The sequence below is a fragment of the Neofelis nebulosa genome, chromosome 14 (genome assembly GCF_028018385.1).
Source record: "Neofelis nebulosa isolate mNeoNeb1 chromosome 14, mNeoNeb1.pri, whole genome shotgun sequence".
Lineage (NCBI taxonomy): Eukaryota > Metazoa > Chordata > Mammalia > Carnivora > Felidae > Neofelis > Neofelis nebulosa.
The window spans coordinates 8648395-8720483 of NC_080795.1; the positions used below are offsets into that span (position 1 = coordinate 8648395).

Genomic DNA, 72089 nt, shown 5'->3' on the forward strand with positions numbered 1-72089 from the left:
CACTCCCTGCTTCACTCTCCATGACCAAGTGCCAGGCAGTACCTCTCTCCCGAGTTTTGTCTCAGATGCGGCTGTTTTCCCCGCCCCTTACTTCTGGCGGACTGCGGCCTTGACCCGTTCCGCCCCTCTGCGGGAGGGTCTCTCTGAGCACTGGCCGAATGAGCAACGGCGGAATGTCAGCTGAACCCAGGACCCCTTGTGGGACCCTCCTGCTGCCGGAGCCCCGAGACTGCAGCCAGGTGCCAGCCCGCCCCAGAAAAAGGTCGCGAGATGGTGTTGCAGCAGCGTCTCGGGGATTATGGAAAATCACAACACACGCCTGGCATCGGGCTTCACCCTCGACGACCTTGTTCCAGCACCAGCGACTGTGGCCGTTTTCCGGGGTCTGCCGGGACCAGGTGGCTTCAACCGTCTCTACCAAATGTCCTTCCAGCAGTGGAGCCGCTTCTCCCCGTGTGGCCCGAGTGCCTCCCGGACCCCACTCTGCTCCCGGGGATTCGCCCTTCCCACCAGAGCACCGCCAGGTAGGGAGCTGCGGAGTTGCGGTCTCTGCGCCCCCCTTGTTTACAGTCTTAACGGCACTTAAACCCTCTCCTTTCTCCCTTTTTCATTTATTCCCTGTGGCTGTTTCCAATTTTCCACTTTCTCTCCAGCTGCTTTTGGGGATGGGGTGCTTTTCCTGTATTCTCCCCACTCCATGCTCTGTCCACCTGCAAAAGTGGCTCCCTGCCCACCACCAGCTTCTCTCTTCCCAGGCTCACCTCTCCGCGCCAGGTACATGCTGAGTTCTGTGGTTCAGGTTGTGCAGATCGTTGTGTTAATCCTCCAATCAGTTTTCTTGGTGTGTAGGATGGTTTAGTGTTGGTCCGGCTATATTTCATGGACGCAAGACGCACAAAAAACCTATTTCTGGGCTTTCTATCATGTTCCATTGTTCTTTGTGTCTGTTTTAATGCCAGTACCATGCTGTTTTCATTACCGTAGCTTTTGTAATATAGTTTGAGGTCAGGGAGCGTGATGTCTCCAGCTTTGTTCTTTCTCAAGTTTGCTTTGGCTATCTGGGTCTTTTGGGGTGTCATGCAAATTTTAGGATCATTTGTTCTACTTCTGTGAAAAAAGATACTGGAATTTTGACAGGGATTTCAGTGAAAGTGTATATTGCTTTGGGGAATATGAACATTTGAAAAATATTTATTTATTTGTTTATTTATTTATTTATCTTGAGAGATAGAGAGCGGGTGTGCCCAAGGGTGAGAGAGAGAATCCCAAGCTGGCTCCGTGCTGTCAGCCCAGAGCCTGCTGCAGGGTTCAATGTTGGTTAACCCAAACTTAATTTGAAGCAGTAAGTTCGTTACATTAAAATATATACGATTGTGGAGGGGGGGGATATATGACTAATATGTTTTTTCTCAACCTCCAGACAGATGCATTTTCAGGTTAAGAACTATGTCTTAATAGTTTGAGATACATCACATGTATATATTCTCCAGTCTCATAACTACTCTTTTATAGTTTTTTATCACTTTATCTCTTTGTGGTAGATCTTGGACCATTTCCTCAGAGGCTTCTTCCAACTTGCCAACTCTCTTTAGCTCTTTATGATCTGTTGTATTTCATTTGCTGGATTTTTTCAGGTTAAAGGTTACACTTTGTTTTTCATTTGGAGAAGTTTTTTAAGCTTTCCCCATTCATAGTTTCAAAGTGTCCTGCTTGTTTGTTTTTTTTAAGGATTTTATTTTATCTTTATCTTTAATTACTTATAACATTATTGTTGTGGATTCTCTTTCAGGTTTTTCAATGACTTTGAGTTCTTTGGGGCAAAACTTGGGTTTCGTGAAATGTCCCCCACATTCCGCTTTTGTGACTGCTTTTTCATATCTGTAGCTTTTTATTGTGAGTTGATTTTTTTTTAACGTTTATTTATTTTTGAGAGACAGAGAGACCGAGCATGAGCATGGGAGGGGCTGAGAGAGGGGAAGGCACAGAAGCCGAAGCAGGCTCCAGGCTCTGAGCTGTCAGCACAGAGCCCGATGTGGCAATCGAACTCACAAACCGTGAGATCATGACCTGATCATGAGCCGAGGTCGGAGGCTCAACCAACTGAGCCACCCAGGCACCCCTGTTGTCAGTTGATTTTTACGGAGGCATTTATTTGTTGATGTTTCTTCTGTGGAAGTGCTCTAGGCTGGGAAAGTGACATTAAGCAGCATTTTTGTGCTAGCTTGCTAATGGGTCCTGGTGGTATTACTCATCCTGGAGTGGAGTTTATATGAACTGATTGGCTTATGTTTTAAAGTTTCTGTATAAGCAAGCTGCTCGCTGAAGGCTTCTCCTTCACCTAAATAGACTTAAGTCAACACTTGTTCCTGTGTGTGTGTCAGAATTCCCATACCTGATTGAAAACAATCCCTATGCCCGCTGGAAATACTGGGTTCGCCTCAGTGTTTAGACTTTGATTTCATTCTTCGTATCTGACAAGTGAAGATTTTCCTGTGTTTTAAACTTGCTTATATATTTGAAAATACCCTTTAAATACTTATCTAGGATTTTATGTGTTTTCAGCAGGAACTGGTTTACAGAGCTGGCCGGCCACATTTTGAGGAATCCACTCTTCGTAAAGATTCTGTTTTCTGATTAAAAGCACCCTTAGACTTTGGTGTCTTGATTTCCCTGTTTGTTTATTTGTTTTGTTTTTTGCCTCCAATGTTTTCAATCAAGTGCGGAGTTGTTTTCCAGAAGAGCGAAAGATGAATCCTCCTATTGGAAACATGCCATTTTCATGAAATCCAAAGAAATTCTTTTAAAAATTCCCCTTCCAGCCACTTGCCTCCCCTACCATCGAAATCTCTGTACCTCAATTTAGATCTCTTTTCCCAGCTAAATACTTTATATGATTTAGGTTTACTCATGAACTCTACCTTTTTCTTCTTGTGGAAACATTCCCATGAATTATCAGAATCACTAACCCCTTCTTTCCCTTGCATTGCACATGGTTTCTTCTTCTTCCCTTATCAAATAATTAGTGCGAAGCTATCATACTAATCCACATATTTGTTCCATCATGCACTTGGAGATTTGTGGAGAACAGAGCATTTTTATTTGAGTGCTTCTTGCATATCTGGTTCCATTTTAGTGGCGTATGGAGTATGTAACAGACTCTCAGCCATATACTGGAGGTATGTAATATGCCTCCACCCACAAGGATCTTACCATCTGGTTGACGAGGATAGACTTTTGTTTATTTGTTTGTTTGTTTGTTTGTTTTATTGAGAGAGAGAGAGAGAGAGAGAGCATGTGAGCATGAGCGGGGGAGAATCAGAAAGAGAGTGGGACAGAGGATCTGAAGAGGGCTCTGTGCTGACAGCAGAGAACCCAGTGCGGGTTTGAACTCATGAACTGTGATCATGACCTGAGCCAAAGCCGAATGCTTAACCGACTGAGCCACCGAGGCGCCCCAAGGATAGACTCTTACAGCAAAGAATTTTACAACAGTATGAGACAACACATGTTATCAATGGCTACAACACTGATGAGTAAGAACACAGAGAAGGGGGTGGCCCTGCAGGGGAGAAGAGGTTGAGGAAGGCTCTCTAGGAGCCGAGTTAGACTTGAAGACACGGAAGAATTTGGGCGAGGCTTGTTCTCACGGGGAGAACGCCTCGTCAAATCCAGCGTGTCTATGGAAGGCTCTGTAGAGGGACCCAAACATTCCCCACTTCAGCCACAGAAAGTAAACAATACCCAAAGAAGTCACTTCTGCAAGCAAAATAACTCAGTGATGCTTGAGTAAGTCCATGAGGAGTACTTTTACAGATGGTTTAACTGGCAGCTGCATTTTGTCTGGTAAAACAGAAGCCGATAGGCAATCATTCTGTTTACTGATAGTAACTCAGAAACGTCTCTAACCACAACAGTTTCATTTTGTCTCACACATTCTGAGACATGCTAACGCGGATTATTTCTTTACAAAGGACTTTAGAGTGTACACTTATAAATCCTTTCCCTCGCGGGGTAAAATCCAGCACCTGTTTGGGCAACAAAATGTGAGACACAGGCAGGTTGCTGAAAGGGAAGAAAGGGCAGTGCATGTCAGAATGTTCCAGCTTCCCAGACCTCCCTTCCTCTGAGCTCCTCTTCCAAGGATGATTTCTCTTTTGCGAGTCCTTGGAAATTAATTTTTCTCTCAAATAAACATAGTTCCCTTTGTGTTCTTTACACAGTCTTCGTATTGGTGGGCAAAGAGTTGCATTTACCAGAGACCAGCGTGCTTCCCCACAAAGGGTTATTCTCAGGATTTTCCTGTCCGTTTTTCTTCCCACCATTCACATCTCTGTGTTTCATAGTGAAGCCAATGCCAGTTCCACATTCTTCCCTGGATTCTGTAGGGGTCTCGTCATTCAAGGGCAAGAACAAATTGCTGGCAAGCTCTTCCGCACATGTTTATAATCACTGACATTTGCGTCGCTGCGACTAAAAGATGCATTCTTGCTACACACGTATATGGAGGATGGTTGGAAACAATCTGTTTGGAGTTAGGCTTCCTCCCTTTGATATGTGTTTCCAATTGCTAACCAAATGCTGCCTTAGTTTTGTTCGTAGGAAGCTGAACTGACACCAACAAAAAACAGCCCATTGTTTGGACTGTCTACGACACTTGGCTTTCCCGGAGGTTGGCCTCACCAACTTCCAGGGATCCAGGAAGAAGTCACCTGTGGGATTTAGGAAAACCCAGCCAGATGCTGCTGCCATGCTTTTCCTGTGTGCCTGCAGGTAGATGTAATTGGTGGATGGAATGTATTTTTGCACAGGGATTAAAGAAATGTGTTGCAGATTTGAGCAACAGCTGTATAGGTACTGTATGGCCAGCCTGATGGCAGTTTTTTTGCTTACGGATGGTCAGTTTTAAGCAAGCTTCCACAGATTTCTCAGTTTTCCCCTCTTATAGTGTGTCCTTCTTGCTTCCAAGTACCTCACCCTTACTAACTTTCCCGCTCATGTCTCTGGGCTTTTATCCCGCTTCTTCGCTCACCTTCCTCCCCTGCATGCATGCACTTCCCTTCCTGCTTTCCTGTCTGGACCTCACCCCTACCACCACCTCTCAGAGACTGTTCTCCTCACAGCTGGCCAACCCACCGGCCACGGTTGACCTGGCTCTGTGTGCACACAATCGCTTACTAATGCCTTCCTTATCCTAGCAGAGACATCAGGATATTCTGAACTTGGCTTCCTAGTTTCGGCTCTTCCATTTCCCCTCATCATTATCCTTTGAATTCCACTCTTGAAGTTTCTCTGGTGGCTCATTCCTTACTGCCTCCTGTAAAGAGTGGAGAGATTAACACAGGCATTGCTTTACTGGCATTTTTCCTCGTCCCTTTCTTCAGGGACTTCTTCAGCCTGGAAACATCTTAGTCTTTCCAGCATTTAGGCCTTCCTGGCATCCAAAAACAGAAGGGAAAGAAGAAAAAGAAAAATGGCCATGCTAATTCCTTGGAGTTGTAGAGACTGAGAGAATTAAGGCCTCACATAGAATCATTGATCTTGATCCCTGATTGGGATAGCAAGTCTCCAGAATGGTTTCTCTGGAGTCGTTTGGGTTTTAATGAGGTCAAAAATAACTAGGACATGGAAATTGATACCATTGTCATAAATAAGGAATAGAAAGCCTTTTTGGCTCTCATCATTAGTAAGTAGACAGATGGACTGTTCTTTGCCATAAAACTGAGAACCTTCCTTAAATCTTTTCCTTAATTGTATTTTGCCCGAACTGTTTTGTAGCTATATTTTTCTATAATCTGTATTAGGAACTAAATACATCTACTTCAATATCTTTACTAAGATTTATAGTAAAATAAATTCATTTCTTATTAGTCTGTTCTTGGATTCATAGCACAGTATTAGAAAGATAACCCACATGGTGAGTCATTCTCTAAACGCTCATTTGGGAAGCGGTATGGAAGAACACTGAGCCATTATCAAAAAGGGGCCACAGTTTCTCTTTTTCCAACCTGACAATCCAATCTCAACTCCAAGGCAAGAGAAAAAAAGTAAGGTCCCAGCCGCTCACTATCTCTGTCCCTCCCCTCCGGTCCATAGGTTGAGCTAGGAGAGGATAGAAACCAGATATTGATTTCCAATTTTTCCCATTCATTCATTTATTCATTTATTGTATGTCGACCGATTATTGTTTGCAGAGTCTTGTGTTTGGTCAACCCGGTTCGGACTCAAGTGTTCAGTCATCAGGAGGTCTGGATGGCAAGTTCACTGGAAGGATGCTTTGGTGTGTTCCACGCGCTTCGAATAGACTCATAAATAACTGATGCTCATTAAATATTTTGTGTCATTGAGGCCACTGAGGTTCCTGGCATGCTTGTTACTAAAGCCCGCTTGTTGCTTACCACACCTCTGCTGCCACATCTGCCAAGTCCAAGGCTCAGACCTGCAGGTTGGACTATAAGCAGCCTGTTAGGTTGGGGCTGCCATGTCTCTCTGTGTGGCTTTGACCCAGGAGAGCAGGCAGCAAGCGGTGGTCAGAGCATCAGCAATGAAAGCTCAGAGGAGTGAGTGATTACTGCAGCGAACTCAGATCCTTGCCGGGCATGGGGTGTTCTTGTCAACTCTGAGCCCTGCCCTCTGCCTGCTCTTCTTTTTCCTAACTGGCTTTCTTGCACAAGGCTCCTTGGTTCCTGTCTCAGGTGTCTTTCAGCCTCCTCTTGACTCTGTGATTCAGGCCCTGAAGCTTCCTTATTAGCCTTTTCTAGTTGCTGCCTGATTCTAAAAGTTAAGCATCTTGTTACCTTATTATTATTGTTTTTAAATGCAGCCTGGCCCATTTGGAAGAAAAAAGCTAAGACATCTAACTTACACTCTCGGTTCTTGTATTATATGAGTACCATTAGGAAAATCATGTGACCGTGGACTTTTTCTAGTCCTGGAATTCATATTTAAAAAATGACTTGGCTGGTGTTAAATGGTTAATGAGCATGTACAACATGCTGGATACAGTATGAGGCATTTTCATGAAGGGTCTCCTATCCTAAACATCTGGAACATCTGCAGCACGATGAGAACCCGAATTCAGGGCAGGCTGAACCCTGAGAACCATGCCGTTACATGGTCTATTATAACTTTAGGACACTCTGAGGCCAGCATGGCTAGAAGTTAATTTTTAGTTAAATCTTTATTATATAGATGATGATACTGAGATGCAGAAAAGTAAGACGACTTGCTCAAGGTTATATGGATGTTTAGTGGGAGATTAGGGATGGGAACTCTGTATTCCAGCTTCCAGCTCAGTATTTTTTCCACTATGCATCTTCCCTGTGGTTCTGAATCATCTTGGAGTAGTACAGCCCTATCAATGGATGTATTATGTAATACATCCCTTTACTCAGGTGCCACATAATCTATGCTTGCTTTAAAATGTTTTAATGTACATGTGTTCAATCATACGCAAAAGTAGAGAACAGAAAAATAAACCTTTGTATGAAGAATGCCAGCTTGATTCATTACCAACGTTTTGCCTCTTTTTGGTTTCATCTGTTTCCCTTTTTTAATTGTTAAGTATTTTTTTTTCCCACTGAGGCATTTTAATTGCACGTATATATGACATCTCTAGAAAAAGAATCCCAGGATTTTCCCTCCTGTGTGTTTTTGTCCTGCTTCTTCATGGTCCATGATGCCAGCTGAGGCTGCCAGTACAATGACACCAAACTGGAGGGACAGGAGCCAAGGATTCTGCTATTTGCCTAGATCTTTGAGTTGCACGTCAAATCTGGGGCTGATCACTCCACACTTGTTTAACCTGCCTATGAGGTCCAAACAATTTTCCCAGCTCTGTGATCATCAATGATTTCAAATTTGCCAATGTAAACACACTTCATCATCACGGTTAGAAACTGGATGATGACGGGGCACCTGGGTGGCTCAGTTGGTTGGGTGACCAACTTTGGCTCAGGTCACGATCTCACGGTCCGTGAGTTCGAGCCCCGCGCGGGCTCTGGGCTGACAGCTCGGAGCCCGGAGCCTGCTTCTGATTCCGTGTCTCCCTCTCTCTCTGCCCCTCCCCTGCTCGCGCTCTGTGTCTCTCCATCTCTCAATAATGAATAAACGTTAAAAAAAAATAAAATAAAAAAAAAGGAACTGGATGATGACTTTGGAGCATGGCCTAATAAGAACCTGGTGTTCACCTCTCTTTTCAGTATTATTAATGCTCTTGAGATCATCTGCCAGGACATTCATGTGCACCAATGTGGTTGCACGGAAAGATGGTGGAAAGAGCTAATTGTTAAGTATTTTAAAGCGAACCCCAGGCCATATCATTTCTCCTACAAGTACTTCTGTATGTATTTCTAACAGTTATGAAATACCATCATCATAATAAAATTCACGGTATCTTCTCAATATTACCCAATACTCATTCTACATTCCATTTTTCTCAATTTTTCTCTGAGAAGTTACTTGTAAGAGTTGTTTTTCTTTTTCAAATTGAAATCAAAGTAAGGAGCCTATATTTTATTTGCTGGTCTATGTCTTGTAAAGATTTTTTTTTTTTTTAACATTTGATAATTCCCCAGCCTTATTTTTTCCTGCTATTTATGGGTTAAAGAAATCAAGTAATTTTTCTGTGGAATTTCTTATACTGTGGATCCAGCTAATTACAGCCTTGAGGTATTGTTTAATGTATATTCCATATATGTTCTATAAACTGGCAGATGTATCTAGAGGCTCAATTTGATACAAGTTTATTTTGGGGACAAGAACATGTCATGGATACTGTTAGGTACTTCCAAATTGCATCACATCAAGTGACAGTAACACCTGGTTTTTCCACCTCTAGTGATGTTAAAATTGACTGACAAGTTTAGGTATTGTGAGTCCGATTCAACCATTATAAAATTCCTCATCGGCTTCTCACCTGAGGGTTTTAACTACCATTGCCCAAATCAACGCTGTCGCTAAGGACTATAACGTTTTGATTTTTGCTTCTGCCACTTTTTTCTGTACTTATTGGTTGGAACTCTTATGTAAAGAACTTTTCCTTATCAACTATTTGTTGACTCCAAAATACAATGCATACAAGAAAGGTAAGTTAAATGCATTTATTTAAAATGTTCATAATAATAAATCAGCACCTTAGCAATAGTGTCCAATGAGGCATTATCATTTTGGAATTTTAAGAACTCAGGGATTTTCACATATTTGGTGTGTTTTAAATTGTGCATTAATGTTTTTGGTGTTAAAATTGCCAATAGACGGCAGCAGCTTTTTGAAGTTAGTCTTGTGTTTGACACAATCACCTATAGCTTCCTTGCCTTCTGGCATAATAAGATGTGTCAGCCTCTTGTTGTCCATAACCTGCCTTAAACCTGAAATTGAGCATTCCTCCAAGGAGTCCTAATTCAGTTTAGTGATAAATATTATTCAGAAAGCATTGTTCGGTTGCTAAGGTCATTATTACCTCTAGACTTTTCAATAAACATGAATCACGATGATATTACTAATTTTTATGATAGATTACATGGTTTTTACTTAGCTTTTATGAATTTGTATTTGTATCTCTCTCTTTTTATACATGAGAATCTTGGCCTCTGATGGTTGCGTAGCTCGTTCTCAATCACATCTGGCACTCAGCATAGTGGAGACCTGGACCTTTCTGAGAGTCCTTGGGAACTCTACTCACGCCTCTCCCCTTTGGGGTGCTTAACACTACATTGCACCACAACAGACACTCAAATATTTGTTGGATTGAACTGAAGTCCAAGTATTTTTTGAAAGGCACTCTTTGCGGAAGCCCAGGGAAGTAGAGGGCAGGGATCCTAGCTATTTTCTGGTTCAGCTTCTCATTCAGCACTGAAAAACCCTGAGGCCAACTTGTTGAAGCAATGTGAACGGGACTAACAGAAAGGAAACCGTATCAACAAAACGTAAACCACACCCACAGAGTAATCGACTCTTTAGAGCTGTGCTGATATGAATGCCAAGGTAGCTGGCTTCAAAAATCTTGTCAACTCTCTTAAGAGCTGCCTCTTCCACGTCAGAAGGGGAAGAAGATGAAAGGAAGGAGAGATGAGGAGGAATTGAACGTTTTCTCCCAGGAAGGGAGGACGGGGGTTTGTTTGGTGGAGGGAGAAAAGTGGGTGCTCAGCTTTTGACCTGCAAAACACCCGCAGATCGTTTTTGCCTCGGAGGCAGCCTTGTTCTTCACTTCTCCAAGTGGGAGCAGCAGGCCACTTGAGTTTGAGGAGAGAGTGGGTGCATGGCGGAGCAAAAGCGTTTGTCTTCTGCCCCCCCAGATGTCTCTGGCAAACGGCTGCACAGCTAAACATTCAGTTGAGTGGATGTATATTCCTCGTATGGTCACATTTCCACAAGCCCGAGGTCCCTTATTTCTAGTAACTGGTCCTCCTTGTTGACCCGAAACTACAATGTTTAGGAAAATACTTAAAAAAAATTTTTTTTTTTTTACATTTGTTTATTTTTGAGAGAGAGAGAGAGAGAGAGAGAGAGAGTACAAGTGGGGGGAGGGGCAGAGAGAGAGGGAGACACAGAGTCCGAAGCAGGCTCCAGGCTCTGAGCAGTCAGCGCAGAGCCCGACGTGGGGCTTGAACCCACGAACGTTGAGATCATGACCTGAGCCATAGTCGGACACTTAACCGACTGAGCCACCCAGTCGCCCCTTGGAAGATACTTTGTAGAAGACTGGGCCATGCATTTCTTTGCTTTTATTCTTTAGAAAGTACTACGCCATTTTGTGAAACGTTACTGGTGGCATCCAAAAACTTCTTGGGTTTCAACTCATTCAGCTTAATATAACCCAACAAATACTTACTGAATATTTATTTGTAATTCGTTTACATCGGAATAAATATCCTGTGATAAATAGTAAGAATTTTCACCTGCAAATAAACAAATATGTTTAGGAGTATATTTTCAGTGTTACAAGGATCATTTTACTACCCGTGAGTAGGAAGCAGCCTGATAAAAATGCATCTCGATACACTTTCTATCTTTTGGACAAGCACAGGCGTTGCTACTTTGGTCTTGAATCAGCTTCTGAGGAGCCGAAGCGTGTCCAGGCAAGCGGCTCTCTGTAAAACATCCATTTGGATTTCAGCTTTGTCTTTGAAATAATAGCCTGACCATGTTTCCAAAGAACAAGTTTGCAGTCAGTGCCAATTTCCCTCCGTAGTGTGTATCCTTAATAAAAAGATAAAGCACTAACATTTTTTTTTTTATATAAGAAAACACATCTACAAGGAAACTTACTAAAATGTCTCTACAGAGGAATAGGTGAGGCATCTCCAGACAAGCCCCAGGCAGATCACTAAAAATCAAATTGGAATGGATGTTGAGACTTTACCGTGGCGATTACTTTGCAATGTACACAGGTACCAGATCATCACGTTGCACACCTGAAACTAACATCGTGTTATATGTCAGTTCTATCTCAGTTACAAAAATCACATTGGAGATAAAGCTAGAAATATGGCCAAAACCAGTTGGAATTTTCTTCCATCTAAAGTTGCTTCTCACATTCTTTTTTATTGTTGTTGCTGTATTTTTTAAATTTAAATCCAATTTAGTTAACATATAGTGTAATAATGATTTCAGGAATAGAATTTAGTGATTCATCACTGACATATAACACCCAGTGCTCATCCCAACAGGTGCCCTCCTCAATGCCCGTCACCCATTTGGTTCATCCCCCCCACCCAACACCCCACTCACATTCTTGAATGGGATGGGATTTCCCCCCTGTTGGTGACTTCTCCATCTTGTATCAGAAACAAGGAGCCAAAGCCCAAGTCCAGGCACATCTTTATAAACTGTTAAATTGCATAAATATGTACTCTGTATTCAGACCCAAGCTACCATATTCAGTTGTGCTCAGCAGTGCCCTCAAACACACCCTAATTAAACTTAGAATACTAAGTAGATAAGAACAAGAAATAAAAATCAGGTACTGATGAAAAAAATGTTACATCAACTGGAAAAAAAAGTCCATTCCACCTTCATGACAACTGCCTAACTCCTTAGAGGCAAGGTAATCACACAGAGTTGTTCTAGGTGTGTGATTACAGCTAACGAAGGAAGGGCTGCCTCACACGGATGCTGTTCTCGGTAGCAAAGGAGGAAGTGTAATTGTACCTTTCATCGGTGGAAGTAATAAGGAATTGAGAAATTATATGGTAGATGGTACCAAGTGGCTTTGTGAGATCCTCTGCTACATCTTTCCCCCGAGTGGGACGATGTTTGTAACGTAACTGTTTTGCCTCTTGCTACACTAAAGCCCTGGAAATGAATTTTTGATGGTTCAGGATGAGCCCTATGAGGCAAAGTTATCAAATATGATACGAACACTTCTTACAATACGTCTTTTAAAGAGTAGAAAGTGTTTTGGAAGAGAGGTTTGCTTGGGCTTAAAAAAATTTTTTTTTTAAATTCTTTTTTTTTTTTTTTTTCAACGTTTTTTTATTTATTTTTGGGACAGACAGAGACAGAGCATGAACGGGGGAGGGGCAGAGAGAGAGGGAGACACAGAATCAGAAACAGGCTCCAGGCTCCGAGCCATCAGCCCAGAGCCTGACGCGGGGCTCGAACTCACGGACCGCGAGATCGTGACCTGGCTGAAGTCGGACGCTTAACCGACTGCGCCACCCAGGCGCCCCTTAAATTCTTTTTAATGTTTATTTCTGTTTGAAAAACAGAGGGAAACAGAGCGTGAGCAGGGGAGGGGCAGAGAGAGAGGGAGACACAAAATCCGAAGCAGGCTCCAGGCCCTGAGCTGTCAGCACAAAGCCCGATGGCAGAGCTTGAAGTCATGAACCGCGAGATCGTGACCTGAGCTGAAGTTGGTTGCTCACCCAACTGAGTGATGCGGGTGCCCCTTGCTTAGGCTTTTCTCGCCACAGATCTGTGTAGGTTTTTATTCCCTAGGGTTTCGAAAAGCCGTGCTGCTTCCTTATGGCCATTCCTTTGGTTCTGCTGGAACCATCCATCCACGTCTGCAATACGCTCACAGTTTCCAATCCTAGATTTCTCTGTTTCTGCCGCTATAAGGTTAAGGCTTGTGATGGTGTTTAGAAGGAAATAAACATGCCTTGCAATAGGCCAACATGACGAACTCCAGCTAGTGGGACCTTTCAAAAGTAAACTTGGAGAATGATCAGTGGAGAAAATAAAGCCTTTATTCCTGGCTACTGAGAGTGATGCCATCCAGCAAGCTGTTCTTTGATTCTACTGTTATGGTGAATCAAAGTACATCTGACACCCTGAGGGGATAGCACAGTTGAAAGACTCCATACTTGAAAACAGAAGAAATTCTACAGTTACAAACAGGTCTAGCTGGGAGCCAGCAGAGTATTCCGTATTTTAGAAGGTTCCTCTTTCTCTTTCTTGGCCAAAGGACAGGGACCTGGACAGGAGTTCTGGAAAGGGCAATAGGGACCCTGGGAGTTTTCCCGTTCTGGTGGTGGCAGCTGCTGGGTGCCTTTGATTCTGTGCCTTTCGGTTTAATGTCACCATGTTGTCCAGTGGTGCTTTCCCTGGAACTGCTTTGATGACTACGAATATTATTTTGAAAGACCTAACACCTGATCTTCCATTAACAGACCTAGCTATTTTGCTTTTAAATGTCCACAAGAGCTGGGGTGTCTGGGTGGCTCAGTCAGTTGAGCATCTGGCTTCAGCTTGGGTCATGATCTCACGGTTTGTGAGTTCGAGCCCTGTGTCGGGCTCTGTGCTGACAGCTCAGAACCTGGAATCTCCTTTGGACTCTGTATCTCCCTCTCTCTCTGCCCCTCCCCTGCTCTCTCTCTCTCTCTCTCTCTCTCTCTCTCAAAAGTAAATAAACATTAAAAAAAAATTTAAATGTCCACAAGAGCCGATTATCCTGAAAATCTCTGGATTGAATTGTAAAAGTGCACATTTTAGGAAACTCCCTTTGCATTCCAAATTTGTCCATTTGAGGTAGGGTATTTATGGTGAGAACATTTTCTTTTGTCTTTTTTGTTCCTTGTCCCATTACTTACTTTACTTGTCCCATTACTTGTCCCAGACTTACTTTATAGTGTCTCTCGTCCTCAGAAGGGAGGGGTCCTGTGTTGGCATTCACCCTCTTGAGGGTTGGGAAGCCACAACTTCCAATGTGCTTATTTTACTGGTAGATGAGATATACCTGACAAGATGACACCTGCTTGCTTGCTGTGAAATTTCTACGTGCCACTGGAACGTAGACAAGATGTAATGTCAAAATGGTTTTGTTCCATATAGAAAGCAGTTTGAGGGGCAGGGTGATCACATACTTTATAAAGACTTCAGCACTGTGGTTATTGGTGGAATTGGAAACCTTCATAAGGAGTCTGGAAACCCCAGGTTTAGCTACAGAAAAACAAACAAACAAGAAATGTATAGTAGTAATCTCAGTTGTGAAGAGGCTGAGGGGAAAAAAAACAACCATTGAAGAATAGTAATAAGAAATTTTTCTAGCTTTTGAACCATGTTCAGGAACATCTGCTGAGCAGCCGGTGGGTAGGACTGAAGAAAAACAGTTTAGTCTCATGATTGACCAATTTCTGAATTCATCTGAAGTAGGAATTCATCTGGGATATAAAGAATTTTACATAGATCTTTGTATCCATTTATTTCTCCTTGTACTTTTGGTAGCTACTCATGGACTATTGGAGGGGCAAGGTGGTGGTGGGTATACTGTTGAATATTTGGATTTTTGTCCTAGCTGCCAGAAGAGATTTAGTTTAGTTTACATTTATGTTCCATGAACAAATTTGAAAATCTTGTTATATGTTTAAAGGCCATTTGCATTTCTTTTTCTAGGAATTTGTTATTGTTACCTCTTGCTCATTTTTCGGTCAGACTGTTAGTCTTTTCCTTTTCTACTTTTAGAAGCTCGTATATATACATATATACACATACACACATACATGTACGTATGTATACACACACACACACACATACATTAGCTGTTTGTATCTGTGATCCATGTTGCAAACCTGTTTCCCTCGTTTGTCATTTGTCTTGTACTTCCCTTCTGCAATTATGTTTTAATTTTATGTAGCTAAGTTTATCAGTATTTTCCCTTGTTGCTTTTGTGTTTTTAATCATAGTTCGGGAAGCTTTGTGGATTTTCAGGTAATGAAGAAATTCATTCCTTTTCTTCTCATACTTGTGTGGTTTTATTTCCTGTATTAAATTTCTAACAAATTTGAAATTTTCATGGTGTCCCATGTAAGGAATAGATTCTATTTTATCTTTGTCCATATAGCTATTCAGTTCTTCCAACGTTACTTTATTAAGAAATCTGTCCTTTCCCCATTGTGTTGAGATATCATGCCTTTCTCATATACTGAATTTTCACATGCAGCTATATCTATTTCTGGATTTTCTATTTTTTCTATTAGCCTGCCTTGATATTCATGGATCAATATAATTCTGTTTTTAATTATACAGACTTTAGCATTTATACTGTAACAATAATCTATAATGTCATTTCATACATAGTAGGAATAGCTTCCCCACTCCAGCTGACTCACTGTGCTCTTTTTCCAGGGTGTTTGTAGTTATTCTTGCTTGATTTTTCTTCCAAGTGAACTTCATAACCACTTTGTCTAGCTCCAAGCAAAAATATCTGTTGATGGCGTTACGTGTATAAATCACTCTAGGGAAGACTGACGTTTTTATCGCACTGAGTTTTTCTACCAAGACATACTACCTGTCTTTCCATTTTTCAGTAAACTTTGTAGTTTTTAGGAGCGCTTTATGCTTTTCCTCATGTAAGCTTTATATATGTCTTAATCTTACTAAGTTTATGTGTAATGTTTTCCATATGTAAACAGTATTTTTTTCCATTACATATTTTAATTGGTGCTTGTTTTCTATGTAAGGGCTATTTATTTATTTTTGGGACAGAGAGAGACAGAGCATGAACGGGGGAGGGGCAGAGAGAGAGGGAGACACAGAATCGGAAACAGGCTCCAGGCTCCGAGCCATCGGCCCAGAGCCCGACGCGGGGCTCGAACTCACAGACCGCGAGATCGTGACCTGGCTGAAGTCGGACGCTTAACCGACTGCGCCACCCAGGCACCCCTATGTAAGGGCTATTTAAAAAATCTCCACTTAAAGCTATTGTTGTGGTAAATTCTCTTATTGTTAGCAGTGCTTTTCAATTATTTTAGTTTTGGGGTAATGTAACAGATGTATCCTTGTATCACACATATTCTATCATATGCATACTCTTCTCTTTAATTCTTATGCCACAATTTCTTTGTCTTGTTCTATCACTTAGGCCCAAGTCACCAACACAATGTTCAATGTGTAGCTGCGTTGCTATTCACAAAGAATAAAGTTGATTACTTGGGTGACCATTTCCTCTTTGTCTGACTTTTGCTCTCCTTCTAGTAGAGTGCTATGACTGGCAGAGTTCTAAATGTTAAGTATGAAAGAAACAATGGGAATCTAGGGAGTTGGATAATTTACAATTGGGAATTCAGATCCTGGAATATCTATGGTTCACGTGAAATGTGAAGCCAACATGTAAATGCTTCATTTCTTTGGGAACTGCTGAGGTAATATCTCCCTTAATTGTCAACAACCTGCATGTTCACAGGGATATTTAACTTGTTTCTTTTGCCAGCCTAAGATAAGGGATGAGTAAAACTTAACTTGGATAAGAAGGCCTTCTTCTCATATCTTCTGCCTAAGCCAGAAAGCCATTCTGCTAAAGTGTCCCTGTCATTTATTTAGGGCTTATAAGGCACCAGGTCCCCATGCCACATCCCCCCCCACCTTTGCATCCATATAACACACCAAACTGAGGTTGGAAGATGGTACGTAGCTTGCTCAAAGTTATACAACTCATAGGAGGTGAAGGTGAGATTAAAACCCAGCGCTAGACTGCCTCCTGGGTGGTCCCAGCGCTCTCAGCTATGGCCCCTGGTTTGGACATAAATGTGCACTGGCAATGAGTATCTTCAAGCAACGTCTTCCAACGTGTGCATGTTTCATGGCTGCTTCTGAAATGAGTAGAAGTTATCTCCAAATGATCATTGACATTAACATTATTAAATAATCAAGTTTAAGGAGCCATTTGGCCATGTGGCTTTGTCACATCTGCTGATTGCAGAAGATGACTCATTCTATTACCCTGAAAAACTGCATTTCAATATTTTGAGGAAGACATTCAAATCAGAAAATTGCCCTCACTTTTGCTCCCATGTGGCATCTCTGACTTTACTGCAATCCATTTTTTAAAACTTCCAATAGAACAGGAAGTATTGGCTTTAAAGCTTCTCTCTCTGCTTCTGAGAGTAAAGCTTAGAAAATTGAAAAACAGAAGACTCAAGAATGAGTTTCTGCTGTTTTGAGAGAATGAACTTCACATGCCTCTCATACTCTCTTCCATATTAAAAGCAAGGTTATTTTTTTAATGGTGTTCGTGCTTTTATGAAAATGTTATGTGCTTTTAAAAGTGTTATGCATAAAGACAATAAGAAAGTTTAGATAAAATCTTTTTTTCCCATTAGCAGGTATTCAGTGATGTGTCAGATCTTGATATATCCTAATTTGCTTCTGTCAACTTTACTTTTGGGTATCCTGACTCTAATTTTTTAAAAGTTGACAGATGTCATGTTATTGTCACTAATTTCTCCCACTCGGCTCTCAGCAGTTCATTGTTCTGAGGAAGAAACTGTCATCTCCTCTCTCCCCTCTGCTGTTTCTGCTTAAGAAAATGAGGATCTTTTATCTGTGCCTTGGTACAGGCTGGCATTTGACTCTAGAGTATACGGAGTCCTGTTCTAGAAAATTCTGACTCACTGGCTTCTCAGACCTCATCGTCCCTTTGTGGTTAAGGAGAGGGAGTAAAAGGGGGAGTTTACTGTGCCCCAGAAGGAGGAAACTCATGAGTTGACACTTAGCTACACCTGCTCTAACACATGTGGTTAAATGAGAACTTTCACAACTGACAGAATCTGGCTTCGTCCACAGAGCAGACCAGCAAACGCACCTCAGTGATAGACCCTTATGCATACTTGTCTAAAGCTCCTGAAACCTTCTTTTTGACATAGAGCTTTTTCTCTGGACTGCTCAGTCAGTGACATTTAAATGGCTGACTTAGCGCAACCCGGTTGGTGGCCTCTCTTGCATACTGTACAATATGGGGACAACCACTGGGACGGGCAGGCTGCTCCCTACTCAGACCACCTCTGAAATCGTGACCTGAGAAAAATCGGGAATTTGGACGAGTAATATTGGCACAATAGAAGAGCTATGCCCTCAGCCTGGCCCCACACCTCAGAGCCCAGTAGCGACCACGTCGGAGAATCAGCCTCGTGAGCCGGGAAACATCTGGGTGCTGGCCTCATGCTCATGCAACTTGTTAGAATTTTTTTTTCTTGCTTTTTCTCCTTTGTATCTAAGGCTCTGCAAATACATTGCTAGGACCTTGGAAGGGATCTCACGAATTCTCTTTGCCTTCATGGATTTTTACAGTAGGTCATCTCTTGCCTTAACCTCCTCATCGTGTGATCTCTCTCCTCTTTCCTAACTTTTTCTAAGTTATACGCACTTCCACACACTTTGATGTGGCTTTCTCTTCGCTCCGCACTCTCTACCGTTAGGTGATCGTATGAGTGATTTGTTAGGATGGCTCAGGTTAAGATGTTGTGACACAATATTAATAGCATCCTTTTTCACTATCAAAACTGCCCCAGTTTGGATGATAAGGTTTGTCACCTCCTTATTGCTTTTAGTGACTTTATTATTGCATTTCATTACACTTCGTTATTAAATTACGTATTGCTCATATGAAATTGCTTAGTTTATGGTCATATTTACTTTTCCTCCTAACCTAATTTTGGCTCTCCACAGACTTCTCCAGATAATATCCGAGCTGGAACCAACCAGGGCTGGCACTGGATGCTTTATTATCAGCTAGTCCTACCAGCCACTTTAGCAAAGTTTCCAGACGTATGTGTGAAACGAGCGGTGCAAAACGTGAACGTTCATCCATGTGACAGTTATTCTATCTGACGATACCAAACACCCTCTTGAGCCCCAAGACTGACCTTCCTCATGTTCTTTCCTATTTATCATCACATGAAATTGTCCAAGCTAGATACTGCCACTTGCCGTGACAGAATATGTGGTTTGGGGAGAAAAATCTCAATGGTTTGTTTCTTTCGGAGGTGACAGTTTATGGTCTGTTTATATGACATAAACCTTGACAAAATGGTTTGTATCAATGTGGTCTTAGTCTAAACTGCTAGATGTGTGATGGGGCAAGAAATAAGGGGATGGCAAAGGCTTTATTGGAAACCAGTAGCCCCTGGTAAGCTCGTTTCACGTTTGACATGGTGCAGAGCAAATAAGAGAGGGCTGAGAGGCTCAGGCACCCTAGATACCTCAGGCACCCTAGATAATTTAATAACTCCCACATATTGTGATTCTACACCTTTTTATTCATCGGTTCAGGGCTGTTCACCATGATTCTTACATGGGATGTCCCAATAAGGGAAATATGGGTTGTTGCTGACGAGTCAGGCTTTGGCATCAGACTTGGTTTTGAATTTGTTCTTTGCTTCATAAGCTTCCTAACTTATCATTGAGTTAGTTAATGTCCCTGAGCCTCAATGTCGCCATCTGTAAAACTGGCATAATGATACCACCTACCCCATAAAGTTGTTGTAAAAATTCAAGGAGACACTATACACATAGCACTAAATGTGCTGCTACGAAAGCTGTAGCTGCCACCATCATCATCATCACGTGTATGACTGTCCTGTGTTGTATTGGCACTTCTGGCATCATTGTGGAAGAGTGGAATTGTGCTTGTGGGAAAGCACGTGGGGTAGACATCAGGACCAGTAGGTTTTTGTAGGAAGATATGGAACCCAGAAACACGAATCTAGGCTTTTCACTGACTGGCTCTGTGACCATGGGTAGGTCACTTCTCCAAGACTTAGTTTCCTCAATTACCAGTAGGGGAGGGACACCTGACCCACAGCCCTCACCAAGGGGTCATGGGAACCAAGTGGGATCATACATATTAAATTAGTTTAGAAAATCCAAAGTATTATGTGCAAATGTGATGGATCTGTTCCTGTTGTTCATTGCTATTGAGACTATGGACCAAAGGAGCTCTGATGAGGGTGTCTGCCCAATGGCACTCCGTCAGCAGAGGCCACTTGAAGACCACTGCTCACATTTTGCTGTGTTCTGATTATGTCTAATATTGGTTACAGACTTGGCCACATTATCATAAGAACATTTATTTTATATGCACTGTGTGAAAGACACAGCCTCCTACCTCTGTCCCTCCCTCTAGTGCTGGGATCAGGGAACACAGCTCTAGCTCCAAATCTGCCCCAGCTGCATGTAGGACTTTGGAGGTCGATTGACCTCTCTAGACAGTTGTCCTCATTTCCACAGTGAGGAGCTGAGTGTAAAGCAGTCTGCTGACTACCCTGCCACCTGTGGTCTAAGTGATCGCTCACTTGCCCGGAGTGCTGCAGGTCCCAAATGACTTGTCTAATTTCGCCGACTCTGCAACCCCTTCCTCCAAATCTATTCTTCTGTCACAGGTCAGTCTTCTCCAATGGCCGTCTTCAGTGTCTTCCTGTTGCCTTTGAGAGAAAGACAAGCCCGGTCCTCAGGTCTCCAAGCCTGTCCTGGTGTGGGTCGCCTGCCTTCACGTTACTTCGCCTTGCCGCACCTCTCTAACTACATTAACTTCTTTCAGCCACGCTCCCGTTACTGCCTCTTTGCCTGGTCAACTCTTCCCCACCCTCCTGCCTCCAGATCAAGTGCTGCTTCCTGAGGAAGGCTTTCCCTGGACCCCTGACCTGAGCAGACTCCTTCCTCCTGATTCTGCCAGCATCGGGCCTCACCTCCATAGCTCATGTCAGTACGGAAATTTTATATGGGCTCGTTGATCGCTTGATTTCTCCCTGTGTCCCCACTCTGAACACAACTCTTTGAGGACAGAAACCACATTTCTCGGGGCGCCTGGGTAGCTCAGTCGGTTAAGTGCCCGACTTCAGCTCAGGTCATGATCTCGCAGTTCATGAGTTCAAACCCCGCGTCGGGCTCTGTGCTGACAGCTTGGGGCTTGGAGCTTGCTTTGGATTCTGTGTGTGTGTCTCTCTCTACCCCTCACGCGCTCTCTCTCTCACTCTCACTCTCTCTCTCTCTCTCTCTTAAAAATAAACATTAAAAAAAAAAAAAAAAGAAAGAAACCATGTTTCTCTTTGTTCACTGCATACCCTCACATACCTGGCACGTGGAGAGATGCCGAATAACCACTTTCTGAGTGAATAGCGAAGTGAATGAAATATACATGAACTATGAGATAATTTAATAACTCCCACATATTGTGATTCTACACCTTTTTATTCATTGGTTCAGGGCTGTTCACCATGATTCTTACATGGGATGTCCCAATAAGGTCCCATTATTTCTAGGCATCTAATTTCTAAAAGTATAACTCTAGGGATTAAATAAACTAAGTTGACACAGGTATTTGGGAATTCTTTGCAAGATTTGAAATAGGAGTCACTTAAGAAACAATTAGAATTCCAGAAGAGCTTCACAGAACTGATGGTGAGCCCGGCTTCTCCGTGGACCTGCCTCTGGTCAAAGCTGCCCGAGTTCCCTACTGGGATGAAGCCAATGTAATAACCGCACAGAGAGTTTGGCTGCTCGTGAGCCCATGGGGGTAGGTTCTGCAGTGCTCTAGTCTTTAGTCAATCTTAGTTCTTCCGGCCTTTCTCGCTCCTTCCATACTTCCGGGCTCTGAACGTCCACTGGAGCCCTCTGTGCTTATTAAGTCTGTAACTGCCAGAGGAGCAGCCTCTTCCTGATGCGAGTTTCTCTTAAGCCCCACTGGGCTTTGGTACTCATCTCTGTCCCCCTCATCACATCCTCTGCTCCCAGCAGACCTGCCTTTCAATTTCTAGTGACTCAGCATGACTTCACAATGGGCTTCATTTTGATGTTTTCTGTTGAAGCAGTCTTTTAAAAGCCTCCTCCTTTATTGACAGTGAGAGAAACCCCTTCTGACCCAATGAAATACATCAGCTGAGGTTTAAACTACATTAAGAAACACGATTCCTAACATGAAAAGAAACTTGCTTTCCATAAGAGAGAGTAGGGAAAGGAATTGAGGGAAAATTCCCCATAAGGCAAAATTAGACCAATTTAAGGCAAGAAGACAGTTTCTCAACCTTGACTATATATGTGGATCACCTATGAAGCAGGCGAAATGTGGACTTCAGGGCTGAGATCCAGCACTGCTGATTTCAGTAGTTCTGGGGGCGAGGGGTAGAAACTTACCTTTTCAAGTACCACTGGCCATTCAGACACAGACGCCCAGGAACAAAGTTGTAAACACTTCTGGAAGCAGCAGTACCCACAGCCAAAGCATTTTGCCCAGAGCCATCCTCTGGGATGAGCAGCCATGCTGGAGGGAACTGATGGGTGAAGACTGGGCATGTAGGTCTTGATTAGACACCATGGTGGTCCGACAGCCTCTGGCAGGTGAAATGCTTGTGCAATAGAAATTTAAACATGACAAACTGGTTTGTGATTTTAAGACTATTTTGACTCTACATGTTGCTTATGACTCAAATCCTCCTGATGGCATTATTAAGAACATAATTTTCCTTTCTAGATGAAGGAAGAATCATCTGGAAGAATCCAATGTTGTGCCTATTTTAAGTTTTTGAAGGGAACTCTGGGTCTGTTGCTAGTATTTCTCTGCAGGTATTTTCCATCTTTGCTTTGTGTCTTGGGGATGAAAAGCATTCCCATTCCCCAGCCAAGGGCAAATGCAGTTTTGTTCCGGTATCCAGAGACATTTCAGCCTCACTTCTTGTCACAGCGCACTGTCTCTACCACACCCCAGAGTGAGGGCAGCACATGAGCACGTGAGGACTCAGAAGGTTCTGGTTGTGTGCACACTGGGATTGACACACATCAGCCTGCACTCATGGCCAGCGGGCTTCCGCTGTCACTAAAGCATAGCAAGAGGGACAGTACACTCGCTAGAGAAGCAATGAGCGAAGCGTTGTGAGATATTCACGTCTAGACACAGTGTGATTCTGGTTATCAAATTAACTGGAGGCTTCTTAACTGTTTTTCTAACTATAAGCTTATATATGCTTATTGTAGAGAATCAGAAAATATTTAAAAATATGAAGAACAAAATAAAAATTCCTTGCAAGCCAACTGTTCAGAAATGACTTCAGCAACATTTTGCATATATCCTTCCTTGCATATGTGCATTTTGCATATATCCTTCTAATATAAAATATATATGTATGTCATCACAAATACCTACCAACTATTTATAGATATATATCACACACATGTAACATTTATATTTTAACATATGTTATGTATTTAATAATGGGAAGAATGAACACGGAATATTGCTAAAGTCATTAATATATATGTTCACATATATACACAGAAACAGAGAGACACAAATTGCTTTAAAATTTGGATATTTTTAAGCCTTTATCTAACATTATATTGTGACATTTTCCCATGCAATTTGATTTGATTTTTTAATATATTTTGTACATGATTTTTTAATATATTTTGAAGTTTATTTATTTATTTTGAAAGACAGAGAATGAGCAGGGGAGGGGCAAAGAGAGAGAGAGAGAGAGTCCCAAACAGGCAGAGACCAATGCAGGGCTCAATCTCACCAACCATGAAATCATGACCTGAGCTGAAATCAAGAGTCCTATACTCAACTGACTGAGCCACCTAGGGGCCTCCAAGTACATGATTTTTTTTTTTAAATATTTATTTATTTATTTTGAGGTCGGGGGAGGGGTGGAGGGGAAGGGGCAGAGAGAGAAGGAGAAGAGAATCCCAAGCAGGCTCCATGCTGTTAGCACAGAGCCCATCCTGGGGCTTGGTCCCAGTAACCGTGAGATCATGACCTGAGCAGAAATCAAGAGTGCGATGCTTAACTGACTGAGCCACTCAGGCGCCCCGCCCCCCCATACATGATTTTTAACAGCTATATGATCCATAATGCTGTGATTGCAATGAATATTACTTTATTTTGGGCCATTGATATTGCTTCTAAATATGTGTTATTATAAAGGAAGGTTTCAATGAGCAATCCTGAGCTTATATTTTTGTCTGTATCTTTGATCAAATTAACTTGTGGCTCCTTTAGTAAGTCAAAACCAGGGAAGACTGTTTTAATTTAGTGTCTCGTTGGAACTGAGTCAAGAAACATTTCCAAAATGAACTCGCTGAATTGCTTTCCAAATCTCTTGCTCTCAGAGGACGGAAAGGAACCCTAGAAAGCTTCTTCTTCCCCTAGCTTTATAGGCACACAGCTCTCTTCTCTGTCTGTTAAACACTTGCAGATTCTGTTAACTCTGGCATTCAGGGGAGAGACAGCACTATGGCTACCTTAGTGGTTATTTCATTAAAGCTTTTCTGTGTGACATTCCTATATCTCAGAGGACATAACTTTGCTCAGAGGACATAACCCAGAGTGTTTGATTATATATGCAAAACTTTGTGATCTAGGAGCTCTGGTAGGGAAACATATCATAGGGCTAAGAAAATAATCCACAGAATCTCAGCCAGTAGGACCTCACGCTTTGAAAGAGTTAAGGACTGGGCGCCTGGGTGGCTCAGTCGGTTGAGTGTCTGACTTCGGCTCAAGTCATGAACTCATGGTTTGTGGGTTCAAGCCCCGCGTCGGGCTCTATGCTGACAGCTCAGAGCTTGGAGCCTGCTTCAGATTCTGTCTCTCCCTCTCTCTCTCTCTATGCCTTCCCCCACTCTCACTCTGTCTCTCTCTCTCAAAAATAAACATTAAAGTTTTTTTTTAAAGAAAGAGTTAAAGACTGATAACAATTGATTAATGAGATATCAGAGCCATTGAAAAGATGAAATCACTAATCACTACCTAATCTGTTTTTAGATATAGTAGACCAGAGCTTTACAATTTTCGGCATCATAAACCTTAGTCAAGCCATGACATGAACGCAAAGTATAATTTCCACGACCACAATTTTTGTAATCAGCTCAATAAAAAAAACACTCTGGAACACTGCGAAAACATAAGTTTAGTTCAATTTTAATCTTGGGGAAAGAGAATTTGGAGTAATGACTTGGAGTTTCTAAGAAAAGGAAATTCAGTAGTAATATGATTCAATGCACGGTCCTTCCCTCATCTGGTGCAGAGGGGCTAGCTGTTAACGTGTTGTCTCCTGGCAGCTTATGTTGGGGAGATTCATGCAATGCCGGCCTCAGAGGCTTGTTTGGAAGAGATGATGCTGGGGTGGGGGGCACCTTTTGCCCCCTGTCAAGCTCAAGTCACAGGCTTGGGATGCCTCCGATGATCGTGCCAGCTCTGGACCCTTCTTCTGCTCCCCTCCCCTGTTGCTGATCCTGCCATACCCACCACCTACATCTCCTGTCCCTCTGCTGTGTCCCTGGTGTGTGTCCTTGCGGTGACCTTCCGCACATGGCCCTGGTGTGGAAGTTTCTTCCCACAGTCGGCCCTCACTCCGTCGTGATCATGTTTTGTGGGTGTCATCACTGGGGGTTTGCCTGCTCGGGGCTACGGCCTGACTTTACCCACCTTGTGTCAGATTGAGCAATATGTGTAGCCTCTGTAAGCTCCCGTCTCTTCATCTGTAGGCGGAAGCTAATAAGACCCATGTCATAGGTTTTGAGGACTAAGTGAGCTGATACTTACCTGGCACACAATGAGGACTGAGTGTTTATTGTTACTGATACTATTACGTTTGAAAGTGAGTTGTGAGCTCTTCAAAAGTCAGGGAACTGGCCTTAAGCTTCCTGTTTTATACCCACAGGACCTAGCACAGGGTAGAACAGTTGTTGATAATCATTTGTTGACTCTTTCCTGGAGTTTAGCGGTTATCTATTAGCATGACCTTTGTGGGGGACGTTTGGCTTTCCTGATTGTGACCTCTGTGGTGTCTGGCCACATAACTCCAAGGCTGCAGCCTCTTTTCCATTTTATCCATGACCAGGGATGGGTTCATAAATGTTTGACCAGTTCGAAAAAAAAAAAAAAGCCCTAATTTGAAGTGTTCCTGGAGTCCCGTGGTGTGAATAGTTTCATCAGGGCCAATTTCAGGCTACCATCATGAGATGAACTTGTTCACAAAAGCCCTGGAGGTTTTGCAGTCGACTCTCTGGAGCCGCTGGAGCAGTTGCAATTCACCCTGTAAAGCTAGAACCTAGGGGAACCCAGGTGGGGCGCATAACGCTGACGTCAGAATTCACTGGGGTTGGGCCGGTGTCCCGAGTGCCATTTGCCTTTCCTGAGACTTTGAGGGAAATCCAAATTCACAATCAAAAATCCATCCTCCAAAGCACAGGGCAGAACTTTGGCTCGTGTTGTTGGGTGTCCCCCACAGTCCTGGAGGTCACGATGAGAATGGTCAACACACGCCTGTTCTACGGGCTAAGCACGTCGTCAACACGAGACCTCTTGCTTGTCTTATGGTATGTAAAATGTACCTATTTAGCAACATCAATGAATTCCTTGGAATGGTTGCCTTTTCCTGCAGAAGAACTTTTCTTTCTAAGCCATCATTCAGCTGTTAGATGAACGAGGCAATGCCAGTGCCGGATATCCGTTGGAATATGCCCAAAGGGCTTCTGTGGGGGACCTTATAGGTAGAACTACCATTGGTTCCCATGGGAATGACACCACAGCAATCGTGACATGCTGCCTGCCCTTTTCCATTTTTACGTACAGGTTCTCCCTACTGTACTCAGGGAGAAATTAGGACCAAAGAGCTAGAAACTCCCAAGTTTTAGAAGGGTCTAATAGAAGAGTTTCTCTGACTCAGATCTATAGAAAAGGGGTCCGCCCTGTTTAATCCTCTGGAAGATAAGTGGTCTGTGTCCAATTTAGCAAAGATTTATTGAGTGGTTACTACACGTAAATGCAATTATTACCTTATAATGTCTTAATGTACCCAGTACAAATTTGCAGCTGCCTATTGCCCTGCCCCAGAAATCTCTTTTATAAAGTAGCACTCTGCTCACCTTCTATTGGTTAAACCATACACCTCCGGATATTCTGTTGTTCACCCTGCTGCGTATAATAGGGGCTAAGAAGAGGCACAGAACATAGGCCACCTTCAAAGAGCCCCCATCTTGTTGAGAGGACACATGGGCATGTGTGATACTCTGAGAATAAAAGAGTAAACATACCACTCAACAGGGACAGGACATACTGACTTTGTTTAAAGCCCAGACATATGACACGTCCACTGGCTAGATGAATGCTGTCCACTTTAATCACTCTTGGAAACTGCGTAATTATTCCAGTGTGTTACTATTGTCCCAACTGGGTTTACATTTCCTTTTCAGGAACTACCGGCAGACTCCATGACAGATTCATTTGGAGATTCACAGCATACTTTTTTTTGAGGGTGGATTTAGGACTAATTCTTTGGTAAATTTATCGTCTTATAAACTGACTTTAAATATGTAGCAGATATTTGAGGCTGGCTTATTCAGTGTCTATCCAGCCCCTGTCCCTTTGTCTTCTCTTATTTCAGAGGCCAGGAAACTGAAATCGTCGATTTCCTGGCACATGAGTGCAGCTCGGATTGGCCAGGCGATACCGCCTTTGCCAATAATATGTAGGTGGGGAAGTTCTTGGGAAGGTTTCATTTTTTCTATTTAAAAGGCATAGCCTTGGGTGGAGAGAGTTTTTGGCCTTTTGTCTTCTTCTGTGGGTGTACTAGATACTTGGGGAGAGTATTAAGCAGTTTATAAACACGAAGGCATCTCGAGGACCAAATCTTAAGGATGGTTGGGAGCATCACAGAATGGCCATCCCAGCGCTAGACGTTATGTCTCTGCATGTCCTGTTACATGAACAACATAGACCCGTGACTTATTCAGCACCTGCTTGTCTGGTTGTCCATGACTTACAGAGGAGGGGATTCCTAACAGCATACTAAAGACAATTCCCTAAAAGGAATTCTAGATATGACTTAAACCATGGCAGAATTATTGAAGTAGGTTAGGACGATTGGTGTTCTGATGGCAAGGGAGGGAGTTGACAATTACCGAGGGTCTCCTTTATGCCAGGCACACTTCAAATGTTATTTCCCTTAAGGAGGTCAATGAAATCAGAGTTAGATTTATTCCCACAGCCACTTAATGGGAGAGCTGGAGTTCAAACTCAGGTCACGATGACTCCCCAAGACCAGGGTGTGTGTGTGTGTGTGTGTGTGTGTCTGTGTGTGTGTGTGTGTGTGTGTGTCTATTGGCGTGTGTGTGTGTGTGTGTGTGTGGTAAGAGGGATTTCAGGTGAGAGACCATATTGATAAGAACAAGCATAGGTAGAGAAAACAATAAGAAACTTGGCCTGGTTGGAATTTAGAATTCATTTTGAAAGTACAGGAAGATAAATGTGGGCAGAGAAAAGCACAGCCAAATTATGGAGGGTCATGAATCTTAATCCAGTGACTAGAGCCACTGGTTTAGTAGGAAGCAACTGTACATTCTTTGGAAGGGGAATGATACGGTACACTCTTGGACGAGTTATCTGGCACCAGGTTTCACTATAAATAAAAAAGGCAATAGACTTAATCAAAACCAGATTAGATTACTTTTTAGAAGACTACGTTTTTGCCAACGTGCTCTTTTTTAGAGTATAATTCTTCAATACCAGGGACGATTACTGGGCCTGCTTGATAAACAATTCCCCTGCTAGAAACTCTAGGCAGATAAGAAATCCGGGATAGGTGTCCATGGAATAAATGGAAGAGGAATTTGCGTCTTGCCTTGATGTACTCTCAGCAACTTTGCATTCTTTTTTTTTAAATTTTTTTTAATGTTTATTTATTTTTGACAGAGAGAGAGACAGCATGAGTGGGGAAGAGGCAGAGAGAGAGGGAGACACAGAATCCGAAGCAGGCTCCACTGAGCTTTGTATTCTTAGTGTTACTACTTCTCAAGATGTGATAGAGGATAGAAAAGCACATTACATCTAAGATAGGAGTTGAGCATTAGAAAAGTCTTCGATAATTTGAAATTTTATGTGACACAAAATAGCAGAAAATTAAGTTTAATTGTCTGAGAGGCTGGTTCGATAATGCTAAGCTGCCTACATTATATCTAGTATTTAGACACAGTCTTTCTGGTACAGTGATAATCCTTGTAACAAAGCAGTTAAAAGTTAGCTTCTCAGTATGTCTTTAATGAAATAGGTAGCTTGATTCAAACTTTCTTTTTCCTTTCTTTTTTTAAAATTCTTTTTCTCTCTTTTCCCATTTTTTTTTTAGTTTGAAAAGATTTATTTATTTCAGGAATCCACCAGAGTGCCTTTCTGAGATTTTGTTAGCATCACAGCATTTACGACAATTTAACGATAACAGGAGGCTACTGAGAGCAGAGACTAAACTTGGAATAAAAATTGATGTTACGCAAATATAATAAAATTTTTATCCACAGATACCAATGGCTATCTGCCCAATCGTTCTACTTTTCCTAATGATAATAACGTTTCCATTTTCTTTTTCGGCAAATCTGTCGTTTCTCAAGTTTAGACTGTGGACCTTGGGACCATTAAATGTAAGAGATCACTAATAGATGATGTAAGTGTAGTAATTAATTACTAATTAATTAAGTGTATTAAGATATCTGGGAAGAGATTTGTATCAGTTTGATTCCCTTTACAGTATATTAATATCTTACTTAAGTTTTAAATACTTTACTTAAGACCTAGACCCAGAAGTGTCTACATGTTGCTAAAATCTAAGCTATATTAAAGTTCTTATTTGGCTCTAGAAGAAGTTTTGACTATTTATTATCTAGAGCTACCCTGTCTGCTTTGAAGTCTGCTGAGGGTGGGTGCATTCTAGGGGCTGATACTTGTCAGGGGTCCTTTGGTAGCCTGTAGGTGAGGCCATATTCATTCCAAAGCACTGTAGGCTTCTCTTCACTTAACCTAAGGAGACATTAAGTATCCAAGAGACATGGCATGGGACAGTTTTATTGTGATGATTCTGTTTCAGTGGGTGACAATGCTGAAGCTGTTTATTGCTTTCCAGTGGGCACTTTAAATTTTCTTCAAATACTATTATTTCTCTCCCAGCAGGCATCCTGTCTTAGCTCCAACTGCTATAACAAAACACCACAGAATGAGTGTTTTAAACAGCAGACATTTATTTCCCACAGTTTTGGAGGCTTGGAAGTCCAAGGTCAATGTGCCAGCAGATTTGGTTCTTGGTGAGGTCTCTCTGGCTCCCTGAAGGTCGCCATCTTGCTGAGTGCTCAGATGACATCTTTGTGTGCAGATGCACAAAGAGCTCAGGTCTTCCTTCCTCTCTTTATAAGGATGCTAATCCCATTATTAGTAAAACCTTCGTGACCTCATCTAAACCTAAGTATCTCCCAATGATCCTTAACACTGAGAGTTAGGGCTTCAACATATGAATTTGGGTGGGGAGGGACACAAACGTTCAATCCACAAAACACTCTTTCCATTCCTTTAGCCTGAAACTCTCTCCTCTTTCTCTTTACTATCTCTGTTCAGGCACTAAATGATGGGAAGTTTCCTGAAATGGCTTCTATTTTATAATCTTACTTTTTGTTTTTAATAAAAAAATGACTATTTTAAAGGAATTGTAGGACTTTAAAATCCTTTTAGAGGACTTTAAAGTCAACTTTTCTGAGCTGTGCTGTATGGAATTTCCTGGTGATACAGGCAACCACATTTTGCTTGTATTATTTTTTATTAAGGTATTTTGAAATCTTGCCCACATAAATGGATCAGTAGGCAGAGCATGGCTATGATCACCAACCAATAATCCAGAACATACCATGGGGAACTTCAACCAGGTTTTGCCAGTAGCTGGTGAACAGTACTCCTGATGGCATAGAAGATATTTTGCAGGTAAAGAAACAAAAACCAAAAAACAAGCACAATCCCTGAAATAGTAAATTCATGGTGGATATCTTAAGTTACTTAAAAATTTTCCAAAGGACATAGTCATCTCAAGAACAACAGAATTGACATAGGCACATTGTTAATTTATGTCAGGTTAAAAATACTTTGTATTTTTGATGATAATTTTAGCTTTTAACGTTAGCTCAGAAGTTCTGCAAATACCTGAAGGAATTTCGGTGTTGCTCACCACCTCTCCTACACATCCTTGTCAACCTGCAGGATTGAATTGTTACAAGTCTTAGTATTCCTGTTATTTTCTACGTGGAGACAGAATTTAGAACGGCTGCATTTTTACTACCTTGTTTGGCCAATTCTTCCTCTTTCTGGGGGGAAGGATGACAATAATCATATTGACTTTATGGTCTAATGTTGTCTCCTTCATTAGAAATTTTTCACCTAAAGTGCAAAACGCCTGAAATAGAATAGAACCTCAATAGGAAAACTGATGATCTGTTGGTGGGTGCTGGTGGTATGACCTATCCCCAAAGAATAAGTTCCAATTCCAAAGGTCTGACCTTTGTGAAACTCAGATGAGGTGCCTTGACTTATCGAGCACTGAGGTCTAAGGCACTGATGCTTTAGGAGGGAATGGCAACTCACTTGCAGATTGCTAAGCCATAGTACTTACTGCATATAAACCTAGTATCAGTTCAAAGTTTATGAGACTTTGAAATATGAAAGGCTGGGAATATGGTTGGCTGGGAGGGATTAATGCAGCTGCTGCTGGATGGGATCATCAGAGGGCTCCAAGTGCAAGCTGATTCTCCAAGGAGCTCCCTTTTGTTCCCGAAGGAATGGTGGGAACATGCTGCAGATGTGGTGTGAAAGCTTGACTTCCCTTCTCAAGGACGCCTCTCTCTTCTTGGTCCCAAACACTGACCCCTTTCTGAGAGGCCTCTGCCGGGTGTGTTTTTCAGAAACACTCTCTGCCCAGTGGGTTCCACCTACAGAGACGGAATGGCCTGAGCAGGAACGTGGACAGGCAGGGTCTGAAGTGGAGCATGGGAGACCTACCTTCTTTTCTGGGGTTGATTACAAACTTTAGTGGAGTCCCTAATTTTGTTGAGTGTTTGTCCACTCTCTGCCAGGCTCTGTTCCAGGCCTGAGAGTGCTGAACAGTACGACAGAGCGAGCTACTGTTCTGGACAACCTCGTGACTTATTGAAGGACCTGGACCTGACAATATGTAAGGGAACAATGGATAACACAATGATTGCAGATGGTGATTAGAGCAATAGAGACAATGACAGGATTCTAGAAGAGAGAAGACATTTTGTTTCAGACTCATGTTAGGTAGTTATCCAGGAACACCTCTCTGAAGACTTGATCTGCTTACAAAGTACAAGAAGGACCCGGAAATGTATAGAACCAGGGAACAAGCATTTGAGGCAGAGGAAAGCAGCTACAAAGAGGTTGAGGTTCTTTTCATCCTAGACGTGGACTGATTTGGTTAACTGTTGGAGAGAGGACATATCTTTTTTTTTTAATGTAACTTTTTGTCAAATTGGTTTCCATACAGTACTCATCCCAACAGGTGCCCTCCTCAATGCCCATCACCCACTTTCCCCTCCCCCCCACCCCCATCAACCCTCAGTTTATTCTCAGTTTGTTTTTTTTTTTTTATTTTTTTTTTATTTTTGGGACAGAGAGAGACAGAGCATGAACGGGGGAGGGGCAGAGAGAGAGGGAGACACAGAATCGGAAACAGGCTCCAGGCTCCGAGCCATCAGCCCAGAGCCTGACGCGGGGCTCAAACTCACGGACCGCGAGATCGTGACCTGGTTGAAGTCGGATGCTTAACCGACTGTGCCACCCAGGTGCCCCTATTCTCAGTTTTTAAGAATCTCTTATGGTTTGTCTCCCTCCCTCTCTCTAACTTTTTTCCCCCTTCCCCTCCCCCATGGTCTTCTGTTGAGTTTCTCAGGATCCACACAGGAGTGAAAACATATGGTATCTGTCTTTCTCTGTATGACTTATTTCACTTAGCATCACACTTTCCAGTTCCATCCACATTGCTACAAAAGGCCGTATTTCATTCTTTCTCATTGCCATGTAGTATTCCATTGTGTATATAAACCACAATTTCTTTATCCATTCATCAGTTGATGGACATTTAAGTTCTTTCCATAATTTGGCTATTGTTGAGAGTGCTGCTATAAACATTAGGATACATGTGCCCCTATGCATCAGTACTCCTGTATCCCTTGGGTAAATTCCTAGCAGTGCTATTGCTGGGTCATAGGGTAGATCTATTCTTAATTTTTTGAGGAACCTCCACACTGTTTTCCAGAGTGGCTGGACCAGTTTGCATTCCCACCGAGAGAGGACGTATCTTTTAGCTACTTAGGTATCTTTTAAAAGTTTGCTCTCATGAGAAATAATTGGTCCCATTTGCTCTTGATTTTGACATTAAGTGTGGAGATATAGCTTTACTGTTTTGTTTTGCTGTTTGTTGTTTTTTCTCATGGAATTATTTTTCAACCAGAAGCAAAATACGGCTTTAATGTCAAAAGCTGATTAATAATAAAAGCACATGTGTGCATGGTCTTTCTTTTTTTTCTCTCTGTTCTACCCAAGATCATGAATATAAAAGTAGGTGTGAAGTATAAGTGCATATGTCATTGGAAAACACATATTTTTGAAGGGTTATAATCCTTCCCTCCCCAAAGCCTAACAGTTGAATCCATTTTATAATAGTCATTCCCCTTACTTTGTTGTTTTGATAAGTTCTGAGTAATTTTCAAAATAAGGTGGCATTTTATTCTTTTTCATAAAGGCAGCAAACACATTGCTTTGAGTTCCAGGGTATGACAGTATTATTACTCAAACTTTGTTCTTTTCTGAAATAACATCGTTCTTTATCTTTTTCCTAAACTGTTATAATTGAAATATGGAGTTATTTTGATAATGACGCCATTAAAAATATTAAAGCTTTAAAAAATATCAGCTAATATGTTAAAGGTAACCTTGTATTTGTATTGAAATTAGAACAATGACTTTGTGCTGAACTTATTGTAATATCTTATTATTTATAGTAAATTGATGTTTATAATTTTGGAAATATGGTGAAATCTACTTTTCAAAACACTGACATTTTTGGCTGTCTTATTAGGTAGCAAAGAGCTTGAGTACACAGACATATGGTTGTGAAATCTGAGTGGCGAGCCGGTACGTCATTTTCCAAATGCTTCTTTGTCAGAGTGGCTTAAGTCTTTCTTGGGCCCAAAGGATCTAAGCCATACACTTAGTGCAGAGGCAAAATGAAATTCAGAATGAGTTTGTTTTATGTGGTTTTCAGCTTTGGGTAACAGATACCGGCACATCTAAATGAAAGTATCTGGGTTCGGGAGACAGATGATGCAAGAGGCTAATGCAAAACCCTCCCGCCCACCCCCCTTTAGTCTATGTGGGAGATAGGACTTTCCTTTGCAAGTCTGTCCTGGGAATTGTAGTAATGTCTTTGTGATTCTGCCTCAAACCCTGGGCTTGTGGGTGATGGTGGCAGAAGAGAGGCGACCTGGCACTCAGAAGGGTGGACTGTCAGGACTGACCTCCCGTAGCAGCATATCATGCAGACATTGGGTCACTGGAGATTCCTTCATGGAAGTCTCCAATTCCTCAAGTCTCATCCACGTGGTAACTTGTCACGACACACCACAGTTATTCTGAAATCCCTTCCAGTGGGGTTGCCAATGCCCTGAGGCCCTTTCAGAGTTCACCTATCTGTGCACATTCAATCATCCTTCCCTCTTCTGTCCACGTCTAGAAGACATCCTCCATTGCCTGACCCTTTATGTGAGTTACTCTGGGTCACATCCTCAGTTGTTTTCAAGTTCTCCGAGGACATCTACCAAATCTGTATCACTTCCATTTTGTCTCAAGGCCCAGATCCAGATTTTCAATTCCTTACAAATTGCTTTCCCCCGAAGCCTTGCAGAGATCGAAGTTAATGTGTCTAAAACTTAGGGGTTTTTCTCCTTTAAGCTTAAAACCTAACTGCCTTCTCTGTTCTCAGTCATGGTGGATGCCTGTTTTCTGTGGAGTTTGCTTTCACTACAACTTTAGTAATCTCTGGCTTACCAAACTCTACTGATGCTGTGGTGTAAATATCCTAAATCTGTGAAATCATCACAATTCTACTGCTTCCCCTCTTTCCTCAAATCCCTCACCACTGTAGTTGTTCTCCTTCACCCTCAATACACACAGAGCTACCAGATTTTCCTCCCTAAAAGACACATGTGGTTCTTTTCATCGTTGCTCAAAGTCTTCAGTAGCGTCTGATCCCACCCTAGTTGTGTATAGGATGAAGTCCAAGCTCAGTATGGCATAGAATCCTTTACATTTGACCCCACTTACCTCTCACCTGGTTTGATTCAACAAAATTTATTGCACGTCTAGTGTGTACCAGGAAACAGGAAAATAAAGATGGATAAGACACTCTCAGGAAACTTGCAGTCTGGAAGGGTAAATAGATAAGACAACGATTCAAAAATAATGAGTGAAGTCTTGTGATGAAGTTATAGACCCACTAACTTTTTAGCCTCCAGTTACACCGAACTTGCTCTCACTGTTGATAAAGAAAGTTGAACCCTACTGTTTTATATTCATTTTTCCTTCCTGGAATTACCTATCATCCCTTTCTATATGGCAAATTCCTCTTCAGCTTTTAGGGGCCCGGTGGACTATGACCTCCTTTTTCTCCTTCCTTTTCCAGACAGTTGTTCGCTTCCTTGTTTCAAGGCTCCTGGTGCATGGGGATCATGCCACCATCATCTTGCTCTTCTGGAAGGCTGGCTCATCTTTTTTTTCTCTATTCTTAGTCTTCCTTATATTCTGGCACTCCCTAAATGCCCAGTTTCTGCTCAGTGAATAAATGAGTCCCTCATTGGCTCAGTGTCTCCCTTAGAACCAAGTATCCTGCTTGTAGTGGTAAACATACCAACTCTGTGGTGATCTTCAACCATTAGTGTACCAAGGCATCAGGTTACTTAGGTGAAACCTTAGGAAACAAGACTGAAGAAAAGACCATTCCCTTCTTTCCCCCTCCCTACCTTGATTCCTTATTTCCTTCTTCCAATAGAGGGAAGAGTACCTGGGAAAAAACTATCATTCGAGAAGCTAGGGATGGTTGCCAGAGGGCTGCCTGAGGAAAGATGCTAGAAGGAGGGGAGAATGGGATTGGGGACTGAGTCAGACCAGCCCCTTCCTCCAGGACAAATCCATGTATACTGTTCAGTAAATCATGGTTCCGACTTTATCAGTGAATAGCTTTCTTCAAGACTATACTTCTACAGCATGATTTATAAATGGCTACATCGTCTTCTGTACAAGGATGTCCTATAATTTACTTACCTGGCCCCTGTTATTGGGAATTCAGATTGGTCTTTCCAAGAGTTGTTAACATTGGTGGACCAGTCCTCCATGAAACACCCTCTAAGGGCTGGCCTTAGAACATGCCCCCTATTGTCTCCAAGGAAGGCTACATCTTGCTAGGCCTTTCTGTGCCACTCAGCCTGTCCTCTGCTGTGTTGCGTGCTGGCCTGGACATTCTATGTCCTAAGAGTGGTTTGTTTTGTTTATGTTTTTTATCTGTTATGCTTGGCAGTAACTCAAAAGGCATTGTTGTGGCTCTCTATTGCAGTATGAAATATTTAAAGTCCGCATTTGTCTTAGATGCAGATACTCTTGGCACTGTTTGTGATGCCTTTCTCATATAGCTTTGTCATGCGCTTGGCTCTTGAACAACAAGGGGTTAGGAGCACTGACCCCCATGTGGTAAGAAATCCAGGCATAACTTTGATTCCCCCAAAACTTAACTACCAACAGCCCACTATTGACCAGAAGCTTTACCAATAGCTGTCAATTAACACTTATTTTGTATGTTATATGTAGTATGTACTATATTTGTATAATAATACCTAACTTTTTCTTAAAATTTTTTTGGTACTTCTAGGCTATGTAGTTCACCTGCGAGTTGTTTCAAAGTGTTACAAACCTCCAAAAAGTTTTCCGGTGTATTTACTGAAAACATACATATAAGTGGGCCCATGCAGTTCAAACCTGTGCTGTTCAAGAGTCAAGTGTATATCCCTGACTTATACCCTGGCCTGTAATCTGAATCCAAGCAGAGATTTTCAGTGACAATGTGGGGAGACAGACTTTGGCTGAACCTGGGTGCTTTTGATCAGGTCCTAGGAAGTTAAGGCTGATCATTATAGCTCTTTTTTTTACCCCATCTAGGTGTACCGCCATTCAATTCTACCCGCTCAGAATTAGCCTCAGATTACATAACTGTGCATGTACAGTTCTCTACAGGTAACTGTTGAGGAGGAAACATTTTACTCTACTCTTCAAGATTCGTTTGGCTGGTCTAAGACTTAAATTGACATGAGAAAGATTAACAGAAAATCAGACTTAATTACGTATGTGCAAAGGATCCTTAAGAATACGAGGTGCATAGGCAGTCAGACAATTGAAGTTATGTGGCATCCAGAGCTAATGAGAAGGGATGAGGAGCTTCAGACTTCAAAGGGAAGGGAGACAATTTATAAGAAGATAGAAAAGAGTAAATGCTTGGTCAACAATTCTTTGCCGGACCACTCAGAAATCATGAGACATAGAGAAATTCTAACAAGCAGAATTGGCTAGGTTCTTCCCTGTCCACCATACCTCATTCATATTATACTGTAGTTATGTATGGTCGTTGCTCCCTTCCTGGAATGGGCCCTCTAGCTAAATTCTTTCAGGCAGTTGGGGGGAGGCAAGAAGAAAACTTCCCGAGTCTTCTGCCTCTTAAAAACGATCAGCCTAAAATACCCCACAGATGCCACAGAGGCACATTTGGGGGTGGCAAATTTTACTTCCTTCCATAGCCCTACTTCAGATGCCAGTTCCAGGGTCCCCAGGGCACCCGAACTTCTGACTGACGACCTTCTCAGGTTTGAAAATTCACTAGAATGCCTCATAGAACTCAGAAAATGCCACTTGTGGTTATAGTTCTTTTTTTAATATTTTAATTTTTTTTTTTAGTTTTAGAGGATAAACTTAGGGCAAGGTCTGGGAAGGAAGGCAGAGATTCCGTGCCCTCTTATCATAGAATTAAGACATCATCCTTAGGACACAATCACATGTGCACCACCGGGAAGCTTCCTGGAGCCTAGGTGTACAGATTTTTAATGGAGCTTCATTACATAGGCATGGTTGATTAAATCATTGGCCACATTATTGGACTTACCTCCCCTTCCTGAAGGTCTGGTGGTTGAACGTTCCAACCCGCTAATTGTGGGCTAAGTCTCTCTAGAGACCAGCCCCCAACCCGAAGCTATCCAGGGGCCCACCAGGAGTCACCTCATTAGCATAACAAGACACTCTTTCACTTCAGAAATTCCAAGGGTTTTTTTTTGAAAGCTCTGTGCCAGGAAGTGGGGGACAAAACCAGATATAATCTTTATTATAACACAGTCTTGAATTAAGTGCATAGGGATTCCCCCCAATAAACCAAAATAAACCGAAGATAGGGAAATACAGATGTGAGTCCACAAGCAGCCCTGTATAGTTATTAGTGTAAATATTGGTATAGAGGAATTAAAAGGATGTTGTTCTCAGCTACCCACATTCGGCACCATTTGGGGATGCCCTGGTGCTATCTCTCTAGAAGGATTTAAGAAGATGGCTTTGGGGTTCAGTAACTGGGCCAGGTTGTTCAGGGTTTCATGAACTGGTGGAGGACAGAATTCTGAGTGTTACAAGATTAGTGTAGGTGGGATCCATGAAGAAGAGGTGATGACAGGTATTCAGCTAGCTAGAGAAGGAGCTGGATAGTGTACATGTCCTTGGCTCTCAGGTGGCAAGTGGAAGCCCAAGATTTTTGGAGGAGAGTCGGGGTCTCTGGGTGTGCAGGGAGGGTGCCGCATACAGGGTGATGGCTGCTGGGGTGGGGCAGTGTGGGGTTGGGCCGCTCTGGGCAGGTTAACACCAAGTCAGACTCCGGAGGTTCAGTCCTGGCTTCACTGCTTCCGAGCTGGGTGATCTCGGGAAAATTTTCACCATTTAGAAGCTGTGCGGTCTTCTTGACCTTTCTGTGCCTCAGTTGTCTTATCTATAAAATGGGAATAATAATAATACCGACTTCATCGTGTCATTATAAGGACTTGGTGAGGTCATCCGTGTACAGTGCTTACAACAGTGGTTGGGGCCATAAAGAGCAGCCGGGGAACATTAGCTTTTAGTGGTGCTGACCTGGCGAGGAGCCTCTTAGAATGAAATAAGCCTGTATTTTCTCCTGCCAGAAAATATATGTCTATAATGAACATAAAAGTTCTGGCAATTAAAAAAAAACAAAAACAAAAAACTATGGCTAGGAAAAGTTACTCAAAGTCTCACCTTCCAAAATATGCACATTTAGTGACTGGAGATGTTTTTCAGGTCTTTGTTTCTGTGCTATGTTATTTTTCAGGGCTGAAATTTTTTTTTATTTTATGATTTTTCACGATCAATGGGACATTACGTCTTCCATTTTATCACAACCTTGACGAACCTTGTTCTCATGGCTTCCTGACGGTCCAAGGGGTAAATTAAACCATATTTTTTTTCTAACGATGATAATAATAGTGATAATAACTCCTCTTACTGGAGTGTCATTCAAATATGAGGCGCTAGGTATTTTTGCGGCCGTGTTCACAGCGCTCATTCTGAGCACTTATGCTGCGCCCCCCACTTTAGAGGGAAGCCTGACCTGGGCGGCTCCAGAGGCGGAACAGGGAGCAGATTCTGCACAGGGGCTCCGTTGAGGCAGTTCATCATCCTCTTTCCCGTGTAGTGTGTTAATCCCGTTTTCACCACTTTCAATAACGAGGCAAAGTATATCTCTGTGTTAAGGATTCTATAACTCACGTTTTGTTCTTTCCTAAGGGCAGTTTTGGCCATTCTTCTTGAAACAGCATAATTATTGTACCAGAAGACAGGGTGGGGCAACTCAAGGTCTAGAAAAGAGAGACCTGAGGAAAACTGAGATTGACACATTCTCTGTGGAAATAGGGCCCTGGTCCTAACAGGTGTGTCCAAGCACGGTTCTTTTCACTCCCTTGTGTCTGTTATTAACTGTTGCTTTCATTACTATCATGATTATTACTGTTGTTATTATTATTATTATTATTACTGTTATTACCCCTTTCCCTCAAGGTGTCTTTAGATCTTACTGTTGATGTCCCAGCAGAATTTCTGCCAGAAAGTGCTGTTTCCCCTTTTAGTTGGGTTTTTCACCCAGGTCAGCCTGCTATGAATTGGGCTCTGTGAACAAGCTATTCCTGAGGCCCCCGGCACATTTGCAGATGAATCAGGCCGAGAAACCAAACTCGAGCGTCCAGAGCGATGATGACTGCCAAATCAGCCACCTGCAGCCTCGCCGAGGGCTTCCTACTTGATTAAAGTCAGGGGGAGGCAATGGAGTGTGGATTTACTGTTTGAGAAAGTACAAAGCTGGTGACTGTCATGCTGTATCCAGATAATTGTGTCAAGTGCCAAAGGCAGCTAGCTGCTCCTAGCTTGAAGAATGAAAGAGAGGAAGGGACGATCGTAGACCCTTCTCAAGACATTTTCCTCATTAGGGAAAACCATGATTCCTTTTATCTGCAGGGTTATGCGGTATTTTCGAAGCCATACACTTATCATCTCACCACTGCACAAGAGAAAATGAGTAAGCTGTGGGTCTATCGTTGAGTTAGGAACTCAAACAATCCACGTCAAAAGAGAGGTAAACCTGAATAAAGGAACTGCAGGTAGAAAAGAAAAATTGCGGCTTAAACGTTCAAGGAATGAACGTTGAGTTCTCTGCTATAATTAAAAATTATATCACGGAGAACACAATGACAAAAACAAATTGTACCTGATCTTTTGTGCCCAATTATGTGCCTGAGTGCAGGAGATTTTTAAAGATCTCTGGTTATTTTTATCCAGGTGTCAAGGATTAACCCCCCCAATGCTACTTTTAAGGGTCCATTTTTATAGTTGCAGAGAAATAATTAAGGCTACTATGATAAACTGTCCCATGACTCAAAAACTCTAAGTAATGTCAGCACCTGCTGATATATGAGACACAAAGTAATATACTGTCTTTAAAAATACTGCCAATTTAAAATAATTTGATAACTGGTGGGATATGAAAGTGCTTGGGCATACAATTTCTGGAACAAAACGAAGTACAACTCAGAAATTGCTGAACTTCTGTTCACTGCTTTATTTGAAGGATGTTCGTGACGCAAAGAGACTAATTCATAATGATGCTGGTACACATCTACATTAAAGTACCAACGTGATATGTAAAGCAACAAAATCTAGTTCCATAAGCTGGAATCTCGGAGAACCAAATGGAACTCACATCCCCACGACAGCCATTCAGATAAAAACGTGCTCAGGGAATCAGAAACTCTCCGAATTGGCAAGATCTTCGGGAGGCTCTTTCTCCTGACTCCCCTCCAAAACAGTATCATTTGCACTGTATCCTTGGAATTCTCTTTGGTGAGAAAGCATCTGGTGACATACGCAGTTTCGAACCAGGCTCAATATACTTCCTTGTTTTATCAGAAGGACCCGTAAATTTTCAAATTTGACTTTTATCAGAGACAATATGCTGAAATCTAGGCTTTGTTTGTAGTCAAAAGTTCCAGCCAAATCAACAGGGGAGAAGAGCACACTGGTTGTAACTCATGTCATCATTTGATGTGTATATCAACTCAGGAAGGACTTGGCAGCTCCTGGTTGGCAATGAGACGTTATTGAAGAGAGTTACTAGAGAGCAGAACATCTGGACTCTGGTTTCAGCTGTTACTCATCTATGGAGGGATTCTGGGTATCATCAAGTAGCTATGGTTTAAGCCTCACTTTTTCATTGTTAAAGAACAAAATGATGTTGGTTTTGGCGAATTACTTCGAGATGGTATTTTATTGCCTTTTAAAAATGGCACAGGTTGGGATCAAATGGATGTATTTTTACATAACCTGGTAATATCAATCTCATAATTCTTTTAGGTATGCAGTTCATAGTGCTTTGTTGGGTAAAATATTTACAAGAGGTCCCTGAGGCACAAAGTCTAAGTGTGGAATGAGGTGCCTTGGAAGGAAATAAACTCCCCAATACAGGAAGCTGAGGGACCAAGCATCCAGATGCTTCAGAAAAGGCTCAAAGATCAGGCTGGTCACTGATTTGTATTGACCTGTGAGATTGCTGGCAGGCTGGAAGGACACTACTATGGTAGTGTCTTTAAACACTGTAAAACGTTATACAAACTGAAATATAACTAGGGAAGACAGAGACTAAAATGAAGTCCTCTATTGGAAGAATTCAGCCACAGAAATACTGAAAAAATTTACCCTTTTTATAATCCTTGAGAAAAACACTGTGACTATTGGTTTTGGACATTTTAGCTGCATTTTTTTGCTGTGCATTACTTAACAGGTTTCAGTTAAGAGTATAAATGCAATTATTTCAATGTTTTCTTATACCTCATATGCCATCTTGTGTGTCCTTTATTCTTTAAAAAAAATTGTTTATTTTGAGAGAGAAGGGAGGGACAGAGAGAGGGAGAGAGAATCCCAAGAGGTTCCACACTGTCAACAGAGAACCCGACGCGGGGCTTGATTCCAAAAACTGTGAGATTATGACCTGAACTGAAACCAAGAGTCAGATGCTCAACTGACTGAGCTATCCAGGCGCACCATGTACTCTTCATTCTTATTGTTCAGTAACTTTTGGACATTTTGGACATTTAGAGACAAGTGGTAAATTATATCAGTCTTCTAAAAAGCCAAAGTCAGACCTCTGTATGATAATCTATGAAGATATAACCTTGGTCAAGCTGTTCTCATTGGACTCTTTCACAAAGGGTAAAAAACAAAAATATTAACTCATTCCTATGATTCAAAAAAGACATTATTTCTTGAAACTCTAGGGAATTAGATGGAAATTTTGGAAGAGATTATATTTTTTCAAGAAAGGAATCTGACAGGGGTATGCATGTTACAAGTCACGAATGGAACTCAGTCTCTTTACAGTGATTCTTTTTTTTTTTTTTAATTTTCTTTTAATGTTTATTTATTTTTGAGACACAGAGAGACAGAGCATGAATGGGGGAGGGGCAGAGAGAGAAGGAGACACAGAATCGGAAGCAGGCTCCAGGCTCTGAGCCACCAGCCCAGAGCCTGACGCGGGGCTCGAACTCATGAACCGTGAGATCGTGACCTGAGCTGAAGCCGGACACTTAACCGACTGAGCCACCCAGGCGCCCCACTTTACAGTGATTCTTTATACAAAGTTCATGCTTGAGGAGGTAGATGACGGTCTACATTAGAGCATGTGGAAGAATTAGTTATGGGTCCTGCCATAAGGAAACCCCTATTTGGTTTGGATAACAGAGAAAAGAAGAAAACCCAAGCCCGATACTCTAGATCATTTGAAATATTTGTTGCAAAGTCAGCACGTATCAAACGCCTACTCTGTTGCGGGGCACCCTGCATGTATAATCTTATGTGGTCCTCACTATAACAATTAGTATTTTCATATGGGAAGAACATTTCGTGAAAGGGAATTGACATTTTGTACTACTTCAGGAAGCAGGAGTTAGTCGTTGGGTGAAAATTACTGGCAGTTGTCGTGTGGTTCTCCATAATAAATGACAAGGGGTGGCCTAACTATGCCATCTCTCCGTCCGCGGCTACTTCTGCTGTATGGCTGGGCAGACCCTGGTGCCCTGCCTGTGTTTTCCCACTGGGGGCTCTGTCCTCCATCGGTGACAGTGGGGGACTGGTCAGTCAAAAACACCCAGTGGCATTTGTCCTTTGTTCGATACCCTGGTTTAACCCTACATCAGTAGAAAGCTTGAAAAGCATACTTTTCCCAACAAGGGACTTTCTCATGACGTAAAAAATCTCTGCTACCAGCAAGCAGTCTTAGCACAGTCTGGATTCTGCCATAGGATGATTTTTCCTTCCCTTGCTCCCATCTCCGTGTGTATTGATTATATTAGCTGAAAAGTGAACGGGCTTTGTTACTTTAGAAGTACCCCGCCAGCATCTTGGAAAAAGCCCAGCTACTTTATGAAATGGCCTTAGCTTGATTCAAACCTAATCACTTGCTGAGCCAAAGTGTCTCCGAAAGAGATCAAAGTCACAACTGGGAAATACTATTTTCCTACAACCTCACTGAAATGCAATAGAAAGCAACAGATCTTGTACTATATAAGTCACACTTAAGAAAGTAGTAGATTGAGGGCTCCTGGGTGGCTCAGTCAGTTAATCAGTCTGACTTCAACTCAGGTCATGATCTCGTGGTTCGTGGGTTCGAACCCCGCATCGGGCTCTGTGCTGACAGCTCAGAGCCTGGAGTCTGCTTCAGGTTCTGTGTCTTCCTCTCTCTCTACCCTTCTGCCACTCGTGCTCTGTCTCACTCTGTCTCTCAAAAATAAATAAATGTAAAAAAATTTTTTTTTAAAGTAGGAGTTTGTATATATTAATTTTGATGATTTTTTTACAAGTGTTAGTTGTCGCTAAAAGTCACACATAATACTTCACTCTTATAGTTATCCAGATGAAATTATAAAGCATTTATCTAGCACGTATTCATCGTCATGAGCCTGACAACCTATACTATCTAAATGCGGATCTAGAAATAAATGAATTTTGCATGTGAGGGCAGCAATCGAGGGATGGTGGGATGCTATCCTGTTTGGAAAACATCTGAATATTGGTTCAGGAACTGGACTCAGTGGGACCACTTCCAGGAGCCAGTGGTTTTCATGAGAAACAGAAGAGGACAGTGGAATTCAATTCTGCAGTGTCAAGATGATGAGTTAAATCCACAGGGCCTGAAGTGTGGGGCCATGAGTTCAAGAAGAGATTAGGCAGAAAGTTGGTCAAAAGGAAAGGGGAAGGTATTCCCAAGTCTACATCAACACGATGAACCCTCGCAGGTATTCGGTACCCAGGAAATATTTGTTGGATGGATGAATGGATGTGTGAGGAATGATAGGCTGAGAGTTTTGCCTCTTGAGGTCAATGGGGCATGACAATGGCGGGCACTGGTCGGGATTCAAAGGTGAGAAGTCATAGAGCAGGAAGCAAAGTGGCAGGTCTAATTCCTGCACGCAGATGTGTGGATGAGGCCCGGATGTAATATCTACAACAGAGGATTGTTGGACAACTGGACGCCAGGGACGTGTGAAAGGGGTGGAGGATAAGGAAGATTTCAAAGCATGATTTGGGGCGAACATACCGAGATGGAAGGAGAGTAGGGAGTACAAAGATGGCGATAGGAAAACAAGGCACCAGAGAACAGGCTAATATAGCCAGAGCATGCAATGTGTAGGAAAGCCACAAAAGTGGTCGGAGGCCAGAGAAGGGAGGGCTGGGATTCTAGGCTAAGGATTTCAAGCAGAATATGCACTGATCGCTCCCCCTTCCTATCGGAATAGGTGTGAAGCCTGGAGAAAACAGACGAGTTAGTTCGATGCAGTGGTCAGCATGGGTTGCCGTGTAACAGGATACTCGTAATTGACATCTCTCTGAAGGGTGGAAGTAGTGAAACATTAGCAAATGAATGAAAGAGCCAAAAAGGAGGAAGAGTTAAATTAGTACATAAAAGTTCTATAAGACGTGTATGCATTTTCTTCCTTAAGGATTATAAAACATAAAACAGGACAGCAAAGAAATGCAAGGCGAACTGAGCACTAGGGTTATGCTGACCTCCTGAGGACCACTTGGGGGATAGGAAATCGAAGCAAACCAGCCACATACAAATGGAAATGACCTTTTTTTTTTTTCCATCTTAAATCCTCTTTGGAACAAGGCAGATGTAAATTTAAAAAACAGTTTAAAAAATCCTCTAGGTGTAACCTTTATAATGCAATGCATTGTTAAAAGATACCGAATAACAGTTAGGTGCCCTATGCTCTTAACCAACAGAACTACTTTGCAGATGGGTTATGGGATGCATTTCCGTCCTCCATTCTGTAAAGCAAAATCTGGTTTAGTGGGGGATTTTGTATCACCATTTGGAGGTTTTCTTGTAATTAGAAAGCCGTTTTTGCTGGAATCATCCTAGTCAAAAAATGGTTCTTACTGTTCTCATTTTCTTGGTTTCCCTTGCTTGGGTAAGGAGTGTAGAGAGCAGAAAAAAATACGAAAAGGAAGGAGGAGAATCTGTCTAACTAATGATCATGAGAAAGTGAACGTTTAGCCAGCTACATACCTTTGCCTTAGTAAGTGCATGTGATTATTTTGGGGAGAAGAAGCAGCAAAGTTGAAGATGGGCGTCGTAACAGTTTGGGAGGTAGAGTGCGAGAAGGGACGTGGCTGTGTTCCGGTGGCGTTTGTTGTGCATTCCTGCCGGTGCCTTCTTGGGAGAGCTTCCTGCCTTAGCTCGAAACAGTCGGATGCTCCTTGTCTGGGGGCAGATGGTTGATTCAGTATGCAGCCTTCTAAACGGGGTGGGGTTTGCTGAGACATCTTGTGGGATCCAGACTCTCCTGTCTATTTCTGCCTTTCGTCCATCCAATGTCTTGCTTACTTTGTGGCCTCCTCCTTCATTTTGTTCTTGGAATCTGTGCTTTCTGGTTCCAGATGGCTAGTTTACTCTTCCCTGCCTTACCATAGTGTCTGGTCCGTGATGAAGATCTATTAAGGCTTTTGTTGGATGACTGGACCAATATGGCCCTGTGTTTCTTTCATGCGCCTAATTGTCTGGAGACCCCAGGCTCTTCCCAGTCTCCCCAGTTTGCATCTGCTCTTGTTCCGGGGACTATGCTGAGTGTATACCTTGCCTTGGCCTGATTCCCTTTTTGGTTGCTTGTTTTGTTTCCCTTTTATCCACATTTTACCCCCGGAAATAATGGGGTTGATTGTATCTAATTCAGAGGCAGTCAAACACCTGTAAGTTCTGGTCCTCACTCTTTCGCTGGACCAAGGACCAAGAACCAAGGATAAGTTATTTAAACCTGCAGCATTGCACAATATTCTCATCTCATCCACACAATAGAAATGTCCCAAATGCTCTCAGGGATTCTGGGATGTCTAGTTCTAACAACTTGTCACAGTAGGAATTTTCCCTAAATCATCCTGTTCCATCATAGAGTTTGATTACCGAAGTTCAATAACACTGAAATGAATGGCCATGTTTCCTTTTGCTTTAACAATTACTAATGACGTATAGTGTTTTTACTTTTATTTATTTTATTATTTTTTTGAGAGGGTAGAAAGCTTGAAGGAAGTATCATGGGGTAATATGTTGAATTTTCTCTATCTGCAAGGATAGTTTTCTGACTCTACTTCATCAGCCATTATGATTCCAGGGCAGATGCCCCTTTGGAATGGAGGACCTTATGACGCAGGTAGTTGTCATCTTGACGGACTCATTCTGGCCTATGGATTGACAATGGGAAGTGGAAGGAAGGCAGTCACCAAACCCTTGTGGCTGCATTAATCCTATGCCCACACACAGATACAAAGAGTGGTGGTCGATAGATGAGATTAAAGCTGAAAGCAAGTGGATTTTTGCCCCATTGACCCATTGGGATCTGGGTAAATCAGGTGGTGTTTGTTGTAAATTCTAGTGCATTCTAGTACATTCTAGTGCACTAGAAGTATCCAGCAGCTACATCAGAGTAAATAAAGTGTCAGTTGGGGGTATTTAGGCAGAAGAGGTCTGCTTTCGGTGACCACGGGCTGGTTTTGACCAGGGTGGCATGGAAGGGTCTCAGACTTTTCTATGTCCAGAGGAGAGACAGAGTAGCTGATGTCGGAACCAATAGGTGAGCACCTGGGGGTGTGCTTTAGGGCACGTGGTGAACCCATCATTGAGGAACGCAGGACAGACAGGATGAGACACCCAGTACCTGCGAGAGCCAACGCAGGGTCAAGTCAGCAGCCGAGAAGTATGTCAGTCCTGACAGAGACAAGCACAACCCTGAGGTGCCCAAACTTGGGGGTGAGGAGCTGACATGAGCAGCTTGAGTAGGAACCAGAGCCCTACATTTCCTCTCCTCTCCTATGAAGGCCAACAAGGGTCCAGACAGCAGTCCCAGCACCTGCTGGCCCACAGCCCTCAGGCTACGCCCCTGCGGCCACCCAAGGATGTGGTGAGCTCATGAATCTGCCACCAACCACCACTGTGGTGGCACAGGGGGTGGCGGGTGGGGTGGGATGAAGCCTGCTCCTGCAAAGACGGCTGTCACAGGGAAGGAGATGGCTGGAAACCTTGAGACCCCACCAGAGCAGGAACTGGTGGATTTAAAAGACCTTACCCCTCCTCACTATCTGGCAGGGGTTGATGGGGCAGGAGACTAAAGAAAGAAAGATCCAGAGTAGAAAATGAACAAGACAGATGTTCTTTGCTCACCTCGGCGGAAGCGAGTCCAATTTCAGTCACGTTTCCCACCCAGCGGATGCTCAGCCTGCCTGCTGCCTTTTCCTGCAGCATCCCTCTGGCAGGTGTTTAGAGCCCTGTCGCGGTCGGGGTCGGGGCAGAGCGAGACCCTGCTCCCTGGGGCCAACAGTGTTACAGAAGGGATGGGGGCGGGGTTTGAAGACTCAGGCAGGAATACTGTGGTTCCTGTCACACATCTAGTTAAGCAGTTGTTTTCTGTGAGAGTTACACACAAAAGAAGAGAAAGAGGCAGCTGCGGTGCACAATATTTTCTATTTTGGACATACAGACTCTCACTAACACACGCCTAGATTTTCCTGGCTGGAAGTGGGAAAAGCATAACAGATCCGTTATTGACCTACTAAGGAGCTGACCTGGTAACAGTGGGATTCTTGTGTGATGGGGTTTGACGCTACAATCTCTTAGAGTTGAGATGAACTTGTTTAAAACAAATTCCAAAACATAATTAGGACAACAGAAAAGAAGTCTTTTCATTCCCCCTCACGACTACCGGGCCAGGAAATGACGCAGGCCATCTCGTGCTGAGAAATGACACAGGACAGTGGGGAGGGAGCACTGAGTGAGGACAGGCGAGAGGCGAGGAGAAGAAACGCAGCCTTTAACATTCCCCTGCATTGGAATAATTTCCTTGGCATAGCATCGTGTTCTCATAATGAGAAGAATTACTGTTGTTCTCCTTTTCCCCGTGAGGCAAAACAGATGCTGTCTCTGTGACGAGGCACTCCCTCTTGAGCCGAGCAGCCATGTCCTTAGCCAGACACCTCAACGGCAAACCCTTCCTGGGCCAGAGTGTCCCTGCTGCGGATGGGGACACCGCACACCTGAGGCATGTGGCCGTGCTTGCTTCAGAGCGGTAGCTGGGATGTGAGTGTGCTTGCAGGGTGTGTGTGTGTGTGCGTGCGTGTGTGTGTGTGTGTGTGTGTGTGCGCGTGTGTGTTTGTGTGTGTAGAGGGGTGTGCAAGACAGATGGAGAGGCAGAGACAAGGAGGAAGGGGAAGAGAAAGAGAGTGACAGGAGAGAGAGAGATTCATTTTCTTTCCCACGGGAAACTGACCTCAGGCAGTGGTCATGGCGACTGAGAACTGGGAACAGAAGAGAAAGGCTGGCCTTCAACTGTAAAAGGACAAGTTGGATAAAAGGAAGAACGTGCTGTTTTTGTCAGCCCCTTTCCATCCCGTGTCGCCAGGCAGAGGAACCTGAGGCTGGATGTGACCTGGGAATAACATGCCTGCCAGTCGTGCACTAGAATGTGCACTCACGAGGGAAAGGCGTTCCCACCTCAGGGACTTACATGCTGGTAGGTAAGAGAGTGACCTCTGAATCGTGCTTCTGCGTGTCCAAGGCTCTGTCTTGTACTCTATTGCACTCGCTCCTCACACCCACCCTGCGATGTTGCCCAGACAGGTATTATCACTATCATCCTAACAGTGATGAGAAAATGCAGCGTCTTAGTCGACCAGCGTGTAAGTGGTAGAGAGGGGTTCGACTCAAGGTGGCTAACTCCGCCCTCAGACCCTTTCTACTACACTGTGCTGTCTCTTACAACATAAGCCCAGGGCATATGGCTCCACAGAGGCCTGCTGGGTTGTAAACCTGGATCCCCAAGAAGACCTCAGAGAAGTGACATAGATGGGCTGTGCTGGGTTGAGGTCAATGTGTGTTTCTGCCTCCCCACACAGCGGCCACTGATTGGATACCCCAAGCACTTCCCTCCAGCCGAGCATGATGCTGAGTAGAGCATAAAATTTCTGGGCAAAGTAGAGAAGGGTGCAAAACATAGTCTGTTTTCTTGAAAAGTCCAGAGAATGTTCGGCCCGTTCAAAGAAGAAGCACATCGGTTGTCCTTCTTCTTGCCCTTGCTTTCTGCGGTCCAGTTGAGTTTTACTTATGAGGAAGCTAGATTCAGAGCGCTCAAATAGAAACAAGTTGCCAAGAGGGCTAACACTGTTTTTATGCTGATGAACTGTTCTCCATCGATTCTACATATTACTCTATGCGTTATGGGCATTTTTATCTTAAAGATGTCTACCTATCTTTCCTGATGGAGTCCTTCTTCCATGGGCAACAAATATCAGAAAAAGAAAGAAAAGTCAAAAGGCTACAAGTATTTAATAGATACCTGAGTACGGCTGGTCCTGGGGAATCTGCCCTTCTCCCCCATTGAAGGAATGGAGGTGAGTAAAGTGGGCTCCAGACGTGAAGCAAGTGAAGGCATGCTAATGGCCGGCACCTCTCCTTTGTGCAATAACTTCTGTATTTTCACCTTCTGCCTGTAGCATCTTAATATTAAAGACTTCTCTCTTGACCGAGAATTAAGAATTCACATTAAGAAACTGAAGATCTGATTTGACAGATATCCCAAGGATATTTTAGTTCGATGAGAGCAGTGCATAGCCCTGGGGAGTGGATCTTGGACAGGGGGACAGAGGAGAAGGTCTGCACAACCCCTTGCTGTTTGGTGTCAGTGACTGGTTGGACTGGAGGGGACCCCATCTCTGAGGACTTGTTCTCACTATGCTTGGATGGCCTGAGAGATACAGAAGGTACCTAAGTAGTGGGGCCATGTTGCCTCCCAAGACATCGAAATGCTTCCAAGAAGATCCTAAGTGGATCTGGACCAAATCCTGAAGAGTGATAGGTTCCTTCTTTCTTTTTCCATGCAAACCAAAGTTGGATAGGACGCCTTGTGCAGAAAACACCATCGCTGTCTCCTTGCATGGAAGTCAACTGAGTGGCTGCTGAGTAAGACTTCTCAACCTCAACACCATTGACATTTGGGGTGGGGTGATTCCTTGTGGGGGCCGTCCTGTGCATGCAAGATGTTCAGAAGTACCCCAGGCTTCTGCCCATTAGATGCCAGTATCACTTTCCCCTACTCCCTCACCCAGTGTTGTGCCCAGACATTGACAAATGTGCCCTGGGGGCAAAATCTCCACTGATAGACGAGCACTGCTGGAGTCACAGACTGGCTTGACAACCTCAGGCAAGTATTTATGTTTCATTTAGTCAATTCCCCCATCTGTGCAGTGGTGATAAGCAGGATTGTGGTGGGGATTAAACGGCATGATGTCTATTACGGGCTTAGTTCAGTGCCAGGCACATGGTGCACACTCAGAGAAGATTTGCTTGGGTTACAGCAGCAGCATGCATTTTTTAGATCCCTGTTGCTATCTGTCTGCTAGGGAAGGTTTATTTGGGCCACCAGAGAAGGCTAAGATGACAGCCCTGGGCTTGAGGCACGTGGACTTCACGAAGCTCCAGAATCTTTTTCTGAGGACGGGGCGATGACTCTGCTGGGGGCCATGCCTCACGCCTCTTCCCACCCCAGCAGTAAAGAGTGCTTCTAATAGCAGCACCTGCCAGGGTGTGTTTACTTTCTAGACTCTCATGCAAAACCTTAGTTAAAAAAACAAAAAGGAAAAGAAGACCCCCAGGAAACCCAAGAGATCACAACCACGTGGCAGAGGGTGTGTTAATTCTGGGGGAACTTGTGTTACCGGAAGGTGAAATACTCATGCCCTCCATGCTCAGAGCCCGCCCATCCTTGCAGTGTTGTAATGGCGCGTCTCCAAGGTTCATTCCCCGCCTAGGAAAGGCGGTCACGCCTTAGGGCTTCGGGAGCATGTGGAACAGAGGAACCATCTCAACACCCTGTGCCTGGTGTCCTCCAACAACGGGGAGATGAAACCTCGCAACTGTCGTGAAAACGGGCTTGCTGTCCAGTGAGCCTCTTGGGGTGGTTTCTTAGACACCCGGTTGCCTTTAGGCTGTTCAACCCTCCACACAGATTCTCAGCAGAGAGATAAGGATACACAGAGATAACACAGAGAAGGCAGAAAAGACAGAGGAACACCTCTTCAGAGAAAGAGCCCTCGTTCAGCTTAGGGCTGGTGCGAGTGACTAGGTGCCCAAGAGGAGAAGAGGAAAGGTGGCTTGTCATTTTCCTGGGCTCCCAGGGCAGGTGGCATCGCAGGTGTTTCTTTAGAGAGTGCCTTTGAGAGTATTAGCATGCTCGGTGTTATTCCTTCTAGTTCTCAAACACAGGCAGGAGCACCTCCATGGGGCTGTCCCTGTGCTCTGCGGGACTTGGTGACAGAAGCAAGGGGGATGGCCAATGCAATGAGCTGACGGATCCAACTGCAAAATGTTCTCTAGGCTTGATTTCTGGGCCATTGAAGGATTATTCTGCCTGTTTTCCCCCTTTAGTTCCGGATATGCTAAATATTCCTGCAGTGCTGCCCATCGTGTGTGTTTAGAGATAAGAGGTGATCAAGGCCTTCAGCTGGCTGGTTGGAAGTCACTTCCTGGCTTGCCCAGCAGGTAGGCTGCTATCCACAGACTGAGCTACACACACTCCCTGGTGTTGTGTATGTTTGGATGAAATAGCCACCCAAAGCCATGGCCTTCCCCAATGTGCTTGTACCCTCCTGTGCCAGAGATTTCTAAGCAGCTGTTTCTCTCATCTGGGAATTTTCCTCCTTCTCTGTCTAGACACATTCTTCAGTCTAAACTTAGACCCGATCTCTCCAGGATGCCTGTCTGTGATCACTTTCCTCCTCCTGTATGTTCCGTACCGATTTACTACAAGCCTGCCTTCATCATGGTTCCCTTAGAAATAACATTCATTGTGTTTTACGTTTTTCTGTCTCAAATGCAAACCCTGTGTCTTAAGCTTCTTAGATGCCTCTAGACCGGCATAAGGAACGAGCTCAATATTGGTTGCTTTATAAAATGACCCTTCTGAGATTTTGAGAGAACCTGGCTTCTAGCACAGCTTGTATCTGTGTTTGTCTCTGTGTGTGTGCTCTGTGTGTGTGTGTGTGTGTGTGTGTGTGTGTGTGTTGATTGCAGGGGAGGATGTAGATGCTCTTTTGTCCCCAGGTGCAAGCTGCAATTTTCCAGGCCAACGTCACTCACAACAAACCTGATATTTTTATCCATCTGGCTGCCTCTGAGTCTTTCTCAGTTGGTTCTGAACTCCAAGCAGGATGAGAAGCCATTATGAACTCTCACACCCAACTCTCAGTTGGTGTGAGAAGATCGCATTTTGAAGAGTGAATTGGTCACTGTGCTTCCTTTTCTCCTGCTTTCTTGTGTGTGTCCCTCATCCGGGTCAGTCTGGGACTTACACATAGCTGCTGGAGACCCAGGGCTGCAGTGGCCGGGCTGAACGCCCTCTGGGCTTGAGCAAGAAGAAGGTGGCAAACTTCTCTGAACATCCCTTTTGCCTGGGCTGGCTTCCAGTTTCTCAGAGGCTATATATTTGCAAGGGGTCCTATGTAGTCACTTGGAGAATTTGGGTGAGGGTGGGTTAGGAAGAGCATATGTGAACTTGGGTATGTACAGATTCACAGATTTGGAAGGAGAGTTTATGTATCGGCCATGCATTTCATTTTCTATACTCCCATGCTTTGAAATCTTGGGGTCTTGCTGACTGGTGAGGCTGCCCCTCCCAAGGTCTGCTAACTGGTAAAGAGGACAAAAAACCCCCCTTTCCCATGCAAGCCACCACTCCCGAGCCCACACCCCACCACCTCCTCTGTTGCTTTCACACTGAGGCCACTCTCCCCCTGCCCTGATCACCCCAGGGCTGGGGACCAGACCACTAGCGATATCATGTGCCCCAGAGCCCACTGAAATGATTTAAAATAGCCAACTGTAGCCTGTCTACTCTGCCTCACCTGTTTCTCCCTAGGGAAACCACAATAAAGGTTCTTGTCCCCATTTCCCCCTTGCTTCCTCTGCTTCCTGTTCATCCTGGCGTTTCCCTGTATGGCCTCCCATGGTGCGGCATGCCCCCTCCTCTTGGGATCTGTGAATGTGACCCACTGTCTTTTCAATGCCAGTCATATCTTGACCTGTTGGCCTTGGCATACCCAAGTAGTAATAAAGCCCACGTCCTCAAACATTTTAGAATTACTGAGCAGAAACAAAGCTGGCAATGGACGAATCGTAGCACAGCTATTTCCCTGGAACGTAGCTCCATGCCAAGCACCGCCATAAGCTTCACGTACATCAGTTCAACCAACCCCCACATCTGTTCGTAGATGCATTTTTTCAAATGAGCAAAATGGTTTGGATCAGAGAGGTTGAAGGACCTTCCCAAGGTGACACATCCAGGGAGTGGAAAAGAAAGCTTCGGTTTCCTAAAAGGAAAGACAATGATGGAACATACTGTGGGGCTGGCTTCAGAGACAAGAGTTTTGTATTTATAAGGAGACTTGGAAACCACCGCACCTTCGTGCTGTGGCTGCAGATAAGCCATCAGACTCTTGCACATGAAGGATCTCTGGCTTTGGTCATCTCATGAATGACAATGGAAATCGACGGGTTGGCTGGGTTTCCATCACAAATCTTCTCTTAACAGCCAAAGGCGGGGCCGCCCCTTCCCATCCCTGCCAATTGCACGCTCCTGTTCCCGTGCTGTGGACATCTCGGGAGGTGACTCACACCACATCCTTCCAGTTTCTCATTCTCTTGCTCTGCTCCCATCACCTGAAAGCTCCAGTCAGTAAGCTGTGGAAACCCCAAATGCATCTTACAGTTCAAGGTCGACTGTAATGCCTTCCTACTCTCGGGAAGCCAAGATCTACACTTCACCAAAAGTCAACGCCATGAACTCGAGCTGTGCTTAAATCAGGAGAAAACAAGCAATTGAAAATTCAAGTCTAGTCACTGCCCCCTACCTCCATGCCGTTTTCATTTTGCCATAAGAGAACTTTGTAATAGATTGTGCATTTGCTTTTCTGCCAGATTCCTTGTAACTTAAAACCAATTGACTTCAGTCTGAAGTCAATATGTGTGGTATGGACAGGCAAAGCATTCTGAATCCATGTGAGCAAACCGCCATACTTCAAAAGATACCCCAGAGGAGGAAGAATTAGTATCTCCAAATCCAGTGTGAGCTGGTGGTTAAAATCATATGGCAGGCTCTGTAAAAGGGACCTCAGCTAACAGCCATTGGACTCCGCCTGCTGGAATTGGCTGGGCTTGCCCGTCTCCCTGATTAAACACCTTTTCCTTCAAAAACTCCTACTTCAGCTTTTGTTTACCTGGGAAGCTCAAAGACAGATCTTTCTTCCCAGCCAACATGTTTGAAGCCTACAGAGTCCGGACAAGAGGATACTTTGCAATGACTCTTAGAATTTCCCCCCACCATGGACCATCCAATCAGGGGTGCACATCCTCAAAATCTTCCAGAGAATTCAGATGATGGCACCTGCAATGCACAAGGAATGAGTGGCTGTCAATGATATCACTGAAGAGGAACCAAAACCCCGGGTTGGTTTGGGGTGGGGGGAGGGCAGAGGTCAGGTTCTGGATCAACCATTTCTGGAGTTAACAATTACTACGTAGAGCCATGCACATTTTCCATTTTGATAGCTTAGAAATGTCAAATATCAACAATCTTGTGTGGCTGGAACTTATTCTACAGCATCTCTTCTATCTTACTATTACTATTTTCTAGAGGAGAGGGTAGGCAACCTTCCTGGCTTGCCTGGGACTGTCCCACTTGTAGCACTGCAAGCCCACATCCAGGAAAAGCCTTCTGTCTAGGGCAGACTAGGGTGCTTGGTCACCCTGTTGGGTAGCCAGATTCAAGTTCCTCAGCTTGCTGTCCTATCTCCATCCTCTGCTCCGTTATGATTTCATAAATAAAGGTGAACATGATTATGGTCACAAGGTGCAAGCATTGTACGCGTCCTCATCCACTCATTGAAATGGCCCTCTTGGGCTTGAGGAAGTAAGGTGGCTTCCCCAAGCTCTCCTGAAGGTGGAGATGGACATTTCCTCACTCACACAGCAGCCCCTCATATGTGCCAGGCACTCTGCCAGGGCCATCTTGGGATCAGATGGGTGACAGGCAGACCAGGCTTCTGCGTCCAGAAACAGAAAAATGCCAAGCAACTCCTGTTTAGTCTGGGAGAGAATTCCTTTGAAAATGCAGGAACACAGAGCCTGGAGCTGCCCTCTTTTCCTGGAAGCTCAGGGGTGCTCTGCTGCCCGCAGGTGTGGCTCCCTCCGTGTGCGTGCAAACGGTGGGTAGAGCGAAGCCTGCTCATGATGAAACCCTGGAGGCTTACTGGACTCTCTCATTTATTGGGAGGAATGTAGTAAGATTGAAGTTCCACTCACTGTCTACATGGCTTGCAGGCAGGCACTGGCCAAGCCCGCTGGTCACAGCCAAGTGAGATATCTGATGGTGAGACCCAGGAGAGTCAGGCACTGCCGAGTCCCACACCTGAATGTTCTGGATGGACACGTGCATTAATCTTTCCTTAGGCTTCTCTTCCTGCGGCTTGCTGCTCTTCTGAACAGCTTTCCATGAAGGCTACTGGTATTTCATATATTACTGAAACATGTCAGAGCAATAAAATGATTTTTTCAAAGGTAATCAGTGACCTCCTGTTATGATTAGCTGTGTTCCCCCAACTGGGTGTGCTGTGTTTTCCCAGAATAGATGAGAACCCACAGCCCAAACAGGGAACATTTTTTTGGAGAGTCAATTTTACTTGAAGATTTAGGGAATTTTTCTCTGCTACCAAAGTAGATTTATAAAGAGGGGGAGGGGGAAATCCTTGTAAATGTTTAATATAAAACATGCAGACTTGGGGTGCCTGGGGCGCCTGGGTGGCTCAGTTGGTTGAGTGTCCGACTTCGGCTCAGGTCATGATGTCACAGTTTGTGAGTTCAAGCCCCACATTGGGCTCTGTGCCGACAGCTCGGAGCCTAGAGCCTGCTTTGGATTCTGTGTCTCCCTCTCTCTCTGCCTCTCCACCACTCATGTTCTGTCTCTCTCTCTCTCAAAAATAAATACAAACATTAAAAAAGAAATAAAATTTTTTTTAATGTTTATTTTTGAGAGAGAAAGAGCATGAGCGGGAAAGGGGCAGAGAGAGAGGGAGACACAGAATCTGAAACTGGCTCCAGGCTCTGAGCTGTCAGCAGAGAGCCCGATGCGGGGCTCGAACTCGGAAACGGTGAGATCATGACCTGAGCCGAAGTCGGTCGCTTAACCGAGTGAGCCACCCAGGTGCCCCAACATTAAAAAATAAATAAATAAAACATGCAAACTTAACGGTTCTGAAGTTATTTAAGGCTCTGTTTACCCCTAGGTTCTCAGAATAAAGTTTGAGGAGCACAGAACCAAACTAAAGTACTAAGTCATAGTCACCTGCCTTTACATGCCATTCAATTATCCTCTGCACTGGTTTCACCCAAAACTCCGTATAAAAACACATACTTTTTTTTTTTTTTTTTTTTGTCATGTGTATCACTGAGAATTGGAATTTATTTTGTGGAGACAAGCTACTTCTAATTTCCTTCTAATTTTGGATATTTATTTTTTTTCATCATGATAAATGTACTCTTTAATCCCCATCACCTATTTCACCCATCGCCCTCACTTCACCTCCCCTCTGGTAACCATCAGTTTGTTCTCTATAGTTAAGAATCTGTTTTTTGGTTTGCATCTCTCTTTTTTCCCTTTTGACATCACATGGTATTTGTCTTTCTGTGATTGACTTATTTCGCTTAGCCTTATAATCTCTAGCTCCATCCATGTTGTTGCAAATGGCAAGACTTCATTCTTTTTTATGGCTGAGTAATATTCCATTGTTCCACATCTTCTTTATCCATTCATCAATCGATGGAAACTTGTGCTGCTTCCATAGTTGGACTATTGTAAATAATGCTGCAATAAACATCGAAGTGCACCTATCCCGTCGAATTAGCGTTGTTGTATTTTTTTTCGGCAAATACCCAGTACTGCGATCCCTGGTTCTATTTTTAATTTTTTGAAGACCTCCATACTGATTTCCACAGTACCAGTTTGCATTCCCATCAATAGTGCAAGAGGGTTCCCGTTTCTCCAGATCTTTGCCAACACTTGTTATTTCTTATGTTTTTGATTTTAGCTATTCTGACAGGTGTGAAACGATATCTCATTATAGTTTTGATTTGCACATCCCTGATGATGATGGATGTTGAGGATCTTCTCACGTGTCTGTTGGCCATCTGGATGTCTGTTTGGAGAATGTCTGTTCATGTTTTCCGCCCATTTTGTAATTGGATTATCTGTCTTTTGGGGCGTTGAGTTTCAAAAATTCTTTATATATTTTGGATACTAACTCTTTATTAGATATGTCATTTGCAAATATCTTCTCCCATTCTGTAGGTTGCCTGTATGTTGTTGATTGTTTCCCTTGGGGTGCAGAAACTTTTTATTATGATGTGGTCCCAATTGTTTATTTTTGCTTTTATTTACCTTGCCTCAGAAGACTTAGCTTGAAAAACGTTGCTATGGCTGATGTCAGAGAAATTACTGTCTGAACCCTTTTCATGATTTTTCTGGCTTCAGGTCCCACTGGATGTTTAATCCAGTTTGAGTTTATTTTTGTGTATGGTGGAAGAAAGTAGCCCAGTTTCATTCTTTTGCATGAGGCTGTCCAATTTTCCCAACACCATTTCTTGAAAAGACTGACTTTTTCTCAGAGACAAGCTACTTTTTTTTAATGTTTATTTATTTTTGAGACAGACACAGAGACAGAGACAGAGCACAAGCAGGGGAGGGGCAGAGAGAGAGGGAGACACAGAATCCAAAGCAAGGTCCAGGCTCTGAGCTGTCAGCACAGAGCCTCATGTGGAGCTTGAACCCACGAACCACGAGCTCATGACCTGAGCCAAAGTCAGATGCTTCACTGACTGAACAACCCAGGCGCCCCGAGATAAGCCACTTGTAATCAAAAGTCGTAAGGCACTGTAAGTGATCCGACATATGATTACAATGTTCTGAATAAATTTTGGATACCAGGTCTTATAAGCATTTTTTAATGTCTACATGATTGTAGAGGCTTCAATTAAAATATTTTATACTTTATAGCCACTGCAGTTTGGTCTCTAATATATGTAAATTGTCAGTGAATAAAATTCTCCTTAAACACCTAGGATACTTGGTTGACTTTAAATGACTAATTATTGTTGTAATTATTATGCGAGAGCATAAGGTATGTTCTGTCTTAAAAATAAAGCATGGTAAAGTTTTCCATGGTTTGCAATTTAAATTGGATGGCTCAGAGGCATTAAAGAGCAGGTGAACAGAAGATGTAAGTCATTTTTTAAAAAAGGGGCTATTTTTGTTCCTATCTTGGTACCGCTTTGTGGGAAGAATTCCTTAGGGCTGAGGGCTGGCAGTAAGTATAAAGTAGAAGTTAGGTTCAATCTCGGGGACCAGTTCAGTTGGCCAAGCCATTAGCCAGGCATTTTGAAGCTTGAGTGCCAGAAACTACAGCGCTCCCTCAAGAGGATGAAGAAGTGTCTGTGACATTGAACAGGCTCTGTGGAGGAGGGCAGATCAAGTCAGCAGGTTTCCACCTCCTCACACAGCTGCCTGAGTCTTTGGGAAGACGTTGCACGCACGTGTGCTTCGAAGCGCCTTAGACTGTTTTTGATGAGGTGGCTTTGGCAAATAGGTTTTTGTTTGTTATTTCTCTCCCCTCTGTGCAACGATGTTTATATTCTTTGAACCTTCCCATGTTTTGTGTTGTAGCTTTTGTTAGGACAGGGAGAGTTAATCGATAATAGAAACCCTTAACATTTTTTTTTCCGTTCTAAACTGGCATTTTGTCACAATTCTGTGTTTCATATTGAGTTTTACGGGACAGTGCTATTAGGCGAGTTAGTAAGCATGTAACCATCGCCGAGATCTAAGTCGGATTCATAGTCACCATGACAGAACTTTTATTTGAGATTCAGGTTATGGATCTTTTCCTTTAATTTCTTATGGATTTTGCAATTTGTCAGCAAGCAACATTTCAATGCTCATCTTCTCAGTAAGACATAATAAGACATATGAAACATTTTAGCAACCCAGGGGACTATATTCCTCTCTTTTTCTTCTTCTAATGGGGATGTTTTATTGACAGGTTATCAAGGGAGATGTTTGTTTCCACAGAAAAGCACAGATAGAATATCAGATCTATTTCTGAGTGTCAGATCACAAGGAATCATTAGGCAGTACGTTGGTACAGCGATGTGTATTTGAAAATGAAAAACGTGAAGGAGAATTATTTCTAATGGTAAAAGTTACCACTTGCCTGAGGAAAAAGAGATTACAGTCATCTGGGATAGTTGCACACTCGAGTTTATATGATGTCACACATATAGCGGGGCTGGGGGGGGTGTCGATTAAATCAACAAATGAGACAGGTAAACAGTGGAGGCGGGGCTGGGATGGCCAGGGAGCTGCCATTGTGTCTGTGTGGTAAATGGCTGTGTCCCCAGAAGCTGCCATGATTCCTTAAATCATGTTAATAGAACAGATACTGCCCTGGAGCCTGAGAGAATCTGGCTCTGAATCTAGACTCTACTGCTGGGGATTATATGAATTTGAGCAAGTTAACTTTGAGGCTCAGTAACCTAATCTGAATACTGGGCACAAACAGTATGTATCTTGGAGATTTTTTTGAGAGAATCTAGGTAGTAGTGTCTGTCTCACCTGCACCCCGGGTTCTGACGTGTGGCAGGCTCACCAGCCTCTGGGATCATTATTGTACAGCTACTCTAACTCCCAAGAAGCAACCCCTGACCCTGAACCTCAGTGCTCCCCGCTGGAGAAAACAATGAGTCCCCCTCACCTCCAAAAACACATTTTTGACATTTGAAACTTTCTTTGTGCTACTTAATCTAATTGCTATTCATAACTCATATTTGACATATACAATTAAAATATCCAAAACATCTTAAATCTTCTTGGTGTTGAACTAAAAATAACAACAGTGACAATAATAAAAAAATCGCAGGTAAGCATTGCCCTTTGGTTAACTTTGGTTAATTTTAAGGGAGGGAGTTAGTGTGATAGGAGGTTAGTATTAATCATTAGTAGAGTAATTAGTAATTAGTACTAGTATTAATCATACATAGGGTAATTACTCTATGGATTAGTCTTGTTCCAGTCAGGAGAGAGAAACCACACAGAAATTTGAACGTGGAAAATTTAAGGTAGAGCATGTAGACTGGAACAGGAGATTGGAACAATGAGACAGGCTGGCTGGTAAGGAGTAAAGAGAGTTCTAGAGAATACAGAGATATCTGCTCTAAGAGGCCACCACCCCTAGGGCTCAAACACCCAGAGAAGGGCTGCAAGTCAGACATCACTGGATGGCAGGCAAGTCTCTGTCATGCCGCGCTCATGGAATTTGCTGGAAATCCATCTTCTGGAACTTGCTGGAAATATTTTCTCCAGGGTGAGGCAGAAAGCTGTTTCTGGTGACTTCTCCCTGGAGGCACTGGCCTCTGCCACACCACTGCCTTCGGGGCACCACTGGCGGGGGGCGGGGGGGGGCTGCTGGGTGCTGATGGCCCCAGGGTGTGGTAGGAACTGGGTGCTGGCAAAGTGGTAACAGAGAGCCAGCAAGGGATAACTTTAGTGTCAGACAAACACGTTTCCCGAAATATCGATGGGGTAGGACTTATGGAAGGGGAGAATAGGATGGTTCAAAGTACACGAGAGCTTCACCCTCTCTCCTTAAAGGTAGCCTGAACTGCCTTGTTCTTGCCTTTTTTTTATATTCATTTTCCCTACAAAGGACTTGGGATGTGAATCTTGAAGGGAATCACTGTAGGAAACAACTCTGTGAAATTGGGGTTTATGGCTATAGAAATATTAAGTCGTCATTCCTCCTGATACATAAGGCACTGACACGAGAAGTCTGTGGAGAATCTTCTCTCTGTGCGCACTTCTCTTGAGCAGTAGGTGGTGTTACAATGTGGACACAGTGAGCAGGCACCTGCCCGGTGGTTAGTGGCCAGCATACGGGGGTCGCCGACTACTGACTTGCATGGCTGACCAGATTCCGAGGAGGGTTAAAAGGAGAAATTCATCAAGGGTGGAGACTTAGAAAGGAAACGTATATAAGACTAGGACAAACTTAAACAATATAAATATGCTTCCCTGGGTAGAACATACATTTTGCCCTAAGCTTTCTTTCCAAGCATCCTTGTGAATTCATTGGTGTTTGATTGCAAATAACTGCCATTATTGAATCAACTGGGTTCGAATCAACTGGGAAACCATGCCTGGATTACTTATTCAAGACTATGTCTCCCCAGGGACTATGTGTTTGAATTTAGTAAAATAAACTCACAAAGGGATTACATTTTCTAAAGTCACTTAAGCATTATTCTCCTTTTTATTCTCCTCTTCTTGTCTAACAATTGGCTACCTATTTTTTTACTAGTTTAAGAATATCTAAGGAACTAAATCTTCTTGAACGAATTCTATGTATAATAAAAGGCAAAAATCTTAATGAATGAAAAGAAAATGAATCCTAAGAGACGATCTCAATGCTTCCGTTTCTTTGGTTTGTTGAAGTTCCGTGAGGGGGAGAGAAATGTCTCAGAGACGTTTCTACACCGAGCTTGTAGGTGGGTGCTGACTACCTCCTATTTGTACCTTCTCTCTCCCCACTTAAGGTCCATCCCGTTTCTCACGGGCAGGAACTATGTATTCTCTGCTTAAAACAAAAATGAAAACAAAAACATCTTGCAAAAGTGGCTTGAGTAGGCTGTGCTTACTACATGCATGACAGGGAGAGCTAATTAACAAGACAGTTAAGGATGGCAGAATTTTATTCATGGAAAAGACACTGAGAGGAGTTAACAAAACACACGTTTTGGTAGCTACTTACTACCTTTACCATCACAAATAGTTTAGGATGATAGGATTTGTCAGACTTTCCAGTAACATCTGTGCTTTCTATTTGATCTTTTTTGATTACTTTTGTCAGTTATTAAGCAAATGGATTCCTTAAAAAAAAAATCATACAACGTAACCCAATAAATCTTTTTTCTAGATGCTTCTTGGTAGCTCAGTCTCACTTCCCCTCCCTCATGGAAGCTGGATAAAGTTTTCCTGTTCAACAAATATGTGCTTGGTAGGAAGGGACACTGAGAACGGTTGGAGCTCGTGTCTGTCAAATACATATAAATTTCTAATGAGGCAGAATGAGAAGCCCCAGAAGAGTTTATCATCCCAGCCATTCCCAAGGCAGTGTGGAGGTTACATCGGGAGATCTTCTGGCATTTATGAACAACCTCAGCAGACACACAAGCCCTTGGAGTCTGGGAGGATGTTTTCTGAATATATATTCAAATAGTTGTACTTAAATCAAGAGACCAATAAAGAAAATGTCAATTAATTCTAGAAGAGATTATCATTTAAATGGTCTGTTAGAAAAACTAAAGCAGTATTGTTCCTCTCAGAGAAGAAGGCTGAAAAGATAATTAAGCATCAGTAGAATACCAACACAGTAGTGGGGCAAAGAAAGGGCACAGTGACTTCGAGAATGTATAGAGATAAAAAGGAGCACAGGGACCTAGACCCTCATTAGCACTGAGTGTGGATGAACAGCTGTTTAAGTTTTGTACAGTTCCAGAATATTCCTTGAGATTGTTCAAGGAATCAGAAAGTGCCACATTTCATGTCACCTTTAGTATTCGCAATGGGCAATAAAATTCATTTGCTGACATATGCCCAAATCAATATGCATGCTTCAACAAACCAAAGTCAAGGGCACAGTCTAGCATAAATTACGTGTTCATTGTTGTTACTGTTGTTGCTATTGTTACCCGCCCCTTTCTCTTCCAGGGTCAGACCCAGTTAAGGGACATAAAGAAGCTAGCGAGGTAGATCAGGACACCAGCTTTATGACACATGGTGGACGGAAAGGAGAATGGCAGTTTATGTGTGGGCCAAAGAGGATAATTATTTGTACCCTAAGAACAGACTCAGCCCCTAACACTGCATGCCCTCCCCTCCCAGGGGCAGACTGGCTGCCCTCTGGAGGCCCGCGATCCCTGAAGAGAGACGCCCAGGAGGGAGCACTCCCCATCAGCTCCCAGGGAGGGCAGCGAGGTGCGTGATGTCGCCCCCTAGCTGAAGGCTCTGGGACACTGCAGGCAACAGCGACGAGACTTTTCTATGGATACACACACACCCGTTTAATAATCGTCCTGATCGACTCTATTTTTTTTTTTTTTTTCTGGGTCATCTTGAAGAAATAGAATCTCCTAGATCTCCACCGGTCCGCCAAACTACTTTCTCACTTCTGATTGAACGAATTTCTTATTCCCCTGTAACTAAGTCTCCGGGTTAAATTCATTCTTACTTGGCCAAAGTGAGTTAAAATCAGATAAAACAAGATATTAAATGAACTATGACAAATATACGTTAAAACTTTTGCTCATCGTTATCAGAGCTTCAAGTGTCTCGAATATCATAGGCCTTGCCTCAGTATTTTCTTGCTGTGACGAAAATTAAAATTGAGTCGCTATTTTATGGCAAAGCAAGAGCCAGAGGCAAGCCTTCTGATGTCCCCATCTAAAATTCTTTCCGTTTCAAATCGTTTGCTATCTTCAGACCTTCGGATAGGGCATTGAATAGTAAGTCAAACTGAGCAGTTGGGAGCACGGAGTCTGGAGGCAGATGGCTTTGAGTTTGACTTCTAGCTCTGCTCTTACTAGCTGTGACTTGTACAGAGATCACTGACACCTTCCTCAGCTTCCGGGGCTTCCTGTGCAATATGCAGCCTGCAATACCTCTCTTGCAGGCTTGGTGTGTTTAAGTGAGATAATGTGTTTAAAATACACGGGAAGTGCTAGCATCACCCACCATCAAGCTGCAGTTGCACGGAGCATGAATAAAAGAGAGTTTGATCGTACATGAGTTGGAAATGGAAAAAGAATGTTTAAGTGAACCATCTGGAAAGATTCATCGGCTTCGTAGCTGCCTCCTGAGTGCACCATTATCAGAAGTGACCTGTCTATGCTTCTGTATTTCCTTACATTCTGGTTTGATTTCTGACTGTTCTGAATCAAGTTTTTCTTACATAGCTGCCTTGAGTCTGCAGAAGACCCCTAGGGCTTTCTCCCCCAAATCTTGTCTTCGTGACTATTTTCATGACGAGCTACTTAACCACGACTATCTCGGCTTCTCCTGAGGGCCCGCCGTTATTTCAAGGGAATCAAGTTTTCTCTTTCACAGATAACAGAAAGTAACATTCTAGCACCCACCAAATGTGGCATTACTAACTGAGATTCTTTTGGTTCCATAATTATCTCTTTTCTTTCTTGTAGAAATATATATGATAAACTCTAAGTAGGACTTTGTATGTGCCAGACATTTTTCTAAGCCCTTTGTAAGTGCTAACTCATTTTATCTTTATACCGTCCCTATGAGTAGAATCTGTATTTAATCTAATTTTATGGAAAGTGGAAAGCAAGACAGAGGGAAGCTAAATGACGTACCCCAAATTACACTGCAAGGGATGTGTAGAAGCAGGACTCTCAGCCAGGGATTCTGGGTCTAGCCTTCTGCTTCCAACAACGTAGCTTTTCACAACTCTTGGCTACCCTCGTTAAATCATCTTCGAGTATAGTATTGCCACAAAAGGGCATCGCAGGCTTAATTAGATGAGGACTGAAGAACTTAAGAGTGTAAGTTTCAGAGTCCAACAAACATTTGTGATGCCATTGTCTACAGCACTGACAGGAAAGGTGATCCAGGAGGATGCCACATCTCGGAGCATGGTTTTTTGTTTTGTTTGTAGCACAGATGCGATGAGGGAGTCCTGAGCGCAGAAAATGGGGAGGGGTGGAACTGGAGCAAAGCACCGGAGATTTGCAAATCGTCAGAGCTGAAGTCGAAGAGCAAAAGAAGGCAAGTCAGTTGGGCTTAGGGGATCGATCAGTGCGGAGTTTACCGTCATTGCCCAGAGCGGACAGCAGGGAAAATCACCTGGGACGAGAATGAGGAGGGGGTCGGAGCGGTGGGCATCAGGTAAAAGTGGTATTTGGGACAGAAGGGAATTTAATGTCGTCCCTTCTCATCTGGGATTTGCTGTGCATTTGCCCTGGGCTTTCTGCCTTTCCGAATTTGGTAGTGGCTGTGCTCAGAGTTACAGTGTTGGAGGCACTTGAAACACAATAAAAATGAAATGGCAGCATCAGAATTCTGAGTCATCCTGATGAAGACAATGACTGGGAAGCGCCTGAAGCATGAAGCAGCCACTCTGTCAGCAGAGCCTCTCACTGAGCTCAGCAGCAAAATGGACCCATGCTCACCATGGTAGGGAGCCACCTAAGCAAGACAAGGTACCACACAGTGGACGACGCTTCTTAGTGGTGTTGGGAACATAACACCCAAACCACCTGGGAGGTAGTATAGGTTTCTGACACCTCCACTTAATGTCTGTGGGGCTTTGAGCAAGTTAATTGAGATCTCTATGCATTCATTCCCTCATCCAAAAAAAAAAAAATGCAGAAAATATCCAAATGGTGTTGGTTAGGGATGGTGCTTACTAAGTCCAATACCTGGCAAACAGCAGGTGCTTAAATCTTTGCTGAATGGATAGTGGGAACTAAAATATATTAGCTTTCCACTGGAAACGATGTTAAAGACTCCCTTTATATTGAGAATTTGCCAAAACACAGCAGAGTAGAGAATGGTAAGTCGCTCCATGCTCCCGCTACCCAGAATTGATGACCACCACAAATTTGCTGGAGATGCTTTGTTTTCTAAGTAAAAGAAAATAAATTATTGCACATTTCGACATTATGTTTGGATCAGAACAAGCGGACAAAGAGTGTAAAGTTTCATTCTTCGGGCAGGTAGCCCAGGCTGCGAGATCAGAGGGAGAAAACATAGCTGCTCAACCTTCATCTGGCCCCATTGCTTTGTGGCAGGTAGAAAGATATTTCAGAGCGGCACAAATATTGACAAAAATATCTGAAACCACTTGTCCAGAAGGATTTCATCTGAGGACAGAAACGGATAGGGATGCCTTTGGGTGTCACTATACATGTGATGTCTCAAGGACAATGGAGAAAGTCAATAATTGATCCAGAGAGGCGAGGGAGGGCAGATGTGCCAGGGAAACCATCTGTGATTGGCGAGCTTAACCCAGGCAACAGTATGGGTACGTGCACAAAGGAATAGTTAGGGAGAACCTAGAAGGGGAAGAAGAGCTGACCCCTGGGACTCGGCACACGTTCACTCAGGAAAGAAATCTTTCCGGGATGAACTTTTTGGATATGGTGGTAGACTGGTAATCCAGAGACATGGTGTAGACGTGTGTGAGTGAGGACTTGATAAGTCCCCTTTGATGCCTTTGTGGGCAAAATCATAAATGTAGGTAGGGTGATGATATAGATAGGTAGACTGATAGGTAAGTAGTTGAAAAGTATTTGTATGAAATGCCGAGTAGTGGTTGATGACAGCAGAGTAAGAAGTTGCTCCCAACCTGCCTTTCTTCAGTGGTAGTGAACTTCATGCTTTATCATGAAAAAGTTCTGTGGAGAAGACAAAGATTATTCATGGGTTTTCAGCATTAACATTTAGACACTTCCCTATAATTCCATGTTTCTTTCTGGAGGACTTGTTCATTTAATCTGATGAATGTCATTAAGTAAATGTTAAAGGTCACTATATGAAAGGAAAATGGTAAATTTCTAATATTCAATAACGAAGCCTTTATTGTAACTATAACACTCTTAGGATCATCTTAAAAGTAAGAACGAGACTCTTTCAGCTTTTTATCAAACCTTCAACTATAAAGGGCTAATACAAAACCTATAAAACCTATAAAGGGCTAATACTTTATCAATCTTGTATACTTGATCTTATCCTACTTCACTGCATGTTCCTGTTCAACGAATTACCATTCATTGAACATGTTTGAAGATGGAATTCTGGGTGTCTCGTGGGGCAGATCCATCCTTTTTGGTTGGTTGTGGTCCTTCATTTGTTTAACAAATGGGAAAGTCTCCTTTTGTTTGGGAAATGTGACGTCTCAGGGACTGACTCATAATTGATCCTGGCTAATCATAGTAATGTCATTTCTTTTGCCAATGATGAGTCCAGGGTATGCGTGGGACTGATTCTGACTTATGAGCTCAAATGGGAATTCTGGGATGGGAGACAGTAGGGCAAGAAGACCGCCTCTTTGGCTTCTTCTCTTCCCTTTGGACACTGTTGTGTGAGCACATGATGTTTACAAGGCAAGAAGCCCACAGACAATAGCCCACACGCTGAACATCATGGCAGACGGGACGAGTGCAAGAGTTTGGTGGCATTCTGGTATGCCAGCCCAATCCTGCACCTGAGTTGGTATCAGTAATGATACTTTGGGGTAGCTGGCTGGCTCAGTTGGGGGAGGACGTGACTCTTGATCTCGGAGTTGTGAGTTCAAGCCCTACCTAGGGTGTAGAGATTACTTAAAAATAAAATCTTTAAAAAATGATGTTTTAAACCACTGATGGGTGCGCCTGCCAATGCTTGCTGCTGAACAGATCCTAACGGATGCAGAGGCATCCCTAATTTGTGGGAGGCCCCAGAATAATTTCTTCCAGCTATCCCAGTACAAGTCAAAAAATTTAAGTTCTGAGACACTGGATTGGCTCCCCTCCAGAAGTTAAGGCAGCCTGTGGTTAATTCACTGAGAAAGAAAATGTGGTTTGGCCATTGAGAGATTGTTTTTGTTCACTGTGTTTGCTCCCATATGATATGGAAATTAAATTAATTTGAAAGGCCCTTTTGAATGGATGATTTGGAGAGAATATGTAAACATAAAAAAAAATGATATATGTGTACCGAAAGAGTAAATAAAATTAAAAATAAATGGGACCTGACATTCTCTTTCAGTACATTTTTCACTTTTATACACTATGCTAGTTGATTTATTAAGGCTTTTTGGCTTTGAGCTTATCATATTGAGATCTTTCCTAGGAAAAGCAATTTGAAGGCTGTTGTGGCTGAAGGCACATTATGGTGGTGGGAAATCAAATAGAACACTGACTTTCATTTAAGGTTGTCAGCTTGATGAATAGGATGAAGTTGACTTCAAACAGACAGGACCTGATAAAAATGATCTGTTTCTGACAGGTAGAAGGCATGCAGAATGATGGGCAAATAGAGCGTAATTATTTACTATGTTCCAGAAATCATACATTAGCTCCTGTTGGACATGCAGAATTAAAAACAAGCTAAGACCCAGGATCTTTCAAACCAAATTATCTGTAAATAACATATGTTTTGATAAACTTTGAAATCAGGTACAGAATTCCTCCTTTCTGTCTTTGGTAGGAATTGAAATTCTTTGAAAATTGGTTTTATTTCGTTTGTTCTTCAAAAAGAATATGTATTTTTAAAACTAACTTTATGTCATAATTTGTTTGGAAATATTAACCTTGAATGATTAACCTTGTACTTTGTAATTCTTCAATATAGTGCGTAATGCAGGCTCTGAGAACCGTTTATTCAATATTATTGATTTATCACATGTTCATGGACTGCCTACTCTGTGCCCCGTGGCACAGAAGAAAAACACATCAAATGATCACCCAAATAAATATGCTGTTAAAACGATAAGACTCCACTATGTTTTAAAGGGACAGTCTGGATTCCGATCTGGTGTGAGGGTCAGGGAAGTTTGAATTGAAATCTGAAAGACAAACAAGATGTATTATATGGACCAGTGTTATTTTCATCCAGTGTTTCTCCCCCCTTGGTAATTGAATCTTGAGTGTGTGTGTGTGTTGTGTTCAGGTGATTTTCCTTGGCTAGAGGACTGGTCTGAACACACCCCCTCCACCCCCCCCCCCCCACCCCCGCCAAAAGAATGAAGGGATAATGAGCTAAATCACAGGGAGTTTTAAAGGTAGTTCTTAAAATATTCCAGGAAGACAGAATCCCTGAGGATGGCCGAGAAGAATCAGAAAAGCTCAAATGACAGATTCTGGGCAGGACCACAAAGAGCTTGTTTCTGTTGCTTTTGTATTTAAGGAAACAAAAATCAAGTTATTAATCTTACATGGGAGTAATTTCATCCCATTTTCATGTTAAGTCGTTCAATGATTTAGCCTCTTGTACAGCCTCCAAGTAATGATAGTTTGAGTGCATTAACAGCACGGTATCTGGAGTAGGGTCAGTGTCCAGCCCCGGAAGACACGTTTCCTGAGAGCCTGCTGTCTCTTCCATTCATGGCTCTCTTCCCTTTGTCTGGAACGGGGCCAGGCACATGGCAAGTGTGCAGTAAATACCTGCTGAATGAATGAATGGATAACTGTCAGCTAAAAAGCAAAAGGGCACTCATATGGATTTGTATGCATAAGGATGTTTTCAACTCTTAGCTTTCCAATTTCTCTCCTGCCCACAGTCCCAACTTCTACCGAAAAGCACAGAGATTTCCACCAGGCAGATTTTACAAGATAAAGATGAAGCTTTATTCTTGTTTTTTACCCTCAGAGCGCAAGACCAGGGCAATCGTAGTTGCTCAATAAATCTGTGTTGAGAGATTGAGTTTTGTCTTTGTTTCTTGCTTTCGCTTAAAGAAAGATTGAGCTTTAATACTGCCTTGAGATCAATAGTCTTCCGTTAAGTTGCTCTGGGATTCTGAACTTTAAGAGTCTCAACTGTGGGACTATCTGAATAGGAAAGGCACCTTATTCTTGCTGCCCCTTTGATTACACACAAAGCTCTTTGCAGAGGAGCCAGAGTATACGTACCTGCTTTACATCACACCTAGATCTGCAGAGGACCGTGTTCCAGGAAGCTGGCGGCATTAAACTCTAAAATTTTTCTCTAAAATTTTTACCATATTGAAGGATTTTTCTATAGCTCTTGTTTTCTGTGATTGAAGAAGTTATAAAAATATGTTGTAAGCAGTAAAGAATTACTCAAACATAAGGTAATGATAGGAGACTTACCGGATAGGAGAGTCAAACACTGAAACCAGTAATCTTTGTAATCTTGAAGTGTTTTAACCATTTCCTTTATCTGTCTCTCCCCTTTTCCCTTCCCTCCCTTTATTCCTTTACCAAAAAAACCAAACAAACAGACAAACAAAAACCAGCTTTATTGAATTCTTAGTGTGTCTTAAATTGGACAGAGAGGGGTAAATAAGGAATGATTGCTGCCTTCAAAACTCTCCCTTTCTAGTGGTGAAATAAACATGGAATTAAATGGAGAGGGATCCTGGCACTAGACCAAGTAAGTGGGCTTGGGAGAGTTTGAAGGGTTTCATGAAACCGTAGAGGAGAGGTTTGAGGAAGGGAGTAAAAAAGATGGATGAAAATGGTAATTATATTCACATCTGTTCACATCTGTTTACAAGTCCCCTTGTAGGGGACTATCTGTTTACCGGCAGGAAACAGAAGAAGAGAGGGCAAAGGGGACATGGTGGCGGGGTCACGGAAGTCGAACACTTGTGGCCTTAAAGTAACAGCTGCTTCAAGGCACACATGTGTAAACAGATGTGAATACAATTGGTATACCAAGGTATATATGAATATAATTGGTATACCAAGTATACCAAGGATACTTGGTATCCACGTATCCTAACCCTGGAGGGGAAGATCAGGGTGAATGGCGACTAACCTCTGGTAGACTTGAGTTCACTGGTGCAACCAATCAGTGGGTTAACCTTGTAGGAGACTATCTGTTTACAGGCAGGAAACAGAAGAAGAGAGGGCAAAGGGGACATGGTGGTGGGGTCACGGAAGTCGAACACTTGTGGCCTTAAAGTATCAGCTGCTTCAAGGCACACTATGTAAAGTGCTAACATGGGTGCCATGAAGAGAGGTGGAATATATAAGGAGACTGTAGTTCAT

The 72089-nt window shown here is 43.0% G+C and overlaps 1 pseudogene; it reads right to left on the minus strand.

The window, feature by feature from the left end:
- Positions 1-7611: 7611 nt before the first annotated feature.
- On the minus strand, positions 7612-48458 carry LOC131494504 (small ribosomal subunit protein uS8-like; annotated as a pseudogene).
- Positions 48459-72089: the final 23631 nt, after the last annotated feature.